We start from the raw sequence: 71156 nt of genomic DNA on the forward strand, positions 1-71156 counted from the left end.
GAATCTATCTTCTGAAACAAAAGGAAAAAGTTGAAATAACAACACTATAAAAGCACAAAATTATAGAGCACTAAAAAATGAGTACTGAATATTCAGCTCTAAACATGCAGAAAATCATACACAGCCTGCTAGATTAAATGAAGGACCTGAAAAGTTCCCAGTATTATTTTTCTGTAGCTCTAAAATATCAAACCTCTTCAGAAAGCAGATTTGAGATTTGTAGCATATTTCACTCACTTCCGGACTCTTGTACGGGACTGTTCATATGCTACAATGACAAAACCCTTACAGACTTTGAGAGCTTGAGTCACTCAGATTATGCATGAAGCCTAATTATCTAATTACTTATGGTCATGAGGAAATTCATCTGGAACTTAAAACATAATTCTTCACGTGCAGTATACCATATCTTTCATCATCTTTTTTTCATGCAATTTTGAGATTTCATGTAGCAAAATATACTAAGACAGATGTAGATGCGTTGACACACGGGTAAACAAATCAGCACTGTGCCTTTCAATGAATCACTGTTTAAACCACAAATATATATTTCTGTTTCTTGTTAATAAAATCCATCCTTCCTTCCTTCCTTCCTTCCTTCCTTCCTTCCTTCCTTCCTTCCTTCCTTCCTTCCTTCCTTCCTTCCTTCCTTCCTTCCTTCCTTCCTTCCTTCCTTCCTTCCTTCCTTCCTTCCTTCCTTCCTTCCTTCCTTCCTTCCTTCCTTCCTTCCTTCCTTCCTTCCTTCCTTCCTTCCTTCCTTCCTTCCTTCCTTCCGTCCTTCCTTCCTTCCTTCCTTCCTTCCCTTCCTTCCTTCCTTCCTTCCTTCCTTCCTTCCTTCCTTTCCTTCCTTCCTTCCTTCCTCCTTCCTTCCTTCCTTCCTTCCTTTCCTTCCTTCCTTCCTTCCTTCCTTCCTTCCTTCCTTCCTTCCTTCCTTCCTCCTTCCTTCCTTCCTTCCTTCCTTCCTTCCTTCCTTCCTTCCTTCCTTCCTTCCTTCCTTCCTTCCTTCCTTCCTTCCTTCCTTCCTTCCTTCCTTCCGTCTCCTTCCTTCCTTCCTCTTCCTTCCTTCTTCCTTCCTTCCTTCCTCTTCCTTTCCTTCCTTCCTTCCTTCCTTCCTTCCTTGCCTTCCTTCCTTCTTCCTTCCTTCCTTCCTCGTCCTTTTCCTTCCTTCCTTCCTTTGTCCTTCCTTCCTTCCTTCCTTTCCTCCTTCCTTCTCCTTCCTTTCCTTCCTTCCTTCCCTTCCATTCTTCCTTACCCTTTCCTTCCCGTCCGTCCTTCCTTCCTTCCTTCCTCCTCCTTCCTTCCTTCCTTCCCTTCCCTCCCTTCCTCCCTCTCCTCTCCTCCCTTCCTCCCTTCTTCCTCCCTCCTCCTCCCTCCGCTTCCTCCCTCCCTCTCCTCCCCGCCTCCCTCCCTCCCTCCCTCCCCTCCTCTCCCTCCTCCCTCCCCTCTCCTCCTCTCCCCTCCCTCCCTTCCCTCCTTCCCTCCTTCCCTCCTTCCCTCCTTCCCTCCTTCCCTCCTTCCCTCCCTCCCTCCTTCTTCCACAGTAGCAATGCCATGCATGGATTGTATTAAAGACACTATGGCATTTACACTCACTGCATTTCACGTGCTGCAGCCTTCCCTCCACAAACATGACACCAGCACAGATCCTATGAATAGGATCAGCACTACAAATTGTTTCAGGAAATTTACATTTTTCCATATGACTTAAGATTTCTCTCTACAATCTAATCAGTGTCTGGCACTGACAGACCTTTGTTCCCCGTCTACCCAAAGCTCTTGGTTTTAATCCAGCAGAGGCACAATCTTTTCACTGAAACTCCAGCCATAGATTTATTTAGTACTTCCCTGAAACAGGACCTTGTGCCACATGGAGTAACTTTGAAGCTGGATCTAACTTTAAAGTTAGCCCTGCTTTGTGTGGTGGTGTTGGACAAGAACATTTAGAGATCCCCTGCCAGCCAGGTTTGCCTCTGCCTTCCGTGGCTATAGAACTGCACTTTCCAGGGCCTCCAGTGGCACCAAGGCCAGCTGAGCACTTGCAGATTTAGCCATCAGAACCTTCTTTATTATCCCTTCTCAAAATGCTCAGTCGTGGTCTGTTCTTTCTTCAGCAGAACTAGAAATAGAAGGTACTTCTTGCCTGTCTCTGCTGATGTGACTCCTATTCATGCTGAAATGCAGAAATAGCATTTGGTCACTTCATAAAAGATGATGAACAAATATCAAAGTGTGATTATTGGTGTCCTAAACGCAAGTTTGATACACAGTGCAGACTGTGAAAAAAAAAAGGGGGAAAAACCCCCCCAACTTTCTGGATATTAATAACTCTCCAAAAGAGAATCTTTAAAAGTTTAAATAGAATATTTTTTCCTTCTTTCAGACTAGTCTATAAAGAAAAAATAATCTGATTAACTGTATCTTTTGGTTCACAGTAAGGACATAACTAAAATTGGCACATAGCAATGTCAGCTCCTTAGTGAGCACTGTGTAGGTAAATGTGCCACATGCAACACAAGCAGCAGGCAAGAGAAGAGATGCAGAAGCCTGGAGCCTTTGATCACCCAAGTATCCTCGGAATTCTGGGGAGCTCTATTTTTAACATAACCATTAATTTTAAGACCAGTTACTTCAAAGCAGAAAACAGAAAATTCTGCAAAGAACTCTGCTGCTCTCACTGTCTCTGAGCACCCTGAAGTGGTGGGTGTTCCTGAGTACCAGTTCTACTTGGAATATGCCATCACACCATTCTTCCCAACTTTAGAACTGCATCTCCATACAATACTCTTTTTTTGCTTTATTTGCATCTGCAGCCCCGTGCCACAGCCACGCTCTCCGGTCTGCAGCTGTGCAAGGCAGAGTCTCAGGTTTGGCTCCAGCAAACAAAGGGAAACCTTGTGGAGTTGGCATATACCCTCAGATGCTGCATAGGCTGCCTCTGGCTTTTGCAAAACTGAGCCAAAAAGTTGTTCAGCCCTCAGATTTCACCTGATTGAGCTGTCTGTGGATGCACAGCAGCACAAGATACATCCCAAAGAGAGTCTTCGAGTGTGAGCTGTTTTTATTGCCTATTGAAAGGTCTAACTGCAGGTCTTGGGCAATAGAGGAGGTTGAGGTTTGTTTTTGCAAAGCAGGAGAGTGGTGGCTCACAAAAAAGAAAATACCTTGTGTCAAATTGAGTGTATTTTTAGTGTTTTACATAAGTTTACATTTTCTGGTAGTGCAGAAATGTTCGTTGTATTGACCTCATAGGGGGTTTTGTCCTGAAGATGTTTCTTAGAAAAGTTTTAGAGTATCAGAAGACAAAGCAGTCTCTGGGAGGGGGTAAACCCTGAGTCTTGCTCAAGGCTACTTTACAGCAAAGAATATGACATTCTAAACTCTGCAGAAATGTTTGCATGCCCTAATTTTCTCTCTCCTTAATAGTTTAGCCACAGCCACCCAGAGATGAAGAACAGAACAGTATCTCCATAACAAGCTGTCCACATTAAGAGATTAATACAGGAACTGGACAATCAGGAAGCAGAGTCCTGGCACCAGTTGTCTGCTTCAGCCAGCCAGTCTATCAAGTGTAGTTTATTTACTTAAAATTTAGGATGAATACTTGTAAGACTATGTATGCCATTATTGAATTTTAACTTAATGCCTTCGTTTGGAAAGACAGGTGTCTGCCAGGGAAAAACCAGAGCTTCCTTTGGAATGGGGAATGTAATGCCCCACCCCCTGCCCCCTGAATTATTATAATTTTGAAATTAAGGGGCTTTCAGACAGAGATATGGGAATAGAAATAACAGTTCTTTACTAGGAAAATATTAAAAATAAAAATGTAGTACAGAAAAGCAAACAAACCAGAAAAGAAAAATACTGACAGAGTCAGAATATGGCCCGACACCCTGTTGGTCAGGGTGTTGGAAGCAGCCCAATTAAGTCCTCCTGGAGTGACAGATGTACTTCTGTTGGAGAAGAGATGATCCTATAGAAGGGTCTAGTGGTGGCCAGATGGGCCCGGTGTTCCTCTGGGAATCCAGTGGAAAACCAGCTGTCCTGCTGTTCTGAATCTCAGGTTTTATCCAGGTAGGAATGCTTATCTCCTTCCACTGGGTTGCTGCCTCCGCTGAAGCGTAGCGACCTGGTTCGGGAACGACATGGCAGCCACACCCAGGCTGCTCGGACCACCAGCTCACAGACACCAGTGTGGTGGACGGCAAATGGTGTTTATTAACTGATTACATGGAGTTATAAAACCTCTGTTTGCTACATCACATCCGTCTGCTTACGTTACAAACTACGTGTTGCTTACCTTATCAAGGACACTAACCAACTAAGTGTTGAGGGAGGGGTTCTGTCTACCCGTACAGCACGATATCTTCCGATCGCCTGTCCCTAATCTCCCACATCTCCCCCCCACCTCATGATTAAGTAAAAAACCTATAGAAGTATAAATGTTATAAAAAATGCAAAAGCAGTTAAAGTTAGTATAATAGGACACAAAGGTGATAAAACATGTTAGTAATAAGTGCACTTCATGATAATTGCAGGCGTTGGACAAATAGGATGTCGACTTTCTCTAAACGGCTTCTAGCAAACGACACTGACTTGTTCAAAATGCAAGGCCCAAAAATCAATACCAAGAGTATCATGGTGAGAGGGCCTATTAGGGTGGAAACAAGGGTGGCTAGCCATGGGGACTGATTGAACCATGACTTGAACCATCCTTGTTGGGCCTCTCTCTCTCTCTTTCTCTGGGCCACTCTTTCCCTCAGTTCGGCCATGGAGTCTCGCATGACTCCAGTATGGTCTGCATAAAAACAGCATTCTTCTCTCAAGGCGGCACACAGGCCTCCTTGCTGCATGAGCAAGAGGTCCAGTCCTCGCCTGTTCTGCAGGACGACTTCTGAAAGCGAGGAGATAGATTCCTCCAGAGAGGAGATGGATTTTTCAATTCTTAACAAGGCCTCATCAATTGTCATCTGCAGCTGAGAAAGTCCTTGGTGTTGGGTCATGAGAGCTGAAACACCTGTGGCTGTACTGGCAGCTCCTAGGCCAAGGAGCATTGCAATGGTTATACCTGTCATTACTTCTCTTTTGTGGAGCTGGATGGTTTCTTCTAAAAAGTGATACATTTCTTCTTCTTGGTGATACAAGACTCTAGGAACAATCAGAACTTGGACACAGAAGTCAGCAAGGTTAGTGAATTTACCTAAGGTACACACAGGGAGTTATTCCGATTTGTTGACAGACCCACATTCCTGGTACGAACGGGACTGCCCACTTATCAGTCTTTCGGCTAGGTTGGATGAACTCAGCACAGATATTTCCCATCTGCTTTGCTAAGGTTACATTGCCAAAGCACTTGCCTCGGCCTGTGACTTGACTCAGGGTAATTTCTCTCCGGGGGGTGTCCCACTTACAGTTGTGTGGATTATCTGCTGCAGAATATTCGAAAGGAATATCAAGGGCGACACCCTCATAAAAAGGAGGTTCTGCATTATAACATAACCAGCATGATTTTGTAAAGTTCGGATTGGATTGGTTCAACGACAAAAAGGTAGCATTTAACACACTAAGAAACGGATTGTAAGGATCTGACTTAGGGTTTTGGTAGATAGCTAAAGGACTGGATGAGGAGGAGGTGCTAGGTGTGGCCTCTCTCCTGTGTCTGCGTGCTGTGAGAATCTGATAGGGTCTAACTGATTGGGGTACTGAAGGTAGGAGTCTGATAATTTGCACATTCGCCCAATTTAAATGCTTGGCTGCATTTAAAGCATGCCATTTCACTAGTTATTGTGGTACAGATGGCTGCTTGGATTGGAGCAAAATGTTCCTCTTTTGCAACATGCCTAATCATGTCGGCGAGGTTGGACCCGGGTGGTAATGACCTTAAAATGTCCTTAAGTGGCTGAATTGCATGGTTGGCACAAGCACTCTGCTAACACAGGACCCTTTGCCTCTGAAGGCAAAGCTGAGGAGTCAATTGATACTTGGAGCCGATCTACAAATTGTGTAAAACTCTCACTCTCGTTTTGCTTTATTGCGGACCACGATGATGGTTTAGCAGTGACCATGGAAGCAGAGCGGATGACTTCCCTAGCAGCATGGTTAGTTGCCATGACCTTGTGGGCCCTTGGCTTGTGCCTGGGGGGTGATCATGGTTGGGTCTGTGCCTATGAGCCGCTGCAGGCTGGAGCCGTATAGAGGATGATCTGGACCAGTGACCAGAAAGGGAAGAGCTAGTTGCCTTGCACAATTGTCCTCCCACTCTTGTTTAAAAACTATCATCCCTGGCTCATCAAAAATCAATCTGCAGGTTTGCTTTATGTCAAAAGGGAGCATGTCATCCCCTCCGAAAACACTATCAATAAGTGTAGAAACCATTGCTGAATTGATCCCTTTATCAGTGATTACTTTAAAAATTGCTTGTACACCTTTAGGATTTACCGGTGAGTACGTTCTCTGGTTTCCACCTGCCCCCCCACTCGGACTGGAAAAGCTAATTTGGCCGATGGATTCCAATCGGCACATGCCATCTTTATCTTCCTCCAGTCTGTGAGGGGAGTTCGTTCTTTTTCTGACTTCCCCCTCAACCCGAGTAGAAACATTGTTGTTACTGATTTATTTTATATACTGTTACTTCTTCTTTGTCGGAGCCAGAGCCGGCAGCAGAGGACTGGCTGTCCGATTCAGAGTCGGAAGTCGACTGACTGGCTGCTTCCGGGTTCTGGACCCTTTTGGTCGGGCTCCGACCCCGCCCCTTTCTCTCAGGGCTGGGCCACCCCTTTCTTCCCTCTTTTAAACTGTGTTCCTTAAAAGAATGTGCTTTTTGGCAAGCATTCTGACTAGCTTTAATTCCCTCTTTCTTCTGTTCGCGTGTGCCCACGCTATCTTTGTTTCTGTTAACAACAGGCACACTATGCAATAGACCTTCTTTGTTTGCTGCTTCTTGGCTATCTGCCAAACATTCCAATCTGGATACATTTTTGTTCTCTCCCAGCAATTCACTGCAATCTCTTGCAGTATAGGGTGGAGGTCCCCCCTCAGCCCCTTCTACCAGCGACACTACGGCAGCATTCCTGGCTTCCTCAGTTAATCGATCATAAAACAATTTTGCCTGATTTTTTTCTTCAGCAGCTAACTCTGGACTTGAAGCCTTTGGAGGGAGATTTTGCTCCTCCAAGTGTCTGCAGTCAGCAGAACCAACTTTATCAGCAGCCTGAACACAGTCACTGACAGTCAGATCGCATTTTTCTACGGTCTGATAATCCCCTTTAAAAGTTTCCTCTGAAAAAGTTTCTTCTAAAACAGTTTGAGTCGCAGCTCCTACATCAAGCTGCGGCGTAAATTTTAGACAATTTTATGCGGCTTTCTGTGGTGGTGCAGAGCTGTTTTATTAGGTTTTTATAAGAAGTTTATGTTATGGTTCATTTCACTGTATCCCCACTTCTGTATCCCTTTTGTGTTGTCTGTATAATAAGGTGTTTTGCGTCAGTCCTCCCACTCCTCACCTGACTTGTAACATCCTCTCTGGGGCAGCTTGTCTATCACTTTGAGGAGCCCTCCCAAGTTGCAAAATCTCAGGGAGAGGACTTCAGGTGATAGGCCCCCTGGGGGGAATTCCTTTAGCTTTGGATTTTAGTGGTCCAAGGCTTGGGGGTGGGCACACCTTGTTACCCCCTGAATTCCCTGATTTGTTATTTTGTTGTGTCCGCCCTGGAACCCGCCCCCCACTTATAGGGGGTAGGAGGGAGGAAAAAACTCTCTCAGCCTCTCAGCATCTCAGCTGCTCAGCTCTCAGCTCGGACCCTCTCTGCTCCTCAACTCTGGAGCTAATAAACACCTTTTAACCTGCTAAGCTGAGAGCCAGCCTTTTCTCTTCTGCTGCTGTCAGCTGTCACGACACAATTGTGTCCAGCTGCTAAGCCGGGAAGCCGAAACGAATTGGGACCTTCTGTGGCTGGGTTGACTCGAGCTAACTGGAGGTCATCTCCCGCCCGGTGCGGGACAGAACCAGACACAGCTTTTCAGGTCTCTTGTTCCTGCAAAGCCCTTTGTAAAGCTTGCACAACCCTCCCCCATGACTTAAGATACTTTGCCGACCCAGAAGACATAGTTTCCTCGGCAAGAACTTTTGTACATTGATCCCAAATATCTGGGTGGAGAATATCCACCGGACGATCAATGATACTAAGTTGCAAAAGCCTCGTCACTGTGAGGGTAAAATCTTTTGCTTTACAATGAATTCCCCACTGTTTATGAATATGAGATACAACTTTCATGAGGGCTTCCATCCTCCTCACGGGTCCTGGGAGCGTCCTCCCTCGCCGAGCTGGTCCTGCTGCTCGGCCGTCGTTCACCCGTCCAGGCGACTCCCGATCTCCTGGGTGACTCCCGAGGCATCGGCACCACTTGCTGCCTCCGCTGAGGCGTAGTGACCTGATTCGGGAACGACACGGCAGCCACACCCAGGCTGCTCAGGCCACCAGCTCACAGACACCAATGTGGTGGACGGCAAATGGCAGTTTGTTAACTGATTACATGGAGTTATAAAACCTCTGTTTGCTACATCACATCTGTCTGCTTACATTACAAGTTACGTGTTGCTTAGCTTATCAAGGACACTAAACAACTAAGTGTTGAGGGAGGGGTTCTGTCTACCCATACAGCACGATATCTTCCGATCGCCTGTCCCTAATCTCCCACATTGGGTGGATCGTCTCACAATGGGATGATGTAAATTTATCAGTCATGTGGTGAGCCTTAATGGCCCATTAACAGAAGATATCCCCCTGGAGGGAGGTTGGGTCATGGAAAAGATAAAGAAAAACACCTCCCTAACCAGTTTCAACAAATGGGAATAGAAGACATCTTGCATTGCAACCCAAGACACTCAATTATTTAAGATTATGTAAACTTTTGTATTAAAGAAGTTTCAGCGTTGGGATTACTTTTGTTGCTATTGCTTACACCTTATTTGAAGGTGCTTTTGTCTGGTCTTTTCCTTTTCCAAGGCTTAGGCTTTGTGCATTGAAATAAATTTATCTGTAGACACTGGAGACCCAGTACTTCTGTGAAGTTGTGCACATTTTAAGAAAAATATTGTAGGAAATTGAAATACTTTAGGATAAGTCCAAGACTGTTTTCTCTTCCTTCTCATTAATGCTAACTCTTTGCCTTAAGTGATAGAAGGATTAGAAATTTGTACAAAAGAACAAGAAATCACCTTGTTTTGGAGGGTTAAAGAGGCGGAAACTCACCCCAGCAACTTCAGCCCCCGTTGCAGTGATGGTTACAAGTATTTGCTTATAGCTGCAGGTCTTTCCTATAAAAATGCTACTTCCATTGTGGAAGATAAGAGCATTTACCAACCTAATAGTTCCTCAGCTTTAATAATATTGGGGAAAATAATGTTTTACAAAAATGAAATATGTCTAGGTTTTGGGCAAGATTAAAACTTAAACATATTAGTATCTATTTATATACCACAATCAAGTATTTTTGAAAGGGAGAGAGGCAAAGAAGGTATTGTTTACATTAAATATTTACTGAAAATTTTTTACCCTGGGTGCCAGAAATATAACAAAGAGGATATATCTATAATGATAAACTACTGAGATTACCGAATAGCAGAAACTTCCATTTTATGCAGCTTTTTGGTTTATTTTAATGTAAACTGTTGCTTACTTTATCCTGTGAAAGCACAGATTATTTAGTCAAAATAGAGCCAAATCTCACTGCATTTGTCATTTCAAAATGCTGCCAAGTGAAAAGTGAAAAGGGAATGCTTTCAAATCTGATTTTGGTGCATTTGACAAGATTTTCATGCTTTTGACAAGATTTTGATAGTCTGGCTAGCAGACTTCATTTCCAGCATCAAATCACCCTGTTGTGAGTCACTGTGAACCAGAAAATGTTTTCCTTCCAGAAAAGAGGCAACTCAAAAAAACTCAACCCCAAAATTCGGTAACTAGGATCAGTGTGATTTTTTATCCTTAATTCTTGGGTTCAAACACACTGCATTCCTGGAAGGGTAAAGGCAGGCAAGGTGCATCCCTTTCTACTGCATGGATGAATATTTGTGTTTCCTACTTGAGACCAGGTTGGCGCTGGGTGCCTTGCGTTAATGCAGTGTTTTCAGCTGTACCCTTCAGTTGCAAAGGAAGACAAGCCCTCCCATACGCAGCGCTGCATTCCCCTGGGTGTGCCTGCCCTGTGTCCTGAGCACACCCATGCCCAGGTGCCCAGGGCTTACACAGTAGCCGTTCAACTCACTGGGATCCTGCTGCAGCACCCCAGACTGGGGAGCTCCCACCTGATAAACAATGTGGCTGCTCGGCTTAAAATGCTGTGGAGCTCTCCATACTGGCACTTCTGTGCCCAGTATCAAAGCCACGTGCCTAGGTCCGACATGGGCTGCCACTTGGGACACCGCGTGCTGCCACAGCCTCAATGTGTGTGACCATTCATAGCCCTGTCCCTGTGTCACTGAGACCCAGTGCAGATGATGGATTCTTTTCTTCACCCCTCTTTCATAGCACTGACCTGTACTCACCTGTCCCCTCTGTGATTACAGGCTGCTCTGGGTTACAGGCTGTGCCTATACTGCAGCTGGAAGTCAGCGCTGCTGCAGAGGTCCAGCACTACTGTTCATCGTCGGACCTGACAGGGCTTTAATGGAAGGTTTTGCTCTGCATGCACTGGGTATTTCTGAAGCCTTGTGAGTGTCTGCAACAGCCTGTGTGCTGCAAAACAGCACTGTGACTCTGCATCTCTCTTGTGTACCTGGAGTGGACATTGCTGTCCAGCAAATGCTGGGAGCCCACTGAAGCAGGGCTCGTGATGGTGTTACTGCCTGCCCTGTAGACCTGACCTCCTCACAAAGACATGCAAACATTGCCCATGGTGACATCCTGGCTGGGATGGCTGACAAAGTGTGCGAGATTGCTGCGGTCAAGCGCAGCTAGAGAAACAGGAAAGATGTGCTAGTGAACAGGAGGGGATTTATTTGTTCTGGCCCATTTGAGTGTACTGCTTCAGAAGGTGCTGGAAATCCAGTGCCATTCCTGGAGGATTCCACTCCATCACCACTTAGATGGTGCAGGTGCTGTAGACAGGTGAGCTCCACACAGGATCTCACTAATACTTGATCCTGGCTGCTGTAAATCCTCAGGCTGATATTTAGCAATGATCAAACAGCATCTCTCTGCTCTTTTCTCTCCACCGTCAAGCCACTGCAGATGACTGAGCCCAGCTCAAGACATTCCACATGATCAGCAGGAAACGCGGCTTTGGTGTTCCTGGCGTGCAGTTCTTCTCAATGATGGGAAACAGTTTAACTGCATCACTTGTCTGAGAAATCAAAATAGGCTTTGAATATCAGGCCCAAACATATATTAATACAAATTTGTTATTGGGAAAATGAGAGTTGTTAGTGTTGATATGGAGCTCCAGTGAGAGACCAAAAAGCAAAATATGAAGGAGAGTGCTGGAAATCACTCCCTGCAATTACAGCAGTATCAGTCCTATTTTGCTGTGGGACTGGAGAACCACACTGGAGAGAGATGGTGACTGTTTTTAAAGTTGATTAATGCCAGAGAACAATTTCAGAAACAGGTGCTAGCAGCTATGTGCAATTTGAGGTGGTCTGAGGGTAAACTAGATAACAACAGAGTGAAATAATATTTACCGGAGGAATGGTTGAACAGCTCCCAACACTTCTGACTGATGTGATGCTCTTAGTCCTTGTTCTGTGCCCAGCAATGGGAACAATACACTCTTCACTACTGAAACACACAAATGAATGCATTATTCCACTAGCAAGAAAAATATACCTTTGCCTTTATGAGCACTCTGTTTGAGTCTTCACTTTCTGGACGACAACTTGAAAACTTGTGACAGAATGTGCAAGTTTCAAACATTAACACTGGTTGTTCAAGACAGGCACTTTATGAAAGGAAGAATCTATTGTACAACAGCCATGTAAATATCAAGCACAAGAAGAGAAACCTCATGGTATTAAAACACTTCAGATCCTGCAGAACATTTTGACAATATTTAACTGAAAAGCAAAAGCAAATGAGAAGGTGTATGATCTCTGTATCCACATACACAGTGGGCTGGCACACTCAAGAAAAAATTTCACACACAAGGGGTTAGCCTGAAGGCAAGCAGGAATTTCTAAGTATATCAGGAAAGGAATTAAAAGCCACAACAACATACATTACAATATATTTGGATAAAACACTCCAAGGAGCTTGTTCTTGGTAACTTCAGCTGACTGAGCAGCAGAACATTTGGCTTTGACACAGTATCTGAATTATAACTTATAAATGTGTCCTAGGGTAACTTAATGATGCTTGTATCCCCAATCATCTGTTCTGTTTGTGCTGTATATTGAGTCCTGTGCCTTTAAGACTGGTTCTAAGAGCAAGGAGAAGCGCGGAGTTTGTTTTGAGAAAACTGCCTGACTCCTCCACATTCTTCTGCGGACGGGGTGTTTGGCAGAGGCTTGGAGAGACTGCAGGACAGAGATCTTTTTTTGCTTTTAGTTAGTTTCAGCTAGCTAGGGCAGAGAAGTTCTCTGGATTGTTTTTTCTTCCTTTTCCTTCGAACAGTTTAAACCTGCTGTGGACTGAAAACCCAGGGGAGCACTGGGGGCTGCACCTGCGGCCCACCGGGGCCTGGAGCTTGGCATTTTCCAGCAGCACCAGAGAGACTGGGACTGAGGAGAGACTGAGAGAGAGAGAGCTGAGCTACACCCACAGCAAGGACTTTCTCAATTTGCCATCTCACTTCAGAAGGAGAGGTTTTATTGTTTCATATTATTCATTCTTTATACTTGTATGCACTTCATTTGTTTAGTAAAATAGTTTTTTCCACTTTTCTCCAAAGGGTTTTTTTTACCGGACCGGTTGGAGGGAGGGGCCACGTGGGTTTGCTTCCTTAGAGGGATCCTATACAGGGGTTTTCTCCCAAATTTGTCCCAAACCAGGACATGCTTCTAACTGGTGCCCACTGCGGGGCACGAGAGAGTGGAAAAAACTTGTATTGATTATTATTAACTGCATTTTTTGGTTGTCCTTTGGGTGGGGATTAAACAGTCAGTGGCCATGTTGCTTCTTGAATTCCTAATGTCTCTTAGAACGAAGTCTTTTCTGCATTTCTGTTCCCTAGGCTTTTTTGAGGTCTTAATACCTTTCTAGTCCCTAGGTTTGTTTTCTTACCCAGAAATAGCTCCAATATTATCCCTAACATACAGCTTTTACACTAGGGATGCACAAATTAGAATAGCTATTTTGCTGGGTTCGGTGATTATGGTTTACAAGAAGCTTATAAAGATACTGGAGTTTGTTCTGGGTATGTTCAGTTTATAGTTTTTTCATCCTACCCTGCGTCCTAGTTCCAGCAGCATGTTTTGGGGATTTATCAACAATTGCACCCAGTTTGTTAGAGGAGGAGTAGGGAATGAGGCTCTTCAGCCTCTTCTTTCCTTCTCTTTTGAGTCAGTTACATCACTTTTGGAGAATGTTCAGGGTCTCCTGAATGTTAAAGACACCACCTTCCTGGTATTTCACCTGGTGACTTTCCTCTATATAGTTTATAGCTTTTCTAGAATGAGTCACACACTGCTAAACACTGTAGGGCAGCAGATGGAGGCAACGGAGCAGGGAGATAAATCAGTCACTCAGGCTGCAGCCAACCCCACAGCTACTCAGGCTGCAGCTAAACCAGACAGTAAGGCTAAGACACCAGCAGTTGCTGCAGTAAAGAAGAGAAAGAAGCACACAGACAAAACCGATCAACCAGTAGACGATGATTCAGGTGAAGGATCCTCAATGCCTCCTGACACCCAGTCAGGAGTCAAACCAACTGACACACAATCAGAAGCTGAAGCAACTGATGATACACAGTCAGAAGCCGAACCAACTGATTCAAAATCGGAAGCCAAATCAACTGGCACAAGATCGGGAGTCCAACCAACTAGCACACAATCAGAAGCCCAACCAACTGCTACCAGGTCAGGAGCCCGACCAACTGCTGCAAGATCAGGAGCCTCACCAACTACTGCAAGAGCAGGAGATACTATTGAGTCCTTTTCCCTGAAGGATCTTCGTGGCCTAAGAAAAGATTATACTCGACGACCTGATGAATCTATAATTAGTTGGTTAGTCCGTCTTTGGGATGCTGCAGGCGAGGCTACAATACTGGATGGCACTGAAGCAAGACATCTGGGATCCCTATCACATGATCCAGTTATTGACCAAAAAATGATGAAGGAGGCTAGTCCTTGCAGTCTCTTGGAACGGGTCCTGGGAAGTGTGGCACAAAGATATCTGTGTGCTGACGATCTCTATATGCAGCAAACCCAGTGGAAAACCATTGAACAAGGGATTCAGCGCTTGAGGGAAATGGCAGTGGCAGAGATTGCCTTCTCAGATGACATAAACAATAGGGACCCCGACTTGATACCATGTACACCTGTAATGTGGCGAAAACTTGTATGACTTGGGCCACAAGAATACTCCTCTGCTTTAGCAATAATGAAGCGAGATGAGACAGAGGAGACTGTGCTTGATATGGCGAAGAAGCTCCAAACATATGCAGATGCCGTGCATGGTCCAACACATGCAAGAATTGCAGCTCTGGAAACACAGGTGCAGGGATTAGCAGACAAGATGGAGGAGAATCACAAAGAACTCAAGGAAGACATTCTCCAAATCTCTGCAGTACAGGTTAGAGGCTCTGCACCACACGCAAACGTTCCCTAGATAGAGAGGGAAAAGGCATCCCACGGGCTAAGCTGTGGGTCCTCCTGCGTGAATGTGGGGAAAACATGAAAAGTTGGGATGGAAAATCTACTGATGCTATGACACAATGGCTGCATGAATTGTTGGATGGCAAGACTATGAGAGGAAGTTCCAGCAAGAAGGAAGCAGCTCCGGTTACCCAGGGAAAGAAGGATAACCAGGCTTAGAGGGGCCCTGCTTCTAGCCAGGTAGAGGCTAGGGAAAACCGTGTTTTTTGGACTGTGTGGATTCATTGGCCTGGCACATCAGAACCACAAAAATATGAGGCCTTAGTTAACACTGGTGCACAGTGCACATTACTCCCATCAAAACATGTGGGAGAAGAATCTGTTTCCTTTGCTGGGGTGACAAGGAGTTCACAAGATTTTACTTTAGTAGAAGCTGATGTGAGCCTGACTGGAAATGAGTGGAAGAGACACCCTATTGTGACTGGCCCAGAAGCTCCATGCATTTTGGACATAGACTTCCTCCAAAATGGGTATTTCAAAGACCCAAAGGGATTTAGGTGAGCATTCAAGATAGCAGCTGTGGAGACAGAGGGTGTTAAGCAGTTGAATACCTTGCCTGGACTCTCAGAGAACCCATCTGCTGTAGGTCTTCTGAAGGTGGAAGAGCAACAAGTGCTAATTGCCACTTCAACAGTGCATCGCCGACAGTACAGAACAACTCGAGATGCTGTAATTCCCATCCACAAGATGATCCGTGAGCTGGAGAGCCAAGGGGTGGTCAGCAAAACCCACTCACCCTTCAACAGCCCCATCTGGCCTGTGCGCAACTCTGACGGAGAATGGAGATTGACCGTGGACTACCGTGCCTTGAATGAAGTGACTCCACCATTGAGCGCTGCTGTGCCGGACATGCTGGAACTCCAGTACGAGCTGGAGTCCAAGGCAGCAAAATGGTATGCCACAATTGACATTGCTAATGCCTTTTTCTCCATTCCTCTGGCTGCAGAATGCAGGCCTCAGTTTGCTTTCACCTGGAGGGGCATGCAGTACGCCTAGAACCGACTGACCCAGGGGTAGAAACACAGCCCCACCATCTGCCATGGACTGATCCAGGCTGCACTGGAAGAAGGTGAGACTCCGGAACATCTACAGTACATTGATGACATCATTGTGTAGGAAAACACAGCAATGGAAGTGTTTGAGAAAAGAGAGAAGATAATCCAGATTCTCCTGAAGGCTGGCTTTGCTATCGAGAAGAGCACAGTTAAGGGACCTGCTCGAGAGATCCAGTTTCTGGGAGTAAAGTGGCACGATGGAAGGCATCAGATTCCCACTGAAGTCATCAACAAGATCACAGCAATGTGTCCACCAACCAACAAAAAGGAAACACAAGCTTTCCTAGGCGCCATAGGTTTCTGGAGGATGCACATTCCTGAGTACAGCCAGATTGTGAGCCCTCTCTACCTGGTTACCCGCAAGAAGAACAATTTCCACTGGGGCCCTGAACAGCAACAAGCCTTTGCCCAGATCAAGCAGGAGATCGCTCATGCAGTGGCCCTTGACCCAGTCAGGACGGGACCAGAGGTGAAGAACGTGCTCTACTCAGCAGCCGGGAACAATGGCCTGTCCTGGAGCCTTTGGCAGAAGGTGCCTGGGGAGACTCGAGGCCGACCACTGGGATTCTGGAGTCGAAGCTACAGAGGGTCCGAAGCCAATTACACTCCAACAGAGAAGGAAATCTTGGCTGCCTATGAAGGAGTTCAAGCCACCTCAGAAGTAGTAGGCACTGAAACACAACTCCTGCTGGCACCTTGACTACCGGTGCTGGGATGGATGTTCAAAGCAGAAGTTCCCTCTACCCACCATGCCACCAATGCCACATGGAGCAAATGGATTGCCCTCATCACTCAGCGCGCCCGCATTGAAAACCCAAATCGCCCTGGGATTTTAGAAATAATTACAAACTAGCCCGAAGGTGAAAACTTTAGTCTCACAGATGAAGAAGAGCAGGAACAAGTGACACGTGCTGAAGAAGGTCCACCATACAACCAACTGCCAGCAGAAGAAACAACTATGCTTTTTTCACTGATGGTTCCTGCCACATCGTTGGGATGAACCAGAAGTGGAAAGCAGCTGTATGGAGCCCCACACAACAGGTTGCACAAGCCACTGAAGGAGAAGGTGGGTCAAGCCAACTCGCTGAGCTCAAAGCTGTTCAACTGGCCCTGGACATTGCTGAAAGAGAGAAGTGGCCAAAGCTCTACCTCTACACTGATTCGTGGATGGTGGCCAATGCTCTGTGGGGTTGGCTGGAGAAGTGGAAAAAGGCCAATTGGCAGCGTAAGGGAAAACCAATCTGGGCTGCAGATGAGTGGAAGGACATTGCCACTCGGGTAGAGAAGCTACCTGTCAAAGTCCGTCATGTAGATGCCCATGTCCCCAAGAGTCAGGGTAATGAGGAGCACCGAAACAACGAGCAGGTAGATCAGGCTGCAAAGATAGAGGTGTCAAAGATAGACTTAGGTTGGCAACACAAGGGAGAGTTGTTCCTAGCTCGATGGGCCCATGATGCCTCAGGCCATCAGGGCAGAGATGCCACCTACAAGTGGGCACGAGACCGAGGGGTGGATCTAACCATGGACAGTATTTCTCAGGTTATCCATGACTGTGAGACGTGTGCTGCCATCAAGCAGGCCAAGCGGGTGAAGCCCCTATGGTATGGCGGGCGATGGTCCAAGTATAAGTACGAGGAAGCCTGGCAGATTGACTACATCACCCTTCCCCAAACCCGCCAAGGCAAGCGCTACGTGCTCACAATGGTAGAGGCCACCACAGGATGGCTGGTGACCTACTCTGTGCCTCACGCTACGGCCCATAACACCATTCTAAGCCATAAAAAACAAGTTATTTGGAGGCATGGTACCCCTGAGAGGATTGAGTCAGACAATGGAACTCATTTCAAGAACAGCCTCATCAACAACTGGGCTAGGGAACATGGCATTGAGTGGGTGTACCATATCCCCTATCATGCATCAGCTTCAGGGAAAATAGAAAGATACAACGGACTGCTAAAAACCACCCTGAAAGCACTGGGTGGGGGATCATTCAAAAACTGGGAGCAGCATCTAGCAAAGGCCACCTGGTTAGTTAACACCCGAGGTTCCACCAACAGAGCAGGCCCCGCCCAATCTGAGTCCCTACATACAGTAGATGGACAGAAAATCCCAGTAGTACATGTAAGAGGTTTGTTAGGGAAGACAGTTTGGATCAATTCTGCTTCAAGCACAGAGGATCCCATCCGTGGGATTGTCTTTGCTCAAGGACCAGGCTGCACATAGTAGGTAATGCAGAAAGATGGAACCACACGATGTGTACCCCAGGGAGATTTGATTGTTGGGTGAGAACTGTGTGTAATTATCGCTGTGTGCTGAATAGTACTGCCACTGTATGTAGATGTATATTGCATATTGTTTTTATATAGATGTATGTGTGTGTAGAGCTGGAGTATATATTAGTTTTAGTAAATTGACGATATGAGGATAAGGGGTGGAATGTCCTAGGGTAACTTAATGATGCTTGTATCCCCAATCGTCTGTTCTGTTTGTGCTGTATATTGAGTCCTGTGCCTTTAAGACTGGTTCTAAGAGCAAGGAGAAGCGCGGAGTTTGTTTTGAGAAAACTGCCTGACTCCTCCACATTCTTCTGCGGACGGGGTGTTCGGCAGAGGCTTGGAGAGACTGCAGGACAGAGATCTTTTTTTGCTTTTAGTTAGTTTCAGCTAGCTAGGGCAGAGAAGTTCCCTGGACTGGTTTTTCTTCCTTTTCCTTCAAACAGTTTAAACCTGCTCTGGACTGAAAACCCAGGGGAGCACTGGGGGCTGCACCTACGGCCCACCGGGGCCTGGAGCTCGGCATTTTCCAGCAGCGCTGGAGAGACTGGGACTGAGGAGACACTGAGAGAGAGAGCTGAACTAAAGCCACGGCCAGGACTTTCTCAATTTGCCATCTCACTTCAGAAGGAGAGGTTTTATTGTTTCATACTATTCATTCTTTATACTTGTATGCACTTCATTTGTTTAATAAAATAGTTTTTTCCACTTTTCTCCAAAGAGGTTTTTTTACCAGACCAGTTGGAGGGAGAGGCCACTTGGGTTTGCTTCCTTAGAGGGATCCTATACAGGGGTTTTCTCCCAAATTTGTCCCAAACCAGGACAAAATGTTATTTAGAAGTAGTATTTTAACATCAGGAACTACTTGATTACCAATATTAGCTGAAATGAAGACAAAGGGGAAAAAAATCCATCACAGAAAATTGGTCTTTGAAGTGCAAGATCTGTCTTCTCATTAGATACTACAACAGAGCTGGACAATCATAGCACCAATAGGAAGGGTATTTACTGCTAGATTTTCAAAGTAAATTGAATTTTTAGTCTTCAGTTTGAACAAGGACAGCTGAAGAGCAGTCCCTCTTGAGCTACTTGGCATATTTACATTTTTGGGAGCAAGGGAAGGGCCACATTCCCAGACAGTAAATGAGAATCTTTACCTGTAATGACTGAATTCCTCATTTAAAGCTGATGAGTTGACCAGCTCAGGGCACACACCTTCATTCTCCTTGCACTCACAGAATCCTCCTTGACCTGCCTGACCTTCCTGTTCTGCAGCATTTTCAATTAATCTTTTGCCCTTAAAAGAAGTAACTGCACCACTCTCTGCATCTTCACTGGACTTCCAAGGCACAGCTGGCCCTTCAGCTTTTTCCAAGGCTGAACTCAACTCTGACATTTTCAGTCTTTGTGTATGTTCAGCTGCATCAGCCTCTTCCTCACTGCTACTCATGGCGCTGTCAGAGGCTCTGCTTTCAAAGAAATCACCCACTTCACACATGAGGTCTTCGCTGTTTTCTTCATTTTTGTTGAAGAAGTTGAGCTCTTTCTCAGCATCTTCCACAAATTCCAATACCTCTGTATTGTCATCCTCATCAGAATCTGCAGGGTAAAGCAGTTCACCATCTTCCTGCATTTCCTTTGCATAGCCACTGGCAGCAATCTCTTTATCCAGAGAACACTCTCTCCTGTGAAAAAGGAATATTTTCTTTTAATACGCTAAATTTAATAAGCCAAGTTACCAATATACTACATTTTGGGCTTAAAATGCTAACCAAGCTACACTAAAATTACCCACACCATTAACAAAAAATTCACTGTTGAAACGCACAAAAGACTTCATGGTGCTGAGCTTTAGGTGAAATACTAACGTAATCCAAGAAAAGAAAACTCCTCCCAAAGATTTCATCTCCATAACCTGCATTTATGTTTAGTTTTTTTAACAGGAAATTGTTCTACTTTAGCAGGAATAACATTTGGGTTTAAGTTCAAATCATGCTTAAGCAAACAGAATAATAAAGGGTCTGACATACAAAGGCTGATTAAAGTGTGGAAATCTTCAGGAAAAGTGCTCAGGATGAAATAGAACCCTTTTCATGGCAATAGTTTAGGTCTTAAATGAGGGAAAAATCAATTTACTTTTTAGAGGTAATAAAAGACTTTGAGAAGTTTAAATGCAATAATGCCTGAGGAGGCCTCACCCTATTTACAAGCATTTTAAAAATAGTTTTAAAATGGAAACCCAAATTAATCCTCAATATAGTAGAACTGTCAAACTGGCTGATTCTGCATCACTGTTAAAATTTCCTGGACATTCAACATTTGAATCAAGCTTTCCAGGTTGACCTCTCTTCTTTGGTTGCAAGAAGACAAAGAAGACAGCAGAGGGTTTTCAAGCACACTTGAAAACGAGTTATAGTGACTCTGAACAATAGAAATGAGAAAATGATAACTTAAAATTGCATAGCCAGGCCTATTTTTTTATTTCTCCCATAGTCCTCTCTCACAGGAATCCACTTTACTCAGAAAACCAACACTAGTGCCATAACTAGAACTCAAATTCATCTGGTCATTTCTACCTGATGTCTTTGAAGGTTGGGAAGAGCTCACTCTCATAGCTGAAGCGTTTCTTGAAGAACTCCTTAATACAATTAACATCTCTGTTAAAATACCTGTAAAAATAGGAAATTATTAAAAAAAAAAAAAAAAAAAAAAGTGAAGTCTATTGCAACGAGAAGTATTCACCCTATATGATTTTATTTGAAATTTTTTTCTATTAGTGATCTCAAGCCAAAAGGCTAGGATGAGAAACTGGATATAGTTCATTTCTGAGTGTTCCTTAACCAAACAGTATTATTATCTCTGAGAAGAAACTCATTGCATATTTATTCTGCAGTTAACATTTCTACTTATTCCTCATTTGGAACATTACTTGTGCTGCATCACAACAATGGCAGAAAAAGATTCAGGAAAAGACTTATGGAAACAAGTAATGGTTGACTGTTTGCTGTCATCAGCATTTGTCAGATTCACTTGGAAAAACACCTTCAGATCTAAACCTACCATTCAGCATTTGCATGTGATGTTGAAATCATCTGAGGGAAATCAATCAAAGTGGCATGGTCGTTATTATCCAAGATGAGATTAAACTCATTGAAATCCCCATGGATCAGACCGTGATTGGCAAGTTTTACAATCAGGTCCATTAATTCACTGTAGACGGCAGCAGGATCGTCTATATGGTGCACCTGGCACCTGAAAAGTTAAGCAAAATAAAATATGTGAACCTTGAAAGCCTTAATTTAAAAATACAGATAAAGTACACAAAATACATCTGACAGAATGCCAGAGTAATTCAAATTAAAAGGGCCCTCAGGTCTCTGGTCCAGGATCCTCCTGAAAGCTGAGTCAAATCTGAGACTGTACCAGAATGCTCAAGTCTCTGTCAAGCTGGGATAGAAAACTTCCAGGAAGGGAGAGAGACAGTGAAACCTTCCCAAGCAACCTGTGCCACTTTCTCTCTGTCCTCAAGAGGAGAAAATGCCTTCTTTTAGCCAAGCTAAACCTCATCTAAACTCACACTCCTCATCTCCCATTGAGCACTGCTGTCACAATGCATTATGTAAATAATGGACAAGTAAACGTCTATGTTTCTTCTGTTTTACGTAATCTTATGTCAGTAAGAGCTAAATCTTCTTACAGTGAAATTCAAATGGCCCCTGGCATGTTCTTTTACAAAATCCGATTTTCTAGATTATGTTAGGAAAAGAAGAAAAAGTAAACTTCCACTGCAGACTGCCACAAGGAACTTGAAGCGTTCTGTTTACACAATGGATGTGGAATCGTTTAACAAATGAGGGTGGGAAGACGGAATACAAGGAAGTCCTTGCCACACTATTCTTCAACTGTTTTACTTTGGAATTAATTCCCTTTTGATTAAACTTGAGATCTTGAATCCTATACAACAGAATGGGCTGGTTTGTTCTACAACTAGACACTTGAGGTCTCTGGACTAGACCTGGTTATTGTATGAAAGAGACAGGCCTTTTGCATTCAAAACCAAACCAACCCTTCACCTACAAACCTCAATAATATTTATTGCTTCTAGAGGTTGGAAAACTCAAGCAAAACTATCTTTCTCAAAAGCCCAAAACCAGATTATACGTGGTAGTCTCTATAAACAGTGCAGAAGTGAGTTACAATCTCACCTGAATTAACAGAGCAAGGATCACAAACTGGAGCTCAGCATATGAGGGGTATTAGTTCTCTATATACGAAGAATACAGAAAACATACAGAATATGCAATTTCTGTGTAGAAAACAAGGAAAAACCCTAACCCAGTTACTTTTCCTAAGGCTGTCAAGGTCTTTGTAACACAGAGAATTCAAGTTTCACTACTTACAAAGGATATCCATCAACAAGCTCCATAACAACCGCATGCCTGTTGTAGTCTATGGGCTTTGGAACGGGAAATTCTCTGTCATGCAAAACCTGGAAAGAGACAACACATTGGAAAATTAAAATTAAATAGTTAAGGAAACATTACATATATTGACAAACCCACACCTAAGATAAGCAGTATGTATCACTGTGATAGCAGCATATATTGCCCAAATCACATGCTTAAGAAGGAAAGCATCCTCACAGCCATTGGAACTTTCACTGCAAAGACAATAAAATGCCTCTGTTTAGACACTGAGTTCACCACCCACAGTTTAATTATCATGCATGTGGAAGAAAACCACATCAGACTGGAGAAATGACAGAACCTTATCTGGTACATTAGCCTGTGGAATCAGCAGCAGATAACTGGAAAGGGGGTATTTGGCATTAGAAAAGAATTCCCCACTAAGCTGCTGCCGATACACTCCTGCCTGATTAGTCAATCTATGTTCAGTTGCTTGTAACAACAAGTTAATTCTTAAATAGTAATAATCAGCATTATACCACACTTAGGATTAACCAAAGGTAGGTCATAATATTTTGAGGCTCTCTTGTTTGCCCTTTCTAGCACAAATTCATTGGATCTACTCAGCTTTTCTATGGGTTCATTATCCTTTTACTCATCCTGTTGCTACCAGTGACCTTTTCTAAGAGTCCTAAGTTAAAGCAAAACAAATACAGTTTTTGTGACTTAAGTATTACTGCTTTTCAGCACCCAGTTCAGCTAATACTGCTTTTCAGCACTCAATTAAACCTCCCTCAATCCTCTGCTCAGGGAAACTGACCCCCACAATTACATTCCTACAAGTTCTGACCACGTAAGTCTTTACCAGTTGGACCTCCTGGACCAATACCGAAGTTCTAAATTATGGTGTTCATTTTTTCTCTCTTTCTGCAGAAGCCATTGAGACAATCCATCATGGCTCTTTTTCACAAGAACAAGAAAATCATATTTCATGTATATATTACTATTGAAGAGCACAAAGGGAGAAAGGAAAACTAGGTTTTTATTAATAATTAGTTTTCAGCTATCATCTTTCATCACTGTACAATATCTGTATTTTAAAGCAGGTAAAGGACCACAGAATTCAAGGGTAGCAGTATACGCTTGGGAATGAAATTGCTTCTCACAGCACAGAACTAATTGTGCCTTTGTAGATTAAAACACCAGTTTTCATCCGAAAGATTTCCCTCAATAGCACAGCAACAAGTGAAAGCTTCTTAGAATAAAAAGTAGATTAATTTTAAGAAATGATAGCTGCTTCCTAGTTTATGCAATAACTTTTGAAGGAAAAACAGTAGAACTGTTCTGAAATATAGATTATCTATCCATGAATAACATCATCAATTTGAAATTCTCCCATGACACCTGAATCTGTTCTGCGTGATTTCAATGGCAAGGCTTAATTTTGGCACTGGGAAGTGTACAACTGAAACTTTCTGAAATGTACACTTTAAGTCTATTAGGACAGAGGAAAAAATGAAGCATAAATCCTACCAGTACTGCAAACAAAACCTGATCAAAAGACAGCCTGAGAGGCATCTTCCAGCCTGTCCCACCTTTGTTGACACTGTGTGAGCGGCCACCTACCTTCATGTAGGCAAACTCCTTCATAGCTGCTATCCGGGACAAGTACAGCCAGGACATTTTGTGCCTGTGCTTGTGGTAGTCACGTTTGCTTTTCAGGTTGCGGAAGGAGGTTCTCCCCAGCCGGTGCAATTTCAGCGCAAACCGTTGCTCCTCTTCATTGGCAACAATATAAATATCTAGAAAATATGTAACAGCACAGACCTAAGAAATGAATGCTATCTAACAAGCCAGCAGAAAAACTGCAGTGAAAGTTCGTTACCACACTCCTCACCCTTTCGGACCCACAAGTTTTAGCAAAAGCAGCTAATTACGTAGTGTGTATCAGAGATTTGAACATGAAGAAATTACTTTTACACTCCAATAGAAGAAATGCTGATAGGATCTAAAGCATCTTTCTGTGTTCTGGTGTTCTTAAGCACACCCTGGAAGACTTTCTCCTTCCTGGTGAATGGACAGACAACTCAAGGGACCTGACTCTTAATTTAAGGTGTTAACAAATACCCTAAACTTAATTTCTAGCATTTGTCCCAAATAATTCCCTTCACCAATTACAAAAGTCACATTCTGTATCAAGCTACACAAACATAAGAGGAACTAAGGTAGTGTTCTGATAGTTTTGAGCCTATTTTACTTTACTGCCTTATTTTTAAGTGGGATAAAAAAGCTGAAATTATCTTTTTGTTACATAGTTTGAAACACTTCACAAAGCACAACATAAGTAGCACCTGCCTGCAATGTACCTTTTAAAATAACAAACTAAGAAACAGAGAGAATGGGCAAAATGCAATTACACTGTTGTGAAAAAACTACTCTAATGTAGCCAGAAACCTCTCAGAGCACTTGAACATGCTATGTTCAAATACATCTTGATGTCTGACAGATTAACTGATCTGACTATCCAGACAAGAACTACCTTCATTTCTAGCAAAATATTTCCAATATTACAGATGTGTTTGCTTTAAAAAATCTGTAAAAAATTATTTTAGTTTACCTGATTCTTTGCCAACACCCATCTGGTTTCCCACAGAATTGATGACTTGTCGGGAAGAGAGAGTTTTCAGAGCCAGATAATCATATCCTGCATTAGTTAACCGATAACCCTGGACAGCTGGGTAAAAATAAAATACATTTCACTCCTTATTACACATACAGCACATTTAAAATAAATCTCAGCTTAGTCTTGTTTCTTAAAATACATAACACCCAAGTAATATTTCACCCCTTGGCTCTTACCAGCCCAATTTGACTGAAGGGTGAAGATGTTTAAACTGGATTGGAACAACCCTCAATCCTCTGAAGAAGTGGGACAAAAGGGAGAGAAATTTCCCATAGATATCTCCACTGTGTTTGCAGGGCCAGATTCAACTAAAAGGCTGAAGGGAAGGGGGAAAGGCCTGCACAACTTTGTCATATGGCTGATAATAAATGCTGCTTTAGCAGCTGATCCTGAGGCAGTGATATGTCCAAGGATTGTGCACTCTGTTCCAGAACTGTGAGGATATCACTCATCTGGATTGATTCCTACATGCACTTGAACATTGCTTCAGGTGATGATTCTATTTACCTTAATCTGAGAAAAAAATAAAGTTAACTGTTTATTTTTTCCCTGTCTGTCACTGCTAAAAGTACAAGCAGACATAGCAGCTGGTGCTGCACAAATTCACATCTCCAGGCTGAAATGAGATAAGGTAAAACAAAAACTCTGGCCAGCCCTACGTCCCAGCCAGGTGGGCAGGTACCACTGTGAGGTACTGGGGACAGGATAAGAAAGGGAGACACAAAACAACACAAAATTCAAACTCACTTTTAGTTCGTTTGTAAGCCAGAAGTTTGTGCTTCACCAGCTCTCTCAAAATTTTATTACAGCCGCCATGTTTAAGGCTGGCAATGGAAGCAATTAAGCTAGCAGGAACTATTTCATGGTTCTTCATGCCCATTTCCACCTAAAGCAGTAATTAAAAACAGATTTATCCGCCCTGTGTTCAACAATTACATTACAGATTTTAAGACTTAACTTTCTACATTTTAAGACTTAACAAACCTTTCCATTTACTTCACTGCTCCTTGGCAGCTTATGTACGACCCACCCTGGGAAGCTTCAGTGCCACCCACGACCTGAGTGGCTAATTAGATTTCGGTCCCAGACAAGGGAAGCAGAGAGAGCAGAGATGCTGTGGATGCTGCCTCACCCTGATGGGTCTGCGACCACCCGAGCATCCCCAGGGACTCTCCTTGGCATCCCCAGAGACTCCCGCGCATGCCCAAGAACTCCCTGCCCCTCCCGATTCCCCTTGGCAAGGCGGCTGAATGAAATACAAGCCCAAACCAGGCCCTCCCCAGAATGCATTTAAACTCAAATCCAAATGTTTTGGCAAGCTCATTGTTAAAAATGATCCTACAACGTTGGCTTTTGCATTTATGTATTAGCTTTTGCATGTTGTTATTAATCATAAGTATTCAAATATGGCAAAATTTATAATTTATTTTTGCTGCTTGTTAATATATTATCATATCATATCATATCATATCATATCATATCATATCATATCATATCATATCATATCATATCATATCTCATATCTCATATCTCATATCATATATCATATCATATCATATCATATCAACCGTACTTAAAAGTGTGCATGGAAATAATGGAAAAAGTAGTGTGATTGTTATAAATACCTATTATAAAGTTGGCTTTTTGCAAATATTAAGATAAATGCTATATGTATAATGTTAAAATAACTCTGCTCTAAGAATATAGGGTTTTTTTATTTGTTTGTTTGCTTAAACATAGCAGGGAGATAACTGATATATTGTTATAATTGAACTGTCTGTTTGGTTAAGATAACAACCAGTAAACATATCATAAAGACCTTGCTACTGATATACTATCAGCACCTGCCATCTAAAAATAGACCAAAGCCCAAACAAAAAATAATAAAGAAGCAAGACTAAAATCACAACAAAGAAACAAGCATACTCTAAAGGTACAGACCCCAAAAAGAGCCATACTAACCAGTTCTTTAAAAAGTATAAATATGCATAATAGTCTATAAATATGCAACAAGCTAATGTAATATAAAAAGTATTTAAAGAATGTCTCTGAAGATAGCAAGTGTACTCTTGACTATGTACCAAGCATCTGGCTGCTAACCCTATATTTTATTATCTCTGTCTTCTATTATCTTTTTATTGAACTTCTAAAAATCTTATCAAAAAAGTAAACCTTGTTTTTCACAGTGATGAATATATAATATCTATATATACATTGTACAGCTTATAGAAATAGTGGTGTGATTATATTGTGGGCCTTAGTAAAACATGAAATGTTTAAATGCTTCTATGTAACTAAGAGAATGGTGTAAACCAATTATTTTGTTTTCCCACATCTGCTGACTGACCTCTCAGTCAGTCACCTCTCACACCTTAGTGTCACAAACCAGAGCACTGGAGGAGAATTGGAGAAGAACTTGTCAACTCCCCGTTACCAGGGAAGTGTGAAACAACAGGATGAAACCACAAGAAGGAACTAAATATATTGACCTGATCTGCAGGATGCCATGAAGATAGGTCAGAGAGTAAAACCAAAACAAGAAAGAGTTCCTGCAACATCAAAAGCTCCCAAGAATGTTTGAATAATGCATGAAACTTATGAAGATATATGCACCTGATATAAGTACATATTATATTATTGTCTTTTTGCAAATATTAAAAATGAATGTTATATGTATAATGTTGGAAAACTTTGCTGTATGAATATAGTTTCTTTTATTCCTGCTATTAACAAAACTTAGAAATAATAGTGCAATACATATATTTCTTGGATATAGCATGGTATGTAGAATGTTTTTTCTTCATGTAGCTAACTCAGAGAATGGTAAAATTAATCAGGAAATTCCTCGCATTCTTGGATTATCCTATCTGGATGAAGATAATGGTGACAGACCCCAGAACACTAAAGGAAGAATTTATTGATCCTCTGTTATCAGGGAGTGGGACGATAGGATGGAGCCACAAGGAGAAATAAAAATATTGATCTGCAGGATGGAATGGGGGCAGATTGGGGGTTGAAACTAAGCAAAAGAACTTCTAAACTCAAAGGAATGTTTGAAAAACGCATGAGGATCCCTGAAAATGCAACATGCTGATGCATTTAAAGAAGTGTTTTCTGAATTAGTGTGTGTTTTTGGCTGAATACTAAGAAAATGAGCCTTGTTTTTCACACACCTCAGTAAAGCAACAGTATGTAGATAAAATTGTCCAATTTACTGGTGTGTTCCTTGGCCCATTGCCAGGAATACCCCAGCACTGGACGTCTTATCCCCTTAAATTTTAAAAATATTCTAAAGCATAAACAGTTGTTTTTCTTAACTTGGAGACCCTACTGAGACAAACACCTCAAATCTCATTAGCTCTGGGGTGAGAGGGTGGGAAGGGAAGCCCCAGGCAGAAGGTGCCTTACTCAAATAAGTTCCCCAACCAGTTTTTTTCTGCTGGTAAAAGTGGTCCATACATCACCCACAGAAAACAATTCACTCCTGTAAAAGACACACAGCTCCCACACAGCTCCACTTACCAGTGATTCCTGTTTTGGGAAGTCCCCTTGAGAGATTTTGTTGTAGGTCAGAGTGAGCAAAAGTGCTTCAACCATGGGCAGCTCTAGGCTGCCTCACTTCACAGGGGCTCTCCTTTGGGAAGCCCCTTTTGTGAGTTTTCCATGTGGCTTAAGGTAAGAAAAAATATTTGAAGCCATGCGGTTTTGCAGTTCTATGTTAATGTTTCATACCCCATTGGTTATTGCCCTTGTTCCTGGTTTTTACCCCTCCTGATTGTTTGTTTGTTTGTTTTTTAGGTCCTTCCCCTGATTGGTCCTCTTCCCAATTCCTTTCCCCATTGACCAACTTGTAAAACCTCACCCCTGGCTACCCTACTGTCATGGGTAGACAATGTTTGGTATTTAGTTAAGGAGGAATGGAGAGTGTTGCCCTCTCAGGACCTTGGAAATAGTTTTAGAAAGGACAAGGACCTATTGGAAGCCAGTTGAGGGTATTGGCATCTGTTTTGACCACTAAGAATGTTGAATGTGACTTTGGAAAGTACCCATATAACCCTGATTTTGTTCAGGTCAGCCCTTTTCCTCCTAGCCAGCTGAACAGGTAACATTGAGCTGGGCCTGCTGCTTCCTCCCCCAGCACCTGTTTTATGGGGGGAGCTGGCCTGAGGTCTAGCCAGGCTCCATCGGCTCCTGGCAGGGGAGGAGAGGATGCAGCTGGAGAAAGGCAAAGCACTTGTCATTCTATAATTAAAATTTTGTGTTGTTTATATGAGTGCAATTTTGTGCTTGAGTTGTGGACCTGGGTGTGACCCTCGAGTATTGTGTAATTCTGTCTTGGTTTTGAAAGACAGTTGTCTGCCAAGGCAAGGTAGAACCTCCCTTGGAATGGAGAATGTAAACCCCCTTCCCTCCAAATTATTATAATTTTGCAATTAGGGACTTTCAGGCAAAGATATGGGAATAGGACTAACAGTTCTTTACTAGCAATATTTTTTTAAAAAAAGAAAATACAAATGTGGTAGTGTGATCGCAACATGCAAAGCAACCACACGGAGACAAGAGATTTGCAGGGCAGAGATGATTTTCAGAGAGAGCCCAAGGCAGAACCAAGGCCGAGAGCTCCCTGCCTGTTTATTTCTTACTTTTTATACATTTGTGGGTCTGGTTGTGGATTGGCTTCTGGGGTTACCACCTCTCAGCTGAATGGCCAGACCAGCTGTCAGTTACAGTTGTTTTCAGGTTAGAAATATGTAAACAAAGGACAGGGAAGGAAAAACAAAGGGTTTGTTTATGTTAACATATGTTAGAAAAGTGAAAACTGCTCCTAATATTGTACAGAAGCTAAAGAGACTGACTCCATCTTATGAACAATCAGAAGGCTTTAAAAAACTCAGAAAAACCGGGGTGACATAGTAGTACAAAAAACAGAACAAACCAAAAACCAAACCAAACCAAACCAAACCAAACCAAACCAAAAAACACCATGAAGGAAGAAAAAAAATCCTGGAAAAAACCCTTATAGAGTCAGGGATACAACCTGGCACCCTGTTGGTCAAGGTGTTGGAAGCAGTCCAAGTAAGTCCTGGTGGAGTAATAGATGTGGTTCTGTGGAATAGAGACAGTCCTGTAGAAAGTCCAGTGGTGACAACATGGGTCCAGTATTCCTCCAGGAATCCAGTGGAAAAAACAAGATCCCTTGTGTCCTTCAGTGCCAGTTTTTATCTAGCTAGGAACAGTTGGCTCCTGCCCCCACTGCGTGGAGCATCTCACAATGGGATGATGGAATGTGTCATGTCATTGGTGGGCCCTAATGGCCCATTATCAGAAGATGTCCCCCTGGAGGATGGAGGGGAGGTGAAAGAGATAAGAAACACTGCCCCACCTGGTTTTAATGGCTGGGCCATTATCAGAAGGCACCCCCCCTGCCCATCCCTGGAAGGGCAAGAGAAGGATAAAACAATTCCCAAAGAACAGCTTTCAACAGATGAAATAGAATATACATTTTTAGGTTACATAATCCAAGATAGAGTCTAAAACCTGTTGTAAGAGGTGGTATTGCACCGCTGCTCGCAGAAGTGCCTGGTGCAGGAGTGTAGCTGGACAGAATTAAGAACCAGATATTTGGCATTAAGAGGAAAAAAACTGGAGGAAAGCAGAGGCTGAAATAATTAGCAGAAATAATTAAAGTAGCATGTGGAAGACAGTATTTGGTTCCCAGGATTTGGACTATATCTGAGGACAACTGGGAAAATACCTGTGATGCATGTAGAGTTAGATTTACGGGGAAGCTAAGCAAGAAGGAAAAACAAAAAATTGTGCAGGAGGTGTTGGGATAAACTGATAAAAATGGGACAGAAAGCAAGCAAGGAAAAAGCCCTCAGAAGCAGGGGAAGTTGGAAAGCATCAATTGATATTCCTTCCAACAGCCCCCTGGGAATAGAATCGGCACAGTGGAAACATAACCCTGACACAAAGAATAAAAATAAGATCAAAATGATACATTACTGCATGAAAAAATAGTCTAAATAGGAGGTAACATCAGATAATTTATTCTGGCCTATGCATGGTTCCTTTGAGAGGGGGATGTGCCAAGCCTTGAATATTTATGTGAATGCTAAAGAAGCAGTCGCCAGGAAGAGAAAGATTCTGCTGCTTGCTGCAGGTAGGAAGCCTCTCTAGGGGAAGGGAACAATTTTAGATTAAAAGAAACCAAACACTGGGACCCCTTAGATTGTCTCCCTCCTCCATATCCACCAAACACTGATGTACCCCCTCCATGCCCTGACTGACCTAGCCAGAATACCAGGGGAAGAGAAGTTCAGCAAGAAGAATTGAAAAATGAAGACCAAACAATATCATTATACCCTCTCCAGGAAGTCCCACTGGGAGGAGCACATGGGGGAGTTGGATTTGTAACTGTCCTCCAAAGTGAGCACATTTGAAAAATAATTAAAAGGTCTACTAGAAGATCCTGTTGGATTAGCAGAACAATTAAACCAGTTTTTGGGACCAATATTTATATTTGGGACAAAATGCAATCTAGACTAAACTTTCTGTTTTCGTAAGAAGAAAGACAAATGATTCAAGCAGCAGAGATGCAGATATGGAAGAGGGAACATGCAAATGGACCCCTGGGGAGGAGAAGATGCCATTACAGCACCCGATGTGGGACTACCATAACCCCAGGGGAAGGCAAAACATGGAAAAGTATAGAGCATTAATTATCAGGGGAGTCAGGGAGACTGTTCCCTGTTTGTTGGACAACAAAAGAAGGAGGAGACTCCAACTGAATGGCTAGAGAGGTTAAAAGGAAATATGAGACAATACTCAGGAATAGACACTGATATGGAAATTAGACAAACTCGGTTAAAAGTAACATTTGCCACTCATGCTTGGCCAGATATAAGAAAAAAAACCAGAAAGGTTGGAAGATTGGCAAGACAGAGGATTGAATGACCTGTTTAAAGAAGCCAAAAAGTATATGTACAGAGGGATGAGGAGGAAGCAAAGGCAAAAGTTAAAGTAATGGCAACTGCTATTGCCAAAGGAAACCACTGCGCAAAGACCCACTCCTGTAAGGAGGCGAGGCCCCAGTCAGGCCAGAACAGGGGGGACCGGGAGGAGGTTAAAGGGAACAGAACTCCCTGGGAAATATGCTCTAAAAAGGAAAAAAGGGGATTTAATTCCTGGGGCCCAATCTGTCATTACTGCAAGGAAATTGGACACTTTAAGGAAAAACTGCCCACAGGGACAAAAACGACCTGAAAGTTTTCAAGGAGGTTTGAGAGACAGATGAATGGAGAGTCAGGGTCTCTATCTCTTGGGGTCAAAATATCAGCAGGAGCCCTTAATAATTTTAAACTCCTTCCCCAGGAGGGAAGGATTTGAATTACTAGTGGATATGGGAGTGGAGAGGACCTGTGTTTGTAAAATTACAAAAGGATGTGAGAAAAGTCAAAATACAATTCAAATAATAGGGGCAAAAGGGGAAGGATTTAAACCACCAGTTATAAAATGTGATATTTGAAGGAACAAACAAAATAAGAATGGAGGATGTTCTGTTTGTATCGGGGGCAAGATGTAATTTGCTGGGGAGGGATTTACAAGTGCAGTTAAGCATTGGGGTGCTTCCAGAAAGGGATAAAATGGTAGCCAAACTTCTCTGGTTAAAAGAGGAGGATGAAAGGCAAATTGAAGAAGTAGTCTGAGACAAGCCTGGAAATAGGGGCAAGTTAAACATAACCTCTATTGTAATTAAAAAATAACTAACCAAGAGTGCCCAATTCATACATGGCAACATTTACTCTGGAGGGGAGAAAAGAGTTGCAGACAGCAATTCAAGAATTAAAGATGGAATTTTAGAACCGTGCATGCTTCCCCACAATACCCCCATATTATCAGTAAAAAAATGAGACATACAGGCTTGTCCAAGACCTGAGAGAAGTAAATAAAAGAACTATAGATCGATATCTAGTGGTACCCAATCTCTACACATTATTAAGTAAAATTCCTCCATCACATCAGTGGTTCAGTGCGATAGATCTCAAAGATGTCTTTTATCTTCTCTCAGAAGAAAGCAGAGATATACTTGATTTTGAATGGGAAGATCCCATTTAGATCCCAACACAGAGAGAAAGCAACAACTCAGATGGACAAAATTACTCCAAGAATTTACTGAATCTCCTAACTTATTTGGACAAGCTTTAGAAGTATTACAACTCTTCCCTACTGCACCAGAAGTAAAACTTATCCAATATATGGATGATTTACTCCTTTCAGGAGAGGATGAAGAGAAAGTCTGAGAATTCACTGTATCAATACTGAATTTCTTGGGAAATCAAGGGCTTTGAGTACTGAGAGAAAAGCTGCAGTTTGTGGAGACTGAAGTAAAATACTTAGAGCATGTAATAAGCCAAGGAAACCAGGGATTAAACCCTGAAAGTATTATAGGAATAACCTCAGTCCCTCAGTCAAAAACTAAAAAGGAAATCAGGAAACCCTTGGGCCTTTTAAGGTATTGTAGGATATGGAGAGAAGAGTATACTCAGGCTGTTAAGTTCCTATATGAAAAATTAACAAAAGAGGAAATTATGTGGGAAAAAGAAGATGAACAGAGATTTGAAAATTTAAACCAAAAGTTGGTCAGTGCCCCTGCACTAAGCGTCCCCACTTTAGATAAACCTTTTTATTTATTTAAAGATGTGGAAAACAAGGTAGCCCATAGAGTCCTAGCCCAGGAATTGGAGGGGGGAGAGCAAGAAACCAGTAGGTTACCTGTCAAAATTGTTAGACCCTGTTAGTAGGGGGTGGCCCAATTGTATCCAGGCAGTAGCTGCCACTGCCTTACTAGTAGAAGAAAGCAGAGAATTAACTTTTGGAGGAAAATTGAAAGTGCACACCCCACATGCAGTTAGAAATATTTTGAATCAAAAAGCTTGAGAAATGGTTCACTGACCCTTGAGTGTTGAAATATGAAGCAATTCTAATAGATAAAAATTATCTAGAGTTAGTTACAGATAAACACATCAATCCTGACCAATTTTTATAAGGAGAAACAGTAGGAGAATTAGTGCATGATTACTTAGAAATTATAAACTATCCGCCCAAAGTAAGAGAAGATTGAGAGACCAACCCCTTTAGGAGGGAGAGCAATTATACATTGACGGGTCCTCAAGGGTAATTCAGGGGAAGCAAATGTCAGGATATGCTATAGGGAATGAGGAATTAATAACCACAGAAAAGAAAAAGTTACCTTCCAGCTGGTCATCCCAAGTATGCGAGTTATATGCTTTAAAATGAGCCCTTGAAATATTAGCGCTAGAAAGACAGACTGTGTATACTGACTAAGCACGCCTTTGGAGTGGTGCATGCCTTTGGAGTGGTGCTTACCTTTGGGAAAAGTTGGAAGGGAAGAGGACTGCAAAATTCAAAGGGGAAAGGACTAGTCCATGAAAGGCTTATCTCAGAAGTATTAGAAGCATTACAATTACCAAAGGAAATCACCGTTGTACACATTCAGGGACACAAGAAAGGCACCACCTTAAAAATATGGAGAAACAGCTAGGCAGACTTGGAGACTAAAACTGCAGCTGAGTCCAGAGAAGAGAACATAATGATGGTTCCAACCCCCAAAGAAGAAATTCAGGATATGCCAGTACTCAGTGAAATAGAAGAAAGGAAATTCCTAGAAATAGGAGCAAAAAAGAACAAAAAAGGAAAGTGGGTGTTATCCGATGGAATACAGTTAATAAACCAACCACTGGCAAGAAAAATATTAGAAGGCATACATAATAAGACTCATTGGGGTACCCAGGTGCTGAGTGATCAGTTCTTGAGAAATTTGGGTTGCATGGGAATTTTTTGAATAGCTAAGCAACTAACTGAAACATGCACGATATGCCAAAAGGTAAACAGAAATGTCATGAGGGGAGCACGCTAAGGAGGGCGAGAATTAACCTTATGACCCTTTCAGAGTACCAAAGTAGATTTCACTGCATTCCCCCAAGTGCAGTGGTGGAAATTTTTGCTAGTAATAGTAGGTAATTTAACGCATTGAGTGGAAGAGCTGCCAGCGGTTAAAGCTACTGCCAATGTGGTAAGCAAAAACTAATTATTCTCTGGTATAGAATAGTGAATAACATCGACTCAGACTGAGGAACCCATTTCACTTCAAAAGTACTACAGCAGGTGGTCCAGGCTCTGGGTATGGAATGGAAATTACACACACCATGGCACCTACAAAGTTTGGAGTGGGTTGAAAGGATGAATCAAACTCTCAAGAGAACTTTAAACCATGAACTTTTGTTTTTCTCACTAATGTAGAGAAAAACTCTTTGGTCTTCATTTATACTTCATAGTGACTATTCCACTAGGAGAAAGTGAACAATGTTCACGTTCACCCTGTAAAAGGAAGTTCTGAATGCCCAAATGTCAACACTTGTTGCAATTTCCTTCAAATTAACATACTAGAACCTTATCTGGCATACTTCTTTTTCTCCCATTTTTTTTCTTGTTTTTCCCAATGTTTACTGCAGGTGTGAAACTAAGAAGGCAAGAAAATTTTCATTTCTCTCAGCCAGCCATCTGTGTTCAGCTGTCTGTTCAGTTATCTTGAAAAAAGAAAAAAAAAAAAAACCAAAAAACAATCTGAAGAGCAGAAAAGAGCCACATCTGGTGCACTTATTGTGAACAAAGAACCATATTTATTATCTGGGATCTCTGAGTGTTACATCCCTTGTAGACTATATATTTGCTCATTAAAATTCCATTCTTTATTGTGGTTTGTATATCTTAGAGACTCTATAATTGTCACAGGCAAAGTTAACTACAGGCAAAAGTTAATTTTACCTTTGTTTTATTTGCCTGCTAATGCCATGGTCAGTACTCTCAGATGAGTCCATTTCATGGACACACAACAGGAAATGGGCTGAACTACATCCTCCAAAGTACTTTGAATTTGGCCCAATTTCTCATTGAGCTGACACAAAACAAGCATTCACCTTTCCCAGGCACATCTAGTAGCAAATGAAGACCTTTTTTTCCTACCTTTTTTTTTTTTTTTTTTTTTTTTTTTTTTTTTTTTTTTTTTTTTGAGAACCTTTGGCTTTCCTGCCTTGCTCTGATTCTAGACTTGTGAACTGAAAAGATCCTGTCACTGATTCTGGAACAGATTTTGTCACCTGGTCAACAGGGGAAGAAAGAAGAGAAACAGCTTCAGGAGACAGGGAAATGAAGACATGAGGCTAGGTGTCCTTGTCCAGATTTCCATTATGGATTTATTACCTTTATTTTCCTTTATAATCTGATTGCCTGAAGAACCAATTAGTAAATTCTGTGTTCCTGATATTTCACTGTTACATTTGCCAACAGAAGTAGGAGTCCCAAAGAATCCACAATTGTGTAGATATAAATTATTCTGCAGGGATTTGTCTTCTTCTAAGGGTGTGGAATCTCCAGGAAGAGGAGATCAAATCATTACAGTCAGACTTACTGACACCATTCTAGAAATAGAAAATTCTATGTGAAATATCTTTTTCTTTCAGAATTTCATGAACACCTGTTTTGTGTCACTGTACCAACTGAAAAACCAAACCAAACCAAGACCAAACAACCAATAAAAAAAACCCCCACCAGTTCATACCAAAGACAGCACTTTGATTTAAAATATCTGACATAGCCTGGAACAGGACAACATTGTGTGAATGCTGCGTGGTAAAAGCAGACAGTTGATCTCCAAAGAAAATAATTAAATGGTTGCTTTTTCCTTTAAATAGAAACTGTCTGGATGCTTAAGGAGAATGTATCCCATCTGATCCACAACACAGGGATGTAAAGTTGTAAAGTCTGGCGGCACGTTCCACAAATTTGTGAATTACTTAGGCCACACTGTACTGCAATTATGCAGTGTTCTGATGTTTTCAAGTGAAAGTAAATATAGGTAAAAGCAGAAGTAAAACTCAACTGAATTGTGTATTATAAAACCCACCAAGCTTCATACTCTGGAAAGAAAACATAAATTTTGACTATGTTGAGTGTTTCATTCCATGAGAGCCCTTGTTGACATACGGTAAGATATGAAACAGGTCAATGGAACAAATTTTCATATTTGTTTTTTTCCTTTTGTGAAAGGGAAATGGACAGATCACATCATCCTGAAGGCTGGCACAGATAACCCAGACTAATCCTCACACCAGTCCTGTTGGCAACTCCTTCAGTAGTTTTGACAGGCAGATCTGGGCCAACCAGAAGCAGTATGAAGAAATCCAGCCAGGCAGAGACCCACAGGGCTACTCATCAGTCCTGGAAAAAGCATTCCAGAGCTTGACATCTGTGTTCTAATGCTTGCTAAGCACATCCCAGGAGTGTCCACACGGGCATTTGCTTTCACAGCAGCAAACAGAAGGAAAGCAGGAGATCTGTGTGAGCCAGTGTGAGAAGTGGGGAACACACTGCCATGGTCCTGAGAATCAGAAGGGTAAAAGCTGGAAAACTTGTGCATTGGGATACGGACAGTTTAATAGGGGAAGCAAAGATTGCACACAGAAGTAAAGCAAAATAAGGAATTAAGTATTTTCCTGCTTGCCGGTCCAGCCTGGCTGTGCTGGTGTTCAACACTTCCAGCAGAGCAGGGTCCATTGCACATCACAGTGACTTGAGAGGATAAATGTCATCGCTCCAAATGTCCCCTGCTTCCTTCTTCTTCCCCCATTTCACACGCTGAGTCTCATGCCATATAATCTGGAATATCCCCCTAGTCGGCTTGGGTTACATGTCCTGTCTGTGTCCCCAGTCCCCTCACCAGTGTGGCAGTAAGAAAAGCAGGAAAGGCCTTGGCTCTGTGCAAGCCCTGCTTAGCAATAGCAAAAACAGCTCTGTATTATCAGCCCTGAGTTCAGCATAGATCAAAAGCACAACCCCATAACAGCCCCTGGGAACAAAATTAACCCTACCCCAGCCAAAACCAGCACAGAGGTGCAGAGTACAATCGGTGGAGATGGCCCCCTTGTTGATCCCCACTGGATCATGTCAGTGCCTGGCAGCAGAGAAAGGGCAAGGAACAGCTGGCTGTGTCCATGCTGCACCAGTGCCTCGCAAGAACTGGTCTGCAGGGAAAAAAGAGCAGAACAGGAACAGCCAAACCCAAGCACAGCTCAGTGAACATTTATTAGTGAAATTCACAGATCACACCCCCAAAAGAGGGCTCTGCTGCTGCACTGCAGCACAAGCCCAGAGCACGAGCACAGGCACAGGGATGGTCCACGGGGGGACTCACTGCTGCCAGATGATTTTCAGGTTCGAAGGCAGCTCTGCGGCCACGAGTTCATCGATCTTGGTCCCGTCCTTCACAGGGGTGCGATAGAAACTCAGCACATCCCCAGCGCAGCGCATCCAGTGCAGTTGGGAGTTGGGGACAGCGTGTCCCAGCTCTGCTGCCAGCCGGGCCAGCAGGTGATACTTCAGCCTGTTCTCCTGCAGAGGAGCCTTCTGCCAGTCCTCTGGAAGAGAGGGCCCAAAGACCTCCCTGACGTGGGACTCGAGGCAGCTCTGCAGGTTCTCGGGAGGGAGGTAACCCCGGCTGCGTGGCTGGGGGCAGATCAGGCTGGGCTCGCTCCTCTCCTCCTTCTCAGGGACTGCTCCGTCTGCTTCCATTTCTCCTTCCTCCTTCAAGCTGGCACCACAACAGAAACAGTTTCAGCCTCTGAGCTACTCAGGACAGGGTGAGAGCATTTTTGTATTCGTGGTGTTTTAAACCAGACTCAATCCAGACAGTTCACACGTCCCACGGACTCATCAGGTCTGCTATCCAGAAGTGCACAGGCTTTCCCCAGGTGCTGCTCCCCACACGGGCTGCCTCTGCAGAGCAATCACCCACCCACCTTATTTCATTGGTCTGAGTCAAAACAGCATTTTAACGAGATTAGTTACTTGTTTTCTGTTACAGCTCCATTTTCTGATTTACTGTGAATAAAAAGCATAACAGAAAGTAACCGCTACTACAGAAGAAAAACAGTGCCCACATGTAGGAAAAAAAAAAAAAAATCACTAGTTTTAAGTAAAAAACTTTACATTCTCATATGCCACAATCTCGTCAGTGACCCATATGTGGTTTCATGTAAAATGCTGCAGGGAAACTGTTTTTCATTCCCGTGAAATCCCTCTTTTGCCACTCCTAACAAAAGCAGTATCACCTCTCAAGACCCCAACCCTGCACTACTGCACCCGCCCGCCAGCAGTGCACCTCAGTGAGCGCTGGTTGCCCAGAGAACCTGTGGAGTCTCCTTCCCTAAGGACATTCAAAATCCGCCTGGACGAATTCTGAGGGACTTGCTCTGGGCTAAGTACCTCCAGAGGGTTACAGCCTGCTGAAGGCCCAGCACGTGGAGAAGGCCAGAAGCCACCCACCACCCTGTGCCCTGCGGGTACCTGCGGCCGCCCCAGAACGCCCTGAGCCCTGCGGGGCCGAGCCCCGGCCTCCGCCGCGCCGCCGCCCGCACCACCGCCATGCTGAGGGCACCTTCCCGCGGCCACCAGGCGTGACGCATTTCTGCCGCGCCCCGCAAAGCCTCATGGGAAATGTAGTCTGTCCCTCAAGCCGGCCCCCCTGCCGGGAAACAGAATGCGTGAATATTTCCTTAGGAAAGTGTTCTTTGATGTTTGGTCTTTGTGTGATTTCAGGCCTTCCTGACAAGAAGGGAGATTTAATCAAGCAGGCAACAAGCTGTAAGTGATGTCCAGGTGTTGGAAGGCTCCCAGAACCACAGAATATGCTGAATTGTAAGGGACTGTCTTGGTTTGGGACAAATTTGGGAGAAAACTCCTGTAGAGGATCTCTCTAAGGAAGCAAGCCCAAGTGGCCTCTCTCTCTAACTGGTCCGGTAAAAAAAAAAAAAAACAACCTCTTTGGAGAAAAGTGGAAAAAACTATTTTACTAAACAAATGAAGTGCATACAAGTATAAAGAATGAATAATATGAAACAATAAAACCTCTCTTTCTGAAGTGAGATGGCAAATTGAGAAAGTCCTTGCTGTGGGTGTAGTTCGGCTCTCTTTCTCTCAGTTTCTCCTCAGTCCCAGTCTCTCTGGCGCTGCTGGAAAATGCTGAGGTCCAGGCCCCGGTGGGCCGCAGGTGCAGCTCCCAGTGCTTTCTTGGGTTTTCAGTCTAGAGCAGGTTTAAACAGTTCCAAGAAAAAGGAAAAAAACAGTCCAGGGAACTTCTCTGCCTTAGCTAGCTGAAACTAACTAAAAGCAAAAAAAAAAAATCTCTGTCCTGCAGTCTCTCTAAGCCTCCACTGAGCACCCCGTCCGCAGAAGAATGTGGAGGAGTCGGGCAGTTTTCTCAAAACAAACTCCACGCTTCTCCTTGCTCTTAGAACCAGTCTTAAAGGCACAGGACTCAATATACAGCACAAACAGAGCAGACAATTGGGGATACAAGCATCATAAAGTTACTCTGGGACATTCTACTCCTTATCTCCATATTGTTAATTTACTAAAACTAATATATACTCTAGCTTTACACACACATACATCTATATAAAAACAATATGCAATATACAGCTACATACAGTGGCAGTACTATTCAGCACACAGCGATAATTACACACGGTTCTTACCTAACAATTAAATCTCCCTGGGGTACACATCGTGTGGTTCTATCTTTCTGCATTACCTACTATGTGCAGCCTGGTCCTTGAGCAAAGACAATCCTACGGATGGGATCTTTTGTACTTGAAGCAGAATTGATCTAAACTGTCTTCCTTAACAAACTTGTTACATGTACTACTGGGATTTTCTGTCCAGTTACTGTATGTGGGGACTCAGATTGGGCAGGGCCTGCTCTGTTGGTGGAACCTTGGGTGTTAACTAACCAGGTGGCCTTTGCTAGATGCTGCTCCTAGTTTTTGAATGATCCCTCACCTCGTGCTTTTAGGGTGGTTTTTAGCAGTCTATTGTATTTTTCTGCTTTCTCTGAAGCTGATGCATGATAGGGGATATGGTACACTCACTCAATGCTATGTTCCCTAGCTCAGTTGTTGATGAGGCTGTTCTTGAAATGAGTTTTATTGTCTGACTCAATCTTCTCAGGGGTACTATGCTTCTAAAGAACTTGTTTTTTAAGGCTTAGAATGGTGTTATGGGCCATAGCGTGAGGCACAGGGTAGGTCTTCAGCCATCCTGTGGTGGCTTTTACTATTGTGAGCACGTAGCACTTGCCTTGGCGGGTTTGGGGAAGGGTGATGTAGTCAATTTGCTAGGCTTCTCTGTAGTTATACTTGGACTATTGCCCGCCATACCATAGCGGCTTTACTCGCTTGGCCTTCTTGATGGCAGCACACGTCTCACAGTCATGGATAACCTGAGAAATACTGTCCATGGTTAGATTCACTCCTCGGTCTCGTGCCCACTTGTAGGTGGCATCTCTGCCCTGATGGCCTGAGGCATCATGGGCTCATCGAGCTAGAAACAACTCTCCTTTGTGTTGCTAATCTAAGTCTATCTTTGACACCTCTATCTTTGCAGCTTGATCTACCTGCTCGTTGTTTCGGTGCTCCTCATTAGCCCGACTCTTGGGGACATGGGCATCTACATGACGGACTTTGACAGGTAGCTTCTCTACCCGAGTGGCAATGTCCTTCTACTCATCTGCAGCCTAGATTGGTTTTCCCTTACGCTGCCAGTTGGCTTTTTTCTACTTCTGTAGCTATCTCCACAGAGCATTGGCTACTACCCACGAATCAGTGTAGAGGTAGAGCTTTGGCTACTTCTCTCTTTTAGCAATGTCTAGGGCCAGTTAAACAGCTTTGAGCTCAGCGAGTTGGCTTGACCTACCTTCTCCTTCAATGGCTTGTGCAACCTGTCATGTCGGGCTCCATACAGCTACTTTCTACTTCTGGTTCATCTCTACGACGCGGCAGGAACTGTCAGTGAAAAGAGCATAGCGTGTTTCTTCTTCTGGCGGTTGGTTGTATGGTGGAGCTTCTTCAGCACGTGTCACTTGTTCCTGCTCTTCTTCATCTACGAGACTAAAGTTTTCACCTTCCGGCTAGTTTGTAATTATCTCCAAAATCCCAGGGCGATTTGGGTTTTCAATGCGGGCGCGCTGAGTGATGAGGGCAATCCATTTGCTCCACGTGGCATCGGTGGCATGGTGGGTGGAGGGAACTTCTGCTTTGAACATCCATCCCAGCACTGGTAGTCAAGGTGCCAGCAGGAGTTGTGTTTCAGTGCCTACTACTTCTGAGGCGGCTTGAACTCCTTTGTAGGGGGCTAAGAGTTCCTTTTCTGTTGGAGTGTAGTTGGCTTCGGATCTTCTGTAGCTTCAGCTCTAGAATCTCAGTGGTCGGCCCCGAGTCTCCCCAGGCACTTTCTGCCAAAGGCTCCAGGACAGGCCATTGTTCCCGGCTGCTGAGTAGAGCACATTCTTTACATCTGGTCCCGTCTTGACTGGGTCAAGGGCTACTGCATGAGCGATCTCCTGCTGGATCTGGGCAAAGGCTTGTTGCTGTTCAGGGCCCCAGTGGAAATCGTTCTTTTTGCGGGTGACCAGGTAGAGAGGGCTTACAATCTGGCTGTACTCAGGAATGTGCATCCTTCAGAAACTTATGGCACCTAGGAAAGCTTGTGTTTCCTTTTTGTTGGTTGGTGTACACATTGCTGTGATCTTGTTGATGACTTCAGTGGGAATTTGATGCTTTCCATCGTGCTACTTTACTCCTAGAAACTGGATCTCTCGAGCAGGTCCCTTAACTGTGCTCTTCTCGATAGCAAAGCCAGCCTTCAGGAGAATCTGGATTATCTTCTCTCTTTTCTCAAACACTTCCATTGCTGTGTTTTCCTACACAATGATGTCATCAATGTACTGTAGATGTTCCGGAGTCTCACCTTCTTCCAGTGCAGCCTGGATCAGTCCATGGCAGATGGTGGGGCTGTGTTTCTACCCCTGGGTCAGTCGGTTCTAGGCGTACTGCATGCCCCTCCAGGTGAAAGCAAACTGAGGCCTGCATTCTGCAGCCAGAGGAATGGAGAAAAAGGCATTAGCAATGTCAATTGTGGCATACCATTTTGCTGCCTTGGACTCCAGCTCGTACTGGAGTTCCAGCATGTCCGGCACAGCAGCGCTCAATGGTGGAGTCACTTCATTCAAGGCACGGTAGTCCACGGTCAATCTCCATTCTCCGTCAGAGTTGCGCACAGGCCAGATGGGGCTGTTGAAGGGTGAGTGGGTTTTGCTGACCACCCCTTGGCTCTCCAGCTCACCGATCACCTTGTGGATGGGGATCACAGCATCTCGAGTTGTTCTGTACTGTCGGCGATGCACTGTTGAAGTGGCAATTGGCACTTGTTGCTCTTCCACCCTCAGAAGACCTACAGCAGATGGGTTCTCTGAGAGTCCAGGCAAGGTATTCAACTGCTTAACACCCCCTGTTTCTACAGCTGCTATCTTGAATGCTCACCTAAATCCCTTTGGGTCTTTGAAATACCCATTTTGGAGGAAGTCTATGCCCAAAATGCATGGAGCTTCTGGGCCAGTCACAATAGGGTGTCTCTTCCACTCATTTCCAGTCAGGCTCACATCAGCTTCTACTAAAGTAAAATCTTGTGAACTCCCTGTCACCCCAGCAATGGAAATAGATTCTTCTCCCACATGTTTTGATGGGAGTAATGTGCACTGTGCACCAGTGTTAACTAAGGCCTCATATTTTTGTGGTTCTGATGTGCCAGGCCAATGAATCCACACAGTCCAAAAAACACGGTTTTCCCTAGCCTCTACCTGGCTAGAAGCAGGGCCCCTCTAAGCCTGGTTATCCTTATTTCCCTGGGTAACCGGAGCTGCTTCCTTCTTGCTAGAATTTCCTCTCATAGTCTTGCCATCTAACAATTCATGCAGCCGTTGCGTTATAGCATCAGTAGATTTTCCATCCCATCTTTTCGTGTTTTCTCCACAGTCATGCACGAAGAACTACAGCTTAGCCTGTGGGATGTTTTTCCTTCTTTAATTAGGGAACGTTTGCATGTGGTGCCAGGGCCTCTAACTTGTACTGCAGAGATTTGGAGAATGTCTTCCTTGAGTTCTTTGTGATTTTCCTCTATCTTGTCTGCTAATCCCCCCACCTGTGTTTCTAGAGCTGCAATTCTTGCATGTGTTGGACCATGCATGGCATCTGCATATGTTTGGAGCTTCTTCGCTATATCAAGCACGGTCTCCTCTGTCTCATCTCGCTTCATTATTGCTAAAGCAGAGGAGTATTCTTGTGGCCCAAGTCATACAAGTTTTCGCCACATCACAGGTGTACATGGTACCGAGTCGGGGTTCCTAGTGTTTATGTTATCTGAGAAGACAATCTCTGCCACTACTATTTCCCTCAAGCACTGTATTTCTTGTTTAATGGTTTTCTACTGGGTTTGCTGCATATAGAAATCATCAGCACACAGATATCTTTGTGCCACACTTCCCAGGACCCGTTCCCAGAGACTGCAAGGACTAGCCTGTCTCATAATTTTTTGGTCAATAACTGGATCATGTGACAGGGATCCAAGATGTCTTGCTTCAGTGCTATCTAGCATTGTAGCCTCGCCTGCAGCATCTCAGAGACAGACTAACTAACTAATTATAGATTCATCAGGTTGTCGAGTATAATCCTTTCTTGGGCTATGAAGGTCTTTCAGGGAAAAGGACTCAATAGTATCTCTTGCTCTTGCAGCAGTTTGTCGGGCTCCTGATCTTGTAGCAGTTGGTCGGGCTCTTGATCTGGTAGCAGTTGATTTGGCTTCCAATTTTGAATCAGTTGGTTCGGCTTCTGACTGTGTATCATCAGTTGCTTCAGCTTCTGATTGTGTGTCAGGGGGTTTGACTCCTGACTGGGTGTCAGGAGGCATTGAGGATCCTTCACTTGATCATCGTCTACTGGTCGATCAGTTTTGTCCGTGTGCTTCTTTCTCTTCTTTACTGCAGCCACTGCTGGTGTCTTAGCCTCACTGTCTGGTTTAGCTGCAGCCTGAATAGCTGTGGGGTTGGCTGCAGCCTGAGTGACTGATTTATCTCCCTGCTCCCCTGCCTCTATCTGCTGCCCTACAGTGTTTAGCAGTGTGTGACTCATTCTAGAAAAGCTATAAACCATATAGAGGAAAGTCACCAGGTGAAATACCAGGAAGGTGGTGTCTTTAACATTCAGGAGACCCTGAACATTCTACAAAAGTGATGTAACAGACTCAAAAGAGAAGAAGGAAAGAAGAGGCTGAAGAGCTTCATTCCCTACTCCTCTTCTAACAAACTGGGTGCAATTGTTGATAAATCCCCAAAACATGCTGCTGGAACTAGGACGCAGGGTAGGATGAAAAAACTATAAACTGAACATACCCAGAACAAACTCCAGTATCTTTATAAGCTTCTTGTAAACCATAATCACCGAACCCAGCAAAATAGCTATTCTAATTTGTGTATCCCTAGAGTAAAAGCTGTATGTTAGGGATAATATTGGAGCTATTTCTGGGTAAGAAAACAAACCTAGGGACTAGAAAGATATTAAGACCTCAAAAAAGCCTAGGGAACAGAAATGCAGAAAAGACTCCGTTCTAAGAGACATTAGGAATTCAAGAAGCAACATGGCCACTGACTGTTTAATCCCCACCCAAAGGACAACTAAAAAATGCAGTTAATAATAATCAATACAAGTTTTTTCCACTCTCTCGAGCCCCACATTGGGCACCAGTTAGAAGTATGTCCTGGTTTGGGACAAATTTGGGAGAAAACTCCTGTAGAGGATCCCTCTAAGGAAACAAGCCCAAGTGGCCCCTCCCTCCAACCGGTCCTGTAAAAAAACAAAAACTCTTTGGAGAAAAGTGGAAAAAACTATTTTACTAAACAAATGAAGTGCATACAAGTATAAAGAATGAATAATATGAAACAATAAAACCTCTCCTTCTGAAGTGAGATGGCAAATTGAGAAAGTCCTTGCTGTGGGTGTAGCTCAGCTCTCTCTCTCAGCGTCTCCTCAGTCCCAGTCTCTCTGGTGCTGCTGGAAAATGCCGAGGTCCAGGCCCCGGTGGGCCGCAGGTGCAGCCCCCAGTGCTCCCCTGGGCTTTCAGTCCAGAGCAGGTTTAAACAGTTCCAAGAAAAAGGAAAAAAAACAGTCCAGGGAACTTCTCTGCCTTAGCTAGCTGAAACTAACTAAAAGCAAAAAAAAAAAAAAAGATCTCTGTCCTGCAGTCTCTCCAAGCCTCTGCTGAACACCCCGTCTGCAGAAGAATGTGGAGGAGTCAGGCAGTTTTCTCAAAACAAACTCCGCGCTTCTCCTTGCTCTTAGAACCAGTCTTAAAGGCACAGGACTCAATATACAGCAGAAACAGAACTGATGATTGGGCATACAAGCATCATAAAGTTACCCTAGGACAGGGACCCATCAGGACCATCGGGCCCCACTCCTGGCCCTGCACAGCACCATTCTCAAAACTCACGCCATGTTCCCGAGAGTATCGTCCAAATGCTTCTTGAGCTCTGACAGGCTGGTGCCATTTCAGTGACTTTCTAAGTGTTACACTGCTTTCTGTCACTGGAAAATCTAGCATGGAAACATATTTTCCTGCTGGTATATGGAAAAGCAAAATGTGATGCTACAGTATCAGGTTTAATGAAAGAGCAAGTTCTGATATCCTGTAACACAGTGCACATGTAAAAATAATGGTTGTTAGACCAAACAGGCACACAGTGAAGTGCACAACTGCAAGCCAAATTTTCTCCCCAAAATCCCACTGGGATACCCAGCCATATTGCAATGACATGCAAACTTCTCTGTTGTGATGCTCGAAAGATATGATATCTATAGAGCAGGCATTTGTTTATTGCAGTGCTGGTGATGGGGAGATATCTCCACCTGACTCACTTGCCCTTGTCAAGTGCTGTGGTGTATTTATACACTAAGTCTTGTTTAGTGTTACTATGTCACAATAACTTCATTGTGCAAGGGCCTGAACTAATTTACCGAGTATATAAATAGTATATAAATAATTTAATAGTATATAAATAGTTCTTTTGCACTGTGCTTGTGCCTGGCTAATTCAGGGGTTGTTGGGGGTCTTTGATGAAGGCTTCCAAAGCTGTCTTTGCATCTGAACTTTTCAACTTAGTCTTTGGAGCGTGCGCAATTGTGGGGTTCCTTGCTCTGTCTTCTGGTCCTAACCAGTCTAAATTCTTTTCTTTGTGGCTAATTGGTTTTGCACTTGACAATTTTTCATTAGTACTATACCTATCTATCTCTAAAGCTATCCACCTGGTGAGTTTCTTTTTCTTCTTCTTCTCTCTCTCACTCTCTCTCTTCCCCCCCCCCCCCCCCCCCCCCGGCATTACGCAACTAGTTAACTATATACTAGCCATTACATTGTATAAAAAGTTATTTATATCAGGTTATATAGGTATCAGGTGATATATATATATATATATATAAAGTCATGATTTAGATTTTATTGATATCAGGTTACATAGATGTATCAGGTTATATTAATCTTATAAGTCAAGGTTATAACTATACAGGCACCTTGTAACTTTGATCTAAGTTATATAGGCATCAGTTGCTTAACAAAATTTTTCAGGGAAAAATACTCATGCTGTATAAATGGTGTATCAACACTGCAGTTTATATGAATCCACACTACAATAATTCACCGTGTCCAGGCCTATAGATTTGATTATTTGCTTTATTTTATTTCTCTCTATGCTAGAGGGAAGTATAACATGAGGACTGTTGGACAAACATCCGGGAACATCACCCTCTACAACCTTGGTCATTGGCATGTTTCTACCACAGAGACCCAGTGTTTGCCTGAAGAATGATGTAGTTTCTTCATTTGTTTGACTCCTGCATTGACCCTTTGGCCTTTACAGGGACAGGTGAGACACCCTATTTCTCCTCTCTCCACAACACTGTCTTCCTTAGGGCACTTTCTCCTTGAGCCTCTCCAGTGCAGCTGCATACCAAGGTCAGTGCTTGTAGGAAACCTTAGGAACCTGCCAGCCTGACAGTCAGCAGACAAACCTCTGAAGATGCTGACAATGCAGTCCAGTCAAAGACCCTGTGCTTGTGTTCCTCTGTTTTCTTTCATGTTGCCCTTCCTGATCCATTCTTTTTTTGCTGAAGGAAGCTGTGGCACATAACATGGACATCAAGCCTTCCCTGCTTTACCATGTTTGCTTTACATTCCATTTCTCCCATCCTCGCAGAAAGACAAACACCATGGTGTATTAAAGTTTCTCACTGTAACAGAGGCATCTAATAGAGATTACAAATACTTTGATATAAATACCTTCTCAAAGGTACCCTCTTGAGACAAAGAAGGTGCCATAATAGTGGTCTTATTTTCAGAGTCAGAGTTTGAGTCCTGGTTTGACTAGAAGCTCATACAGGAAGGAAGTCTTGGAAGTGTTTTATTCCCAGTCTCATCTGCAATATGGTCTCATAGGCTATTAGAGAAAATATATAAGAGTCTTCTTGGAAAAAAACAAAAAAACCCAAAAAAAAAAAACAAAAAAAAAAAAAAAAAAAAAAACACAAAAAACCCACAATGTCAGATATTTAGATACACTTTAAATAATGCCCTGCAACCCACCTTACATTTTCAACTCTTTCAGAAGTATATAAATGTATTTCCCAATGGATAATTGCTGGTGTGTGCTTTTCCAGGCCTTCTAACCCTTTGATCCAGCACTCCAAGCATAGGATTACAGGTCCTCACAGAGATTTTGGGGAGATAAAAAGGTGAATGGACAAGATGCCTATTTTTTCATTTAATTTGGAATGAGAGCCTTTTCAGATCAGAAAATGGAATGAAGAATTGTAGTACATGATGTCACTGTAAGATGTTAGTGTGAAGACCCATCACATGACCATACTGTGCATAAATTGCAGGGATATTAAAATGGAAGAGTACATACTTCCATCACACATAATCATACTTTGGGGTACTTGTACCTATAAAAAATAGGTTATAGTGGTTTTATGTGTCCTTAAACAATCAAAGAAATAAACTTGCGTCATGAAGGGAATGCAGTGCACTCATTACATTTGACCAAACAACCTAACTAACATTTTGGTTTTTAAAAAGCAAGAAGGTAGGTAAACACTTGGCTTCTATAAAGGGAGGCATTTCACTGTTTATTACCTGTTAATCTGAGCAGTACATGGTCCCCCCCAAAAAGCACAATTAGGTGCTACATGTCAATATTTGCATTAAGTTTACAAAATACAAACCACAACAGATGTCTGAACTGGACCAGCTTGCTGAAAGGACCATATACAAACCACATTTGTAGATGTAGTTTCTGCCCAGGAACACTGGACATCAGGGCAGAAATTCTAAGAGAAAGCGGGCACAGCTGCCCAGAGGCAGAACAATAAAATGTTCTTCATCAACATTTAAAAATCAGTGTTGTTTCTATCTTCCTAGCCACCATCATGGTGGCTTGCCATGAAGAACAAAGTCAGGGGAAGGGACACTGATGTTGCTGACCCTGCATATCAGCCATGCATATAGGTGCATGGCTGATAAACTGGCTGATGGGGTGGATTCTGCCAAAGCTGTCAGGAGAGATAATCAATGGAAATGAAGTTACTCCAGAACAGAGACATGCAGTGAAGAAGCACAGACCACAGAACTCCTAATTTTCCATGCATTTTTGGCAGGTGTGTGTTTTACTGAAGATCATTCAGAGTCACGTGTTTGGCCCTGCCTTCTGCCCAATTTGGATATGATGTCTGTAAAGCTGGTGTGGAAATACACAAAATGAGACTCTGACTTCGGGAGAGAATCTACCAATGCCTTTGCAACTACAACTGTCTCTCACACAAAATGACCTTTTTAATTTATGAAATATGTACCCTCTCTATACAAAAGTAAGCCAAAGTTAAATTTCAGCATTCAGAGCTTGATTTTACCTCAGGTTCCTGTTAACATGCCTCAGGTTTGATTGGAGAAGGGCCTGAGAAACCTGGTCTAATAAGACCTGCTTTGAGTGGGGTTGGATCAAAATTATAACATCTGCGCTAAAGCATGAACATGGGAGTATCTTTCTTTGTCAAATATGGTAAGGAAAGAAGGATCTGCCAATCAGGGAAACAGTGGGATGTAGAGGAATTTTTAAAAGAGCAAGGCCACAATCTTTTGTTAGGAGGTTTGAACAATCCCTGCTATCAGGGAACAGTATGAGGCCTTGTACTGTTCCTATGCTACTTCTGCGCTGATTGAAGTAGCAAGAAAGTAGCAAATGTAACAACTTATAGGTCCTTCTCACGGATGCTTTCTCACAGATGCTAGAAGGCATGTAGCAACTTGCTGTCCCTTCTCATGGATGCTGAAGACAGAAATACTGATCGGAAGGCAGAACAGAACTGACCATGCAGCCAAAAGACGTGGACCAATAGACAGTCATTTAGTGTCTCAACAAGAGTTTTTAACCAATCAGCTATTGTTTAGCAGTGCCTGCTTTAGCCTTTAACCACATAAATATAATCTTTTTAGAAGAATAAAGGGAGATCAAACCTAATCACATTGATGTCTGTTTGATACTCAGCTCCTTTCTTGCGACAAAATGGCGACCCCAACATGATGGAATATTGGCAGTGAAGCTTCAAATTCTGGATGACAGAGACAGGGGCTGCGAGAAAGGAGACACAGAGATGGCCTCACAGAGGAAAAGTGGGAGCTAGATTCTCAGAGCACGCCTCAGACTTCTGCATGGTAAGAGCTGCGAACATGAAACTCGAGGCTGCAGTTCTACTGCTGGAAAATATTCTCTCTAAGAGAAGGAAAGCAGCAGAAGCTAAGAACCTTCATGCTTTAATGAAGTGGGCATGGAAGCAAGGGCAGTTACAAGAAATCCCTTTGCTGTTTAGCCCTGCAGCATGGCAAGAAGTGGGGGAATGTCTGTGCAGATGGTAATAGCTGATGGAAAAGCAGGGAAAGAAGCTCAAACTTATGGGAGCATTTGGAAGTTAGTGATTGAAACAGTGAGTGAATGAAAGCAGAGCAACAGGTAGCTATGATTGCTGCACAAACATTAAGCACAGAACCCTTCATGGGTGCCGAGAAGAAAAAACCTGGGTGACTTGCAACTCTTTTTGGTACTGGCCATATGCAACCTCTAAGGGGAATGGCTGCAGTGCCCAGTCATTCAGCTGCCAGTGTCCAAGGCTGTGTAGAAGAAGAGGAGGAAATGCCTGCACCGATGCTGAGAGAGACTAAGCAAAAAGTAGAATTGGTTGCTGAAAGTTTTTCTCCAGAGACACAGAAAAGCCTGGGAGGAGGGAGCTGTGATTCTTGGAAAAATTATCCACGATTGTCATCTAGTGGATCCAGCAGTTCAAGTTGTTGGAAATTAACCATGTTGCTAGGAGAAGTACAAGGAAAGAATGTGCTGACAAACGAAGCATGAGGAACGGACCAAGATGTTGCGGTTAGGTGATCACGGTGGTCAAAGAAGAATAGAATTTATGGTGGGAGCCTTTGTGTAAATAAAGATAGGGAAGCAGGTGTTGTGGGAACGGGATAAGGAGAAGTATAGCCTATAGAAATTAGAAGATTAATGTTAAACTGAAATGTCATGTATAGCACGTACATTGATGATGTAATCTGTAAGAAATAGTATAAAACCTGTAAGAAAATGAGGGTCGGTGGGATTCTGATTTGGGACGCTAGTCCCCGGGTCCCCGGGCCCGAATAAAGCACCGCATAAACTACTTTGTGGTTTGTGTTTCTCTTTGTTGGGCAACAGTTTTCTGGCGACCGCGGCAGGACTCCGAAGGTTGCTGGGGCGGTTCGCGAGGTGATCTACTCCACGCCGGCACCAGGTGATTTCTGGGGAGACATCAACCCGTGCCCGACCCCGCGCCTGTCGGACAACTACGAGGTAAGCCCAAAAGGTGCTTTATTCTTAAAGGATTTTAGACGCCTGCCGATTAAGACGGACCTACGATCCGCACGGTTGGGCTTGGACGTCCCAGGTTGGTGGAAAAAAATTGACCGTAAATCTCGACGAAAGTTGAGTAGGATCAATACCTGCTAGCAGGATATAAGGTGGTAAAGGACATAAGGTGGCAAAAGATGTCATTTAAAGGGTTTAAAACGTCCTCGGCAGGGATTGAAATCCCGGAGGACTCACCACTAGGTTGTTTAATAAGGAAATGGAAAGAAGGGAATTTTGGTCAAGAATTAGCTAAAGATAAGTTGATTGATTTTTGTAATCATGTTTGGCCACAATATGACACCGCGGGAATGCAGTGGCCTAGGAATGGGATGCTGAATCATGATATTATTACTCCAATGATGCATTATTTACAGGATAATGGTAAATGGGAAGAGATACCATATTTGGATCTGTTTTATTACAGATCTGTATGGTATTACAGATGGAGAACGGATTGGCAGAAGGAATGTGGAATAATGGTTCTAACTGTGGCAAATGAGAAGTGTCGGGGGTTGCGAAAATCGGGATCAAAAGGCGGACTATCTAGTCAAATATAAAGACCCTGAGGAGGATGTGTCCCTACTGGTCTCCCCTAGTGCTCCCCCACCTGAAACCGCTTCGGAAGAAGAGGGAGAAGAGGGTGGGGAAACAAGGGAAAAAGGGGATGGCAAGAGTAAACGGCATACCCCGATATCTAAACGAAGAAGGGGTCACCTAGTCTCTAAGAAAGGGGGCCGGGAGGGGGGAACACATGTAATGGCCCCGCTGAGAGAGGCGGTGGGACCCCTGGGAGATCGAGTAATGGTGAAAGTTCCGTTTTCCCCGAATGACCTGATAATCTGGAAGCAATCTGCAGGATCTTATAGGGAGGATCCCGACCGTACGGCCAGGGTAGTAAAAATGGTAATAAAAACTCAGAACCCTGATTGGAATGATTTACAGGTTTTATTAGATACTTTGATGGACTCTACTGAAAAGGAAATGGTGTTGCGGGCTATGACGGAAAAGGCGAGAGAAATGATAAGGTTGCGGGTGGCAGATGGAACTCTGAATGAATTAGTACCAAGGGAAGACCCTGAATGGGACCCCAATACAGCACGGGGACACCAAGCATTGAAGGGATACCAGGAATTGTTAATTGAAGGAGTTAGAACAGGCATTCCAAAGACGGTAAATTGGTCCAAACTTTATTCAGTGAAACAAGAAAAGAATGAATCCCCTTCTGCTTTCTTAGAACGACTGAAGGAAACTGCGAGACGGTATACTAGTTTAGAAGTAGAGGGGGAAGCGGGAAGGTTACAATTGGCATTAATCTTTATGGGGCAGTCTCAGGAGGATATTAGAAAGAAATTGCAGAAGCTAGAAGGTGAGGATACCCGTAATTTAGAAAAATTGTTGGAAGTTGCCTGGAAGGTCTATAACAATCGGGAAAAGGAATCGGTCAGGAAGCAACAAGCTAGCATGTTGGCAGTACTCCAGCAAGCCGTGGGGAGAGGTAATGGGAGGGGGGGTGCTCGAGGCAGAGGAGGATTTGGTAGGGGTCGTGGCGGGGGCCAGGTGAGATTGGGATATGACCAATGCGCCCTTTGTAAAAATAAAGGACATTGGAAAAATGAGTGCCCATTGAATAGTGGGATTGGAATTCCGAGGCAGTTTGGGAATTCGACGGCAGAGGTCGCCCAGGCGCTGGTAATGGGGGAATATCAGAATCAGAGCTGACTAGACCGGGATCTCAAGGTTATTATGGAAGTAGAGGGAGAACCGTTAGAATTTAGAATAGACATAGGTGCCACATATTCTGCAATTAATACACAGGTAGGGTCATTAAGTGACACAAAGATACAAGTAGTAGGGGTTACTGGAAAAATTGAAGAAAGGGCATTTCTTCGGCCAGTAGATATAAAGTTTGGGGGAAAGGAATTTGATCATCAATTTTTGTACATGCCAAATAGCCCTGAATCATTGATAGGACGAGACCTATTGTCGATGTTACAGGCCAGAATTATTTTTGAAGGAGTTAGGGTCAAGTTAGAAATTCCGGAAGAAAATATTGGTAAAATGTTCATTATTAAGGAGGTAGAGCCCCAACCCATTACAGAAGAAATTGAGCAAGCTGTAGTTCCCTGGGTATGGGAAACTGGGACCCCCGGAAAGTCAAAGGCAGCACAGCCAGTAGTAGTAGAACTAAAAGAGGGGAAAGAACCAGTACGACTGAAACAGTATGCAATCAAACCTGAAGTCAGGCGAGAGGTAGCCCCAATTATTGATCAATACCTAAATTTAGGCATTTTGCAGGAGTGTGAATCCGAATATAATACTCCTATTTTTCCAGTTAAAAAGCCTAATGGAAAGTATAGGTTAGTGCAGGATTTAAGAGCAATAAATGAGATAACCAAAGATATTCATCCCGTAGTTCCTAATCCTTATACCTTGTTGACATCTGTATCAGAGAAATTTGAATGGTTTACCGTGATTGATTTAAAAGATGCCTTTTTCTGCATCCACTGGCACTTGAAAGTAGGAAATATTTTGCATTCGAATGGGAAAATCCAGACACAGGACGAAGAAGGCAGCTGACTTAGAGCCGACTACCACAGGGATTCAAGAACTCCCCTACCATTTTTGGAAACCAACTAGCTCGGGAACTAGAGGAGTGGAAGACAACCCAGGTAACAGTACCAAGCATGTTCTATGTGGTTCTCCAATATGTGGATGATATTTTCCTAGCAGCTACGGAACGAGACATCTGCTCCCAATTAACCATAAGCCTTCTGAACATGCTGGGACAAGGAGGATATCGAGTTTCGCGAGACAAAGCACAGCTGGTAAGAACAGAGGTTGTCTATTTGGGGTTTGAAATCTCTAAGGGGGTACCAAAATTGGGGACTAACCGCATAGCAGCTATCTGCGCCATACCCGTCCCCCGAAACCATCAGGAACTCCGATCCTTTCTTGGAATGGTGGGGTGGTGTTGGCTGTGGATTCTGAACTTTGGACTGCTGGCACGGCCCCTATATGAGGCCCTCAAAGAAGTGCACTGGACTTGGGGACGTGCACAGGAAAAAGCCTTCCTAGAACTAAAGCAGGCCTTAAAGGAAGCCCCTGAGCTGAGATTGCAAAGATTTCCAGCTATATGTTACTGAAAGACACAGATTGGCATTAGGGGTACTAACACAGAAAATAGGGCCATGGAAGCGGCCTGTGGGGTATTTCTCTAAACAATTGGACACCGTTAGTGCCGGCTGGCCAGGATGCCTGCGAGCAGTAGCGGCAACGGTGCTGCTAATACAAGAAGCAAGAAAGCTGACTTTGGGAAGGAAGCTGGAAGTATATGTGCCCCATATGGTAATTGCAGTCTTAGAGCAAAAGGGAGGTCACTGGCTCTCATCCAGCCGCCTGTTGCAATATCAGGCGTTGCTGCGGGAACAAGATGATATAGAACTGAAAATAACACCCCATTTAAACCCAGCAGAATTCCTCAGGTCGAACTGAGAAGAAGGGGAACTCGTCCATGACTGTGTGGAGATAATTGAGCAGGTCTGTGCAAGCAGAGAAGATTTGAAGGATGCACCGATCGATAGCCCAGACTGGGAGTTGTTCACCGACGGGTCCAGTTTTGTCGAGAACGGCACCAGGTATGCGGGTTATGCGGTAGTCACAACTCTTCAAGTAATAGAAGCAAAGGCTCTTCCCCCTGGAACCTCGGCTCAAAAAGCAGAAATTAGAGCCTTAACTCGAGCCCTCGAATTGAGCAAAGGAAAGAGGGTCAATGTTTGGACTGATTCAAAATATGCCTTTGGGGTGGTGCATGTACATGGAGCTCTGTGGAAAGAGCGGGGATTGTTAACGTCTCAAGGGTCAACAATAAAACATAGAGATGAGATCCTACTCCTGTTAGAGGCTGTAAGAGAACCCAAGGCAGTAGCAGTAATGCATGTGCCAGGACACCGAAGAGAAGATGGAAAGATATACCAAGGTAATCGATTGGCAGATAAAACGGCTAAAAAGGTAGCGAAGGAAATAAGGATTCAATCAGCTCTTATTCCAGCTAAGGGAAATCCGGCGGATTCCTACATGAAAGATGAGCCTCCATACCTACCAGATGACGTGAAGTTGGCCCACCTGGTGAAAGCTCAGAAGAATGACAAAGGGTAGTATGTAACAGCAACCGGGCAGGTAGTAGTACCTGCGAAGATAATGCGAGCAATCTTGGAGACTGAACATTACAAGTGCCACTGGGGAGCGGAGGCCTTGGTAAAATTTTTAAAGAATGAGGTAATCTCTAATCAGATGTTAACAATGGCAAAGCGGGTTAATGCAACCTGTCCCACTTGTGTGAAAAATAATCCCCTCGTGCGAAAACAGGTTCAGATGGGAGGGTTAAAGGTAGGCCCACAGCCTGGAGACTACTGGCAAATAGACTTTTCGGAGCTGCCTAAAGCCCAAGGTAATAAATACCTTTTAGTGTATGTATGTACCTTTTCAGGATGGCCGGAGGCGTTTCCCTGTCGCACGAATCAGGCAAGGGAAGTGGTTAAAACCCTTTTGAAAGAGATAATCCCCCGGTTTGGAATCCCGTTAGGAATATCATCAGATAGGGGACCGCATTTTGTGGCAGGAATCATTCAAGGTGTAGCCAAGGCGTTAGGGATTAGATGGGATTTACACACTCCATGGAGACCGCAGTCTAGTGGCCAGGTAGAAAGGATGAATCAAACATTGAAAAATCAGTTGAAAAAGATTTGCCAGGAAGCCAAAGTTCAGTGGCCCCAAGCTCTGCCAATAGCATTATTGCGCACCCGAATAAAACCCAGGGAGAGGATAGGAGTCAGTCCGTATGAAGTATTGTATGGTAAAGCTTATCATGCTGCAACCTATCAGGGGGACCCCCATTTAACAGGGGACCAAGTATTATTAAACTATGTGTTATCTTTAAATAAGACTCTTGCAGCTGTACGGGGAGCCTTGCAGTGGAACCGCCCGCTACCACTAGAGAACCCAGTTCATGACATCTCGCCGAGAGACCATGTGTACGTGAAAAATTGGAGCGTGGAGCCTCTAAAGGAGTCATGGAATGGTCCCTACCAAGTGCTGATGACCACGTATACCGCCGTCAAGGTCGCTGGGATTGATAACTGGATACACTACACCAGGGTGAAGAAGGTACCGATGAGATGGGAGGTGCAGCCCATAACGGACACCCGGATAGTATTCCGGGCAAAGCCCTGATCATCTTGATACTGATTGTTTGTCAGTTAGTAGCCTCAGCAGTTATAATTCATGTACCAGACCCTTTAGTCTTAGTACCGGAAAGTGGAAATGTTGAATTAACCTGTTTGTTTTCTGACAACCAGAAAGCTGGATCCCATGAAATTAATGTGGGATGGAGAAAAGGCCTTGACATCGTAAGTAAAGGAATAATGACACTTTGGGATGACCATCAGCAATCAGGAAACACTACCTTAAGGATTCCTAAATTCACAACTTCTGGAGAAGGTAGATACACCTTGTAGTATGGATAAAAGATAGTTTTGATTATGGGGATTTTGAGTTGGAAATTATAAATAAAAACTATACCAGTGCAGGTTCGGTAATAGTAGCACCCTTGAGAACAAGCCAGGATATTTGGTTGGGCCCGCCATTGAGAATTAGTTGTCAATACACCTTGAAGAATAATTGCAAAAGAAGAATAAGGATTAGCTGGTGGAAAGAGAGAGAGATGGAATGGGATCAATTGAAGGAAGGAAGTAGTGAGTGGAAGAAAGAATCTAAAGGGGTCGGGTGGTATAATATCACATCTTTTGCTTCAACAACTATGGCAGGGAATTATCTGTGTATAGTTAAGTGTGGATTGGATGGAGGATTTGGACTTCGGGAAGTGGTCGCTAGAACAAACCCGGATCAGGGAATAGGAGCAACTGAAAGAACAATCTTAGCAGTAGAAAGGGAAAATATTGCTTTACATTGTACAATATCCCAAAATTACACTGAGTATGGGTGGTGGCATGAAACAAGGATTAGGCTGGGATCAAAGTATAAAATCACAGCAGGGAGAAAGGAAATAGCATTGCAAATTACTAATGTACAGAAAGGGGATGACGAAGGAGAATATTGGTGTTGGATAGCCCGAGATAATTGGTGGGGTCACAGTCAGGTAACGTTAAGAGTAAGGGACATACGAGTTACCAGACAGGTCCCAGAGAGAAATCAAACCCTAAAAATAAGAGAAGGACAGGAAAATTTAATAGTAGGACTAATTCGAGACTTCGGAAGAATGCAAAATACAGCTTCAATAACAGCCTGCCTGCCTCTTCCTCAAGCGGCTGGAGACCCGATCCCGTGGGGAATTATACCCATAAGGGAGATGCCAAGTGCCACCGCGAATGTGACCTGGAACTGTGAAATAGTGTCTAAGGAGATTTTAGACTGGGTAGAGGTTTGTATGTTACGAAGAAAGATTAGTAAGCAAAATTGTCAGCAAATACCAGGATATTATAGATGGATAGAGGATTCAAAATTGTCAGCAGATACCAGGATATTATGGATGGATAGAGGATCCAAGCTTAAGGGAAATTGTTTGGTGATTGGAAAAGTGTCCGAGCCATGCGATAAGATCCGAGTTCGGAATAAGAGAAAGAAGATAGAAGAAGTATGTCAGAATACCACTGAGACAATGACAATGGAGGAGTGGAAAACAATCTGGGGACCTAGTCTGTTAGAAACTTATAGTTACCTAGGGAAAGTGAATTGGTGCATAATGTGGGAAGGGAGAAAGAATCAAGATTTTGGGCAGAAGTCATTATTCAAAGAACAATATAGGAAAAAGGTGGAGATGATGGAGTTATGGAATTGTACACAGGTACTAACCTGTGACACTCCACCAGTGCAGATTGGACTTGAACCAGTACGAGTGCTGTTGCAGTGGGGATGTGAATATAGAGGATATAATCATACCCTTGCAAAGAAAGAAAAGGAGCCCTGGGATTGCAAGACGACCACGGTTAGGAGCCCAGGAAATTTAGTTTGGGTTATGGGACATGGATTATGGACTATGCACATGCCCATAGATGGTGCAGTTACACAAATTACATTAGGGGTTCCTACCTTATGCCCATTCTGGAAAACTTCTAAGCTGCAAGAAAAGGAATTGGTAAGCAGAAAAAAAGGGAGATAGAAGATGATGCTTCGATTCAGGAAGATTGGCATGAACCTGATGATGGAGTAAAAGTAGGATGGATGTTAGAATCACTGTTTGCCCCTATATCATCTTACAGAAACAGGGAGATGTTGTACCGATTATTAGGACAGACGGAGAGGCTTGCAGCTACAACTAAAAAAGGTTTTAGAGATTTGAATCTTCAGCTGCAAGCGACTACTAGAATGACATTACAGAATAGAATGGCATTAGATTTACTGCTACTTAAAGAACATGGGGTTTGTGGATACTTAAGAAACAGAGTGGACCATTGCTGCGTGCACATCCCAAACGTGACAGAGGAAGTAGAAAAAGATATAGATCAATTAGAACAAATAGAATCCAAAACAAAGGAGATACAAAAAGATGCTGAGCATAATTGGGTAGGAGCCCTGTTGAGCTCCTTAGGGATCCAGGTTTCCGGTTGGGTATCATCTATAATACAATATGTAATAATGTTTGTAATCGTGATAATTGTAGTGATCATTGTATATAGATGTCTTTTAGGAATGATTCTGAAAGAAGGGGCTCACACCAAAAGGGTAATACAAGCAGTTACCCAAAGAGAAGTGATACAACCTCGTGTAGCTGAGACTCAAACCTAAGAAATTGAGCATCCTTGCAACAGAATTGAAGAATGCTCAAGAGGGGGGACTTGTTGGAAATTAACCATGTTGCTAGGAGAAGTACAAGGAAAGAATGTGCTGACAAACGAAGCATGAGGAACGGACCAAGACGTCGCGGTTAGGTGATCACGGTGGTCAAAGAAGAATAGAATTTATGGTGGGAGCCTTTGTGTAAATAAAGATAGGGAAGCAGGTATTGTGGGAACGGGATATAGTCTATAGAAATTAGAAGATTAATGTTAAACTGAAATGTCATGTATAGCACGTACGTTGATGATGTAATCTGTAAGAAATAGTATAAAACCTGTAAGAAAATGAGGGTCGGTGGGATTCTGATTTGGGACGCTAGTCCCCGGGTCCCCGGGCCCGAATAAAGCACCGCATAAACTACTTTGTGGTTTGTGTTTCTCTTCGTTGGGCAACAAAGTCAGTCACCCAGTGATTCAGGTTCACAAACCCCATCAGTCTCACGTCAGCCTGAAGAAGGATCAACAGAAGCTACGATGAAAGAATTTTTAGAAAAATTAGAAGACCTTGCTGTGGAGCAACAAGGACAAGACAAACATCAACAAAACCCAACAGCTCCTTCTTGAACAACCTGCACACAACAGTATTGGAATGTAATGGAACTAAGATGATTGGATTTGGAAAGTTGACCTCAACCATATACACCACAGTCAAATTCAATGCAAGTACAGAAAAATTTGTCCTCTCGGTAGTCAGGAGTCATTCGTAATGCTATACCTGAAGGGGAATGGCAAGCTGCTTCAGCAATCACTTGTCCAGTTATAACAGATCATGCAAATCAAGTAGCAGAATGGAGACCACATGACTGGAAGATTCTGCAACAAGTGAAACAAGCTGTCACTCAGCATGGATTGAAATCTGAAGCTGCAAAATAAATTTTGTCAATTGCTTGATTATCTTTCTTTATCCTTCTGCTTTGGTTTCTGAAAGCATCTTATATCATATAGTTTCTATTTAATATTACATCACACCCTAAAAATATATGCATTCATCGCATTAACATTTCTAATCCCTGTTAATATCAGAAAATAATTTTAAAAACCCTTTCCACATTATACATATTGCATTCATTTTAATATTTGTGAAAAACCAACTTTATAATATGCATTAATAACAAATTGAATTCTCAGGATGCCGGGAGGTATGGAGGTCCCACTGAATTCTCAAAGCAGCCATAATCTCTTGAAGGTTCCCCCTGTAAAATGAGTTCCCCAATCCAAGTCCACAGCCTTCACAATCCCATATTCAGAAATCATTTGTTAACTGATCAAATAGTTGCTGAAGTGGATAGAAACTCCTGGCCACCCTGCTAGCTGGCATACCTCTACTGGAGGATATCTAAGCCCTCTTGCCCAGGACATCTCAGGAAAATACCCAACATACCTGGAAAGGACATAGAACCCAAGGTAATTTCCCTGCCTTGCACTCTCCCTTGTAGTGTGGCTATTAATTTTAGCCAGGCACCGCCCCCCTTCCCCCCCCCCCCACCCCGCCCCCCGCCCCAACTCGTTTTGCTAAAACAGAAAAACCGAAGTCAGAACGTCTTGAAGAACGTCTCTGCCAATCCTCAAAAATCCCAAGGACTCCTGCCACAGACCCCTCTCAACACCTGCAGGATCAAAGTTCCTAGCATCCAGTGTTTACTGTCTTTCTTGGCTCAAATGCCCCCTCTTTCTTCTGCCCCACTATTTTTCATTATCTCCAACTCCTCTGGTGGAAAAGACAGCAGCACGAGCATTGTTTCCCCCCCTCCCCCTGGCAGCAGCTGAGTCACAGGGAGCAAAGGGAGGATCCCAGAGACCTCTGGCAGAAGTGCTGCTCTCTGAACATCTCCACTGGCCAGCTGATTAGCTGTTGTCTCTTCTGAGTACCCTGCCTGATGTCCCTTAAGTACTCTTATTTCTACCCCTTTTCATAAATTCAACCACCTCCATCAAGTGAGAAACTGAGCTCTTTTTCCCTGCAAGTTAATGAACCTCTCTCTTTCCAGCTTTCCAAATTAATCTATCACCCCACATGGATATTGCAATTTGTAAATATTCTACCACCAAGCTAACTTGAGTTTGGAATTCCAGCTGTGGAAAACAAACTTCACTCCTTAGAATTTTTTAAAATTTAATAAGGGGATAAGAAAGAGACAATGTCCAGCACTGGGATGTTTCTGGCTATTGGCCAAAAGCCACACGGTTTTAAAACAACATTCTCAATATAATGTTACGTTACTGGGACACATACATAATTATGAGTTTGGTTTTTTGTTTGTTTGTTTGTTTGTTTGTTTGTTTTACTGGAACTCTTGTTTGGTTTTTACCTCTAACTTGCCTGCATGCACCCTGTAGATTAGGTAAATACACTGTATTTCTTCAGCAACATCCTGTTGTTTCACACTCCCTGATAACAAGGAGTCAATACATTCTTCTCTATTTTTTTCTGGTGCTCTAGTTCTTGTCATTTATCACTTCGAGAGGTCTGTTGCAGATGTGAGAAGCAACTGGATGAAAATAATTTTTTTTGCACCCTTCTCTGAGTTAAAGACATTTTTAACATTCTATATTTTGCTAAGGCCTATAATATATTCATCACAAGACTATTTACAGAAGCTATACATTGCATACATAAACTGATAGATTATTTTATACTAACAAGCAGTTAAAAGGACTTACAAATTCTACCGTATCAAAATAATTGTGGTTATTAACAACATGCAAAAGCTAATACATAAATGCAAAAGCCAATATTATATTGTGTCATTTATAACATGGCTAAAGTCAATGCTGCTGCTAAGAGAAGGAAAATGATTCAGTGGCAGTTGTCTTTTTTAATCTGAGATGTAATTTAATGCTTGTGTTAAAAGATACCTCACAGGATCCCCATACATGCTGTTTCAGTAACTCACTTAGAAATGATCTTTATACAGTTTTGCCTACAATGAAGGGCAATGCCAAGCTGAGATGCTTGTGAAATGCTGGGGTTGGGCAAAGCAGTGTACCAGCTTCATCTCCAAAATGCAGTGGCCTTGTTGCTTTCAGTAGAACTGCTCAATTAAAGCAGATAAAAACTGGAAGGTTCGGTTCATAATCCCTAGTTTGACTGTTAATGCCATTACAGACTTAAATGGAACAAATCAGTTTTTACTGGTGTAGTCTTCACTTCATTCACTTCTGGTTTCATTCAGTCTAGAAGCTGGCACAGCATCAAGGACTGTGGCAGAAGAATGCAGCTCTGTCTGGTGAAGATCTAATTGGTTTAATTTTTCATCTCTAGCTGCTCCATTAATTTTGCAAAGTTTTTAAGGAGCTTCTTGTAGCTTTGCTCAATAATATTTTAGAAAACTACAAGAAATATTGTTCAGACATGAGAAATACCTATTTTAGTGCTGAGGATGATCAAGTATTTGAGAAGCTGCCCAGAGCCATGGCTGAGTTTCTGTGCCTGGAGATGCTCAGGCTGCCTGGACAGGGCCCTTGGCAACCTGCTTTGACTGAGCCTGCTTCATACAGGAGCACGGGGCAGGTGATCTTCAGTCCTCCCTTGCAGCCTCAGCTGTTTTGTGATTCTCTGTTAGTCCACAGTCCTTTGAGACTGCATTGAGTTAGGAATGGGTTCTCTTCAAACATGTCTGCATCTCTCCTGGTAGAGAGGAAAACTCTTGGAATGGGTCTTTACAAGCCTTGGCTCTAAGTTGCTTTTCAGTTCCCTAGGATTTGTGAGCTCTCTTAAGTACAGGGCTCATTTATTTCCAGGGTGTTTCTGCCCTCAGCTTTGACTGGCTTTGTGTGTAGATTCAGTAGGAGCAGTTTGGTTGTTGTGCAGTGAACTGGTGCCACACACACACACCATCTCAGTTGTTTGCCAAAGTCTAACCTGGTTCATTTTTGTTAATGGAAAAGCAGTGACTGAACTTGCTTGAAGATTTTTTTGCAGAGTGTGATAAGATACAGTGTTTCCATTTTGACATTATAGAACAGTGGATATTTTCCCCATCAACTTCCCGCTTGCAGTACAGATCCTGCTGGTGTCTTTTACAGCTTAATGTTGGACCAGAATGTGTGATCAGCACAGGCTGGGACACACTCACAGTTAGAACACAAGGAGTCGATTTGTTTCCATTACCTTACTACTTGTAGGATCCCCAAAGCAACACTTGGGCAGAGGTGCAGTATCCGAGATGTGGACACCCTTAAACTCAGTCCTTGCCGAAGGATCGCTGGCTCATCAAGGGTTATTTCCAGCTGTAAGGTCACTTGAGTGATTTACAGTCCTTACCAGTCTTCCACTTCTAATCCATTTCTCCCAACAAATATTTATCAAAATCTTTCACGTTCCATGGTCTGCTCTGTTTTGGGCATCTTGTTACCATGATGTGTCAGCATGTTAAAAACTGCAAATCAAATTGACCGCATAGATGTGTATTTGTCATTTTTTTAATAGTGTTCTTCAATGTTCAGGAAGAACTTGGAGAAGTTAGGAACCTCTACACTTCAGCCACCATGTCTGGAATTGGCAATAAACGAATGGCTGGAGAGCCTGGCACTTCTGCACCTCCGGAGAAGAAGGCAGGGGTTGAAGATTTGGGCACCACTGTGGAGACCATTAAACTTGGTGGTGTTTCTTCAACGGTATGTCAGCCTTGCATACCCCCACTCCACCTTTTGTTTTTCTTCATCTGGAGGCAGAAATGTCTCTGGGGTCAGTATGAGCCCTTCTGTGACCTGGCCTGTGTCCCACGTTCCTGTGCCCAGGAGGAGCTGGACATCCGGACGCTGCAGACCAAGAACCGTAAGCTTGCGGAGATGCTCGACCAGCGCCAGGCCATCGAAGATGAGCTGCGGGAGCACATTGAGAAGCTGGAGCGTCGGCAGGCCACTGACGATGCCTCTCTGCTGATCATCAACCGATACTGGAATCAGGTAGGTAACAGCTTTGGTTACTTCATATACACTGTTTTCTTGTGTCTCCTGTACCACTGCACTCCTTTTGTTCACATCTATTCTTTATCTTGTCTTGCCTTGCCCGTCCCATCATTCAGTTTGATGAAAATATCCGCATCATCCTTAAACGCTTTGACCTCGATCAAGGACTTGGAGACCTTTTGACTGAAAGAAAAGCACTGGTGGTGCCAGAACCTGAACCAGACTCTGACAGTAATCAGGAACGCAAAGATGAGAGGGAACGAGGTGAGGCACCTGTCTGGGGACAGTGGGAAAGATGGATTTCAGCTGTGGACAATGCTGATGTCCATTTTTAAAGGCTGACAGGGACTTGTTTTCTGTGACTGTAAAGGTCAGTGACATGCTACCTTCTAGAACACATTTACTTTTATTCGCCTCTTTATGTTCCCAGTGGAAGGACTGGAGCCAGCATTCTCCTTCCTGGCCACTCTAGCCAGCAGTACCAGTGAGGAGATAGAATCTCAGCTGCAGGAGCGTGTGGAGTCCTCCCGCCGGGCTGTTGCCCAGATTGTGACAACATATGACAAGCTGCAGGAGAAGGTGGATGTGCTGTCTCAGAAGCTGAATAGTGGAGGTATGACCAAGGTGGCAGGCATGCAAGAATGCTTCTCTGCCCCCACCTTAGACTGGATCCTGCACTGTAGACATTAAGGTCTAGTCCTTCTCATGTGCATTTATTTTCTAGAATGAATTTGGCTTTCCAAACTCTTGTTATCAAAACTTCTACTAAAGGACCGGTGCCAGAAGTGTAATGTAGGTACTTCTGTATTGGAACGCTGAGGGCTCTGCCCAGCATGTTGGGCTAAGAAGCAGCTTGCTTCTGCCAGTACTGTTGCTCATGTGCCTGAGAAATCAGAGAGCACAGTTGAACCTTATCAGCCAGCTGTCCTCAGCCGCCACATAAAAGGCCTCACACTTACAAGTAAAGTGAAATCAGCATTGCTGGTGGAATCCTCCTTTGCAGTTTAGTAGAAGGTGTAGGAATAACCAACTGCTGAGTTCTAAGCAAAATGGTGCCCATCATTTAATAGCTTGGTGTGCTTAGTGTAGCTGTCAGCTTTGAACATAGCAGAGTTCTGCAGAGAAAGCCAAATGACCAGCTTCTAAGAATTGATCTAGCAGATTCACTTTACACTCCAATGACTGTTGAAAAAACTTCATTAACTTAAGGTTAGAATTTTAATCTTTTGAATGAAAACTTGGGTGGAAGATCAGCTCAAGCTTGGTGTGCCTTCTGTGTGCACTGACCGAGTCTGGCATCGGTGTAGGGAAGTGTTGCTGTCCTTGGCTGGCAGTCATGAACTGTAGTAGCTCTGACATTGGTGCCGTGTGAGCCTGTCTTCAGGTGCTCGGGTTTTCCCTGTCACCTAGGTGCTGTGGTTGTCACCTGGTATGGTGTGTTGGCCTGGTGTGTCCTCCCAGGCCAGGTTTAGCAGGTTTATGCATGAATTTGGGCAGCATTAGGGTGTCCCTGGGTTCCAAGGGCATGCTCTGGGTTGCTGGTATAGACACAGCTGAAGTGATCTCTGGTGCGAGGGGATGGCCCCTGGCTCAGAAGTGTGCAGCACTGTTAAACTGCTGAGCCTTTTGCTTAGGGCGTGCAAGTCAAAGCTCTTGTGAATGGAGATCAGGCCCTCAGGAAGCACCTGTGGAGAGGCAGAGTAAACTGAAGTTAGACCCAGAAATCTCCTTTTCTGTTTTCTTGTTTTTCTCTTTGCTGTTCAGGAATTCAAGTCAGTGCTCACTGATTTCCATGCATTTCCTTTTCTTTGTGCACCTTTCAGATATTTCACTGATGGAAGAAGCAGTAGTGGAGCTGAATTCCTACCTGTCACATGAGAATGGACGGCTGCAGGAACTGGCTGATGTTCTTCAGGAGAAGCACAGAGTCATGTCTCAGGAGGTATAAAAAGGAGAGAGAAAAAGAAATCTGCCCTGGGGTCCTGCTTAGCATAATTTATGGTTACCACAGATTGGAAAGCAGCTTAATTCCTTGGAGAGGCACAGGAGCAACATGGTTTGAAAGTTACAAAAAGGGTCGTTGTTATGGAGAGCTGTACATAGATTTTCTGTATAAATCAGATTGATGTGCTTGTTACATGACTAAAGGAAAGGATATAAGCAAGTCAGTGATTTCAATGGATTTAACTTTTAAAGAAAAGGGGAGAGCAGAGGAACCTGTAGAAAAGGGAAGAAGCAGGTGATGCTGAGGTGTCTGTGTAGACAGCTGAAACAGTCAGGGTGATGTCCCTGTCAGTCTGAATTCCTTGGTTTCTCTGTGTCACTTGACAGTGGCATGATACCAGTTACAAGATGATCCCACTTATTAAGGGATTCACATTATTAGCGGCAGTCTGAGAGATTTCAGTTCATTTAAAAATTGTGTTAATGGCAGCCTTGCTCAGCGTTAGACCTCTGAGCACTTAGGTGCTCCGTAGAGTAGCTGGACATAGGGTTTGAGAAGATTGAAATCAGAAAAGCCTTTTAATACACTGACATGACTGCTTCTGTATTGTGCCAGACAGTACCAGCTCCTCCTCCATTTTCAGTTTTGTCTTATTTTTGTTGCTGCCGTGGGATTTGGCCCATGTAAATTCGAGACAGTTCATGGAACTGTCTGTCACCACAACGAAAGATGAAAAGCACATGATGAACAAGAGAAAATAACTCCTGAGCAGCCTCAGGAAAAGTTGATTCTATACAATATGTTGGCTGAAGCACTCCTCTGATTGCAGTTCTCCAAGCTGCAAGAGAGGGTGGAGACAGCAGAATCCCGGGTGTCTGTCCTGGAGACCATGATTGATGACCTTCAGTGGGACATTGACAAGATCCGCAAGAGGGAGCAGAGACTCAACCGCCACCTGGCCGATGTCCTGGAGCGAGTAAGCGCTGCTCTGTTGGCCAGGAAACCTGAGAGTGGTGGGTGTGTGACGTCCTGTCTGGGACTTTGCTGGGAGAACTGAGACTCTGCAGTGTACCTTCTTTGGTCTTGGGTCTGGTTCATCACTCTTGTCAGTATTCCACTGGGTCTGGAGGAAATCTCTTGCTTTTTTTTTGCAGGTAAATTCCAAAGGCTACAAGGTGTATGGAGCTGGGAGCAGCCTCTATGGGGGAACAATCACCATTAATGCCCGCAAGGTAAGATCAGCTTGGGTGTGGTCAAGAGGAAGAATAAAGTCAAGGAGAGCAAGGGCCACAATTTGAACAGAATTTGGATACTTATTTTAGATAATTTTATATCCTGTGCCACAAAGCTGGATGACTGTGGGCAAGCCATTTTGTCTGTGTACAAGTTTCCTGCTTAAGAAACACCTGATGGAGTTAGACTGTCTCACTCGGTCACATTACCTGACTGCTTAGTCTGTAGTTGCACGAACAGATAGTTCATATGTCTCTCAGGAGACACATTAACAGTAGGATTTACAAGCAGTTTATCCCAACAGTTTGAGGAGATGAATGCAGAGCTGGAAGAGAATAAAGAGCTTGCTGGGAATCGCCTTAATGAATTGGAAGAACTACGTCAGGATCTTGAGGAAGTAACAACACAGAGTGAAAAGCTCAAGGTGAGACATCTGTAGCTAAGGGAGGATGAAGGTGTTCTGTGGGATGGGCTGCCCTCGGCTTTGCAGTGCTGTGTCTCCAGAAAACCTCATCAGCAGTGTCTGTTCTGAACCTGCTCTTTAGCTGTGTTGCACTTTGCTCCAGGTACAATTCATCGAGTCTGTGGCTTCGCTTGCAGTTCAGTGCGTTGGTGACACCGTGTGGCTACCGTTGGAAATTGTAATGGTTTCCTGCCCGTGTCCCGTTCTGATCATTGAGTCCATTTTAACCATGTCTGGTTAAAACTGTTTTCACTTCTTTACAGGTAGTGATCCCTCTTGCACCTTCGCCACTCCGTGTGCAAGTGGAACCAGAGAACAGAAACAATCAGGGAACTTGTGTGGGGAGAGAGACTCTTGAAAGAGTCAATGAATTTATGTCTTTCCCAGTGTGGGGGATGGATAGATAGGAAACAGCCTGTGAGTTTTTGATGTCTTAAAGGTGGTAACACAAGAAGCTGTGACTATGAGGTAGATAAGTTTGTGGTGGGGAGAATAATTCAAATGTCATCTTAGTGGTCAGTGCCAGTTATAAGAAATGCCTGTCTCGATAACCTAAATTTCAGAGATCTGATGCTGGGAACTGTCTTGAGCCACCTCTGAATTCTGTTTATCCACATGATTTTGTTTAGAGAGAAATGGTCTTTAGCTTAGAACTTTTTTTTTTTTGTTTTTTTTTTCCTGGTTACTTTTAAGCAGAATGCATGTATATATATATATGTGTTTCACTGCTGCTAGTCACAATCATTTGCTAACATTTTTTTCTAGGAATTCAGTTCTGTACCCTTGGGGTTTTTTTTCATTTCTCTTTCTGTCAGTCATTATGTCTTGCTGGTAGACAGCTAACATAATGCTTACTTGCATAAGCATTTTCCCTGTTCTCTCGTACTTTTCTGTGTCCATCTTTATTGATCTGAGTGCTTACAATTTCTTACATTTTCCAGTTTCATGCTTGGAGAGAAACTATTTCAGGACCCAAGAGTCAAAAACTTTGGTGATGTGTTTGTACAAGAGAAGCAGCATAGTACATGCAGAAACCACAGAGACTTTTTAAAATTGGTACTGAAGCCAATCACTTGGACCTACTTCATAGCAATGCTACTTTTGTCTTTGCCTATGGCAGCTTGATTCACTGTTCTCCTGTCTTGAGAGACAGAAACCAAAGGCAGGGAGATAATATTCCTTCTTGTAGCACTTTCTTGTGTCCCAACTAGGTTGAGCTGCGACGGGCAGTGGAAGAGGCTGTGAAGGAGACCCCGGAATATCGCTGCATGCAGTCCCAGTTTTCTGTTTTGTATAATGAGAGTCTCCAGCTGAAGGCACACCTTGACGAGGCCCGCACACTGCTCCATGGCACCCGCGCCACGCACCAGCGCCAGGTGGAGCTGATCGAGGTAACACCTCTGCTCTGTCAGCCTGGGGACTCTGTTGTGCCACCGACCGTCACTGCTGGGTCCGTGTGCCTCTGCGAATGCTCAGGAAATTTACATTTCTGGCAATAATTCAGGCTGTGGTGGTAACTTATATGGATGAGGTGAGAGATACTCCAGGTTCAGAGCACCAAGTTCTGTTTCCTTTTTGTTCCTCAGAGGGATGAGGTCAGCCTTCACAAGAAGCTACGCACTGAGGTGATTCAGCTAGAGGACACCCTGGCACAAGTCCGCAAAGAATATGAGATGTTGAGGATAGAGTTTGAGCAGACACTTGCTGCCAATGAGCAAGCAGGTATGATGTTGTTCTGCTGTCCCTAAAAACAAACACTGCCTACCCACCAATGCACATTAGGGGCTACAGTGCATGAGAACACCTGGGGCTTGATTCTTTGTTAGCATTAAATACTTATTCTAGCAGGTCTCTTCATTTCCAGAAACAAAGGTCTTCACCTGTTTTTTTTTGGGAGGTCAGTTCCATGTTATCTGACTTCCTTCTTGATGCTGCGTAATACATATGTTTTGCTAACAATTTGGTTTATGACAGGATATTTTGCCTTATTTAAAATTACTTGTTGGGGGAGGATTAATTTCCAAGTCTGTAAGAACAATCTAGATTGCAAAGCAGTAATTCTTAAATTTCATCAGAGGAAATAAATTACTTCTGAAGTAGCATTTAAATCAGGTTTCTTTTGTAATATGACAGGTTTCCCTTAGGATCATGGGTATAAATATTAGGTGTGAACTTAGGACTGTAAATTTGCAAGGACTTAGAAATACGCCTTATCTGTAAGGCGTATAAAACTGACATGACTTTTTTTCTGCAAGTGTTTTGTGTTGCTCTGTCGTGTGGCAGAATGGTTAAGTTTTATTTTGTTCTTGGTCATTGTCAGGTAGCTTGTTCTCCATCTCCATGAAAGTCCTCAAGAAGGTTGACCAAAGTGTGTTTTTTTACAGAGGTGTTTCTGGTTTTGCAGGCCCAATTAATCGGGAGATGCGTCACCTCATCAGCAGCCTCCAGAATCACAACCACCAGCTGAAGGGAGAGGTGTTGAGATACAAGCGCAAACTGAGAGAGGCCCAGTCTGACCTGAGCAAGGTAACACAGCAGGAAATGCCAGAAAAGAGGGGAAAGTGCTTAGGAGAAGGGG

At 43.4% G+C, this 71156-nt stretch overlaps 3 protein-coding genes across 3 annotated transcripts in view; 1 reads left to right on the forward strand and 2 right to left on the reverse strand.

Annotated features, from left to right (window-relative positions):
• Positions 1–11191: 11191 nt before the first annotated feature.
• Positions 11192–26142, reverse strand: RIOK2 (RIO kinase 2). The gene is made up of 9 exons (XM_040091071.2): positions 25971–26142; positions 25158–25274; positions 24167–24342; positions 22535–22623; positions 21195–21386; positions 20711–20803; positions 19292–19819; positions 11678–11774; positions 11192–11340 (listed from the first exon to the last, which is right to left on the reverse strand). The coding sequence occupies exons 1-9, from the start codon at positions 26101–26103 to the stop codon at positions 11215–11217; spliced, it is 1551 nt and encodes a 516-aa protein (XP_039947005.1). The 5' UTR covers positions 26104–26142; the 3' UTR covers positions 11192–11214.
• A 12226-nt stretch (positions 26143–38368) lies between these two features.
• MRPL50 (mitochondrial ribosomal protein L50) lies at positions 38369–39761 on the reverse strand. Its single transcript, XM_040090140.2, has 2 exons — positions 39648–39761; positions 38369–38892 (listed from the first exon to the last, which is right to left on the reverse strand). The coding sequence occupies exons 1-2, from the start codon at positions 39725–39727 to the stop codon at positions 38493–38495; spliced, it is 480 nt and encodes a 159-aa protein (XP_039946074.1). The 5' UTR covers positions 39728–39761; the 3' UTR covers positions 38369–38492.
• A 24571-nt stretch (positions 39762–64332) lies between these two features.
• The window catches only part of RNF20 (ring finger protein 20), a 16706-nt gene continuing 9882 nt past the window's right edge, over positions 64333–71156 (forward strand). Inside the window, exons 1-11 of the mRNA XM_040089256.2 lie at positions 64333–64643; positions 64767–64934; positions 65054–65201; positions 65368–65550; positions 66761–66879; positions 67712–67858; positions 68037–68114; positions 68420–68539; positions 69790–69969; positions 70165–70300; positions 70983–71104. Coding sequence (XP_039945190.1) covers positions 64515–64643; positions 64767–64934; positions 65054–65201; positions 65368–65550; positions 66761–66879; positions 67712–67858; positions 68037–68114; positions 68420–68539; positions 69790–69969; positions 70165–70300; positions 70983–71104 — 1530 coding nt within the window. The 5' untranslated portion in view covers positions 64333–64514. The remainder of the gene's footprint in view (positions 64644–64766; positions 64935–65053; positions 65202–65367; positions 65551–66760; positions 66880–67711; positions 67859–68036; positions 68115–68419; positions 68540–69789; positions 69970–70164; positions 70301–70982; positions 71105–71156) is intronic.

This window comes from Hirundo rustica, chromosome Z (genome assembly GCF_015227805.2).
Source record: "Hirundo rustica isolate bHirRus1 chromosome Z, bHirRus1.pri.v3, whole genome shotgun sequence".
In the NCBI taxonomy this organism is placed as follows: Eukaryota; Metazoa; Chordata; class Aves; order Passeriformes; family Hirundinidae; genus Hirundo; species Hirundo rustica.

Coding starts and splice junctions, on each gene's coding strand:
- MRPL50 (XM_040090140.2), bottom strand. CDS start 39,727: ATGGCGGTGGTGCGGGCGGCGGCGCGGCGGAGGCCGGGGCTCGGCCCC. Junction 38,893..39,647: donor GCGTTCTGGGGCGGCCGCAG/GTACCCGCAGGG, acceptor TTGTGGTGCCAG/CTTGAAGGAGGAAGGAGAAA.
- RIOK2 (XM_040091071.2), bottom strand. CDS start 26,103: ATGGGCATGAAGAACCATGAAATAGTTCCTGCTAGCTTAATTGCTTCC. Junction 21,387..22,534: donor CTTGTTGATGGATATCCTTT/GTAAGTAGTGAA, acceptor TTAACTTTTCAG/GTGCCAGGTGCACCATATAG. Junction 11,341..11,677: donor GCTGTTCAACCATTCCTCCG/GTAAATATTATT, acceptor TTGATTTCTCAG/ACAAGTGATGCAGTTAAACT.